Genomic DNA, 60,948 nt, shown 5'->3' on the forward strand with positions numbered 1-60,948 from the left:
ACATGCGCGGTTTCTCGTATTGTCAAGCCGGCCTGCGCAAGACCTCCAGACAGCTGCGCGGTCATGTGGCCGCCCAGCTTAACGGAAGCATTGCTAGGGATGGGGAATAAAAGTGGTCCCGTCCACATCACCCAAAAAAATAGGCTATTCGGCCCAACTGGTCCATGCTCCACACAAGCCTCCCACCCCCCGTCTTACTTCATAAGAACATAAGAAATAGGAGCAGGAGTCGACCATATGGCCCCTCGAGCCTGCTCCGCCATATGGCCCCTCGAGCCTGCTCCGCCATACGGCCCCTCGAGCCTACTCCGTCATACGGCCCCTCGAGCCTGCTCCACCATACGGCCCCTCCAGCCTGCTCTGCCATACGGCCCCTCGAACCTGCTCCGCCATACGGCTCCTCGAACCTGCTCCGCCATACGGCCCCTCGAGCCTGCTCCGCCATACAGCCCCTCGAGCCTGCTCCACCATACGGCCCCTCGAGCCTGCTCCGCCATCCAGCCCCTCGAGCCTGCTCCGCCATACGGCCCCTCGAGCCTGCTCCACCGTACGGCCCCTCGAGCCTGATCCGCCATACGGCCCCTCGAGCCTGCTCCACCATACGGCCCCTCGAGCCTGCTCCGCCATACAGCCCCTCGAGCCTGCTCCACCATACGGCCCCTCGAACCTGCTCCGCCATACGGCCCCTCGAGCCTGCTCCGCCATACGGCCCCTCGAGCCTGCTCCACCGTACGGCCCCTCGAGCCTGATCCGCCATACGGCCCCTCGAGCCTGCTCCACCATACGGCCCCTCGAGCCTGCCCTGCCTTACAGCCCCTCGAGCCTGCTCCGCCATACGGCCCCTCGAGCCTGCTCCACCGTACGGCCCCTCGAGCCTGATCCGCCATTCGGCCCCTCGAGCCTGCTCCACCATACGGCCCCTCGAGCCTGCTCCGCCATACAGCCCCTCGAGCCTGCTCCACCATACGGCCCCTCGAACCTGCTCCGCCATACGGCCCCTCGAGCCTGCTCCGCCATACGGCCCCTCGAGCCTGCTCCACCGTACGGCCCCTCGAGCCTGATCCGCCATACGACCCCTCGAGCCTGCTCCACCATACGGCCCCTCGAGCCTGCCCTGCCTTACAGCCCCTCGAGCCTGCTCCGCCATATGGCCCCTCGAGCCTGCTCTGCCAGATGGCCCCTCGAGCCTGCTCCGCCATACAGCCCCTCGAGCCTGCTCCACCATACGGCCCCTCGAGCCTGATCCGCCATACAGCCCCTCAAGCCTGCTCCGCCATACAGCCCCTCGAGCCTGCTCCACCATACGGCCCCTCGAGCCTGATCCGCCATACAGCCCCTCGAGCCTGCTCCGCCGTACGGCCCCTCGAGCCTGCTCCGCCGTACGGCCCCTCGAGCCTGCTCCGCCATACGGTCCCTCGAGTCTGCTCCGCCATATGGCCCCTCGAGCCTGCTCCGCCATACGGCCCCTCGAGCCTGATCCGCCATACGGCCCCTCGAGCCCGCTCCGCCACACGGCCCCTGGAGCCTGCTCCGCCATACGGCCCCTCGAGCCTGCTCTGCCATACGGCCCCTCGAGTCTGCTCCGCCATACGGCCCCTCGAGCCTGCTCTGCCGTACGGACCTTCGAGCCTGCTCCGCCATACGGCCCCTCGAGCCCGCTCTGCCATACGGCCCCTCGAGCCCACTCCGCCATACGGCCCCTCGAGCCCGCTCCGCCACACGGCCCCTCGAGCCTGCTCCGCCGTACGGCCCCTCGAGCCTGCTCCGTCGTACGGCCCCTCGAGCCTGCTCCGCCGTACGGCCCCTCGAGCCTGCTCAGCCACACGGCCCCTTGAGCCTGCTCTGCCATACGGCCCCTCGAGCCTGCTCCGCCATACGGCCCCTCGAGCCTGCGCCGCCATACGGCCCCTCGAGCCTGCTCCGCCATACGGCCCCTCGAGCCTGCTCCGCCATACGGCCCCTCGAACCTGCTCCGCCATACGGCCCCTCGAGCCTGCTCTGCCATACGGCCCCTCGAGCCTGCTCCGCCATACGGCCCCTCGAGCCTGCTCCACCATTCAATAAGATCATGGCTAGTCTTCGACCTCAACTCCACTTTCCCGCCCGATCTCCATATCCCTTGATTCCCCCAGAGTCCAAAAATCTATCGATCTCAGCCTTGAATATACTCAACGATTCAGCATGCACAGCCCTCTGGGGCAGAGAATTCCAAAGATTCACAACCCTCTGGGTGAAGAAATTCCTCCTCATCTCAGTCTTAAATGGCCGACCCTTTCTCACCCTATCAGCATAAATTTCTATTCCTTTCTCCCTCATGTGTTTATCCAGCTTCCCCTTAATGCATGTACGCTATTCACCTCAACCACTCCCTGTGGTAGTGAGTTCCACATTCTCACCACTCTCTGGGTAAAGATGTTTCTCCTGAATTCCCGACTGGATTTATTAGTGACTTATCTTATATTGATGGCCTCAAGTTTTGGTCTCCACCACAAGTGGAAACATCTTCTTCAACAATGCGTCACCCCCTCAGCTCAGCTTATTTACTCAAGTCCCTGGAGTGGGGCTTGGACCCGCAACCCTCTGGCACAGAGGGAAAGAGTGCGACTGACCGAGCCAAGCTGACGCTACAGGTGAGCTGCCTCAGTCAGTCAGACGCTGACTTGGCAGCTCTGGGGGAACTAAACGGTCAGACTGTAAAATTAGGATTACAGCACATCGGGACCAATAAACAGAATGCGGGTCTGACAACAACAACTTGCATTTGTACAGCGCCTTTAACGTCGTAAAACGTCCCCAGGGCGCTTCACAGGAGCGACTATCAGACAAAATTAGACACCGAGCCACAGAAGGAGATGTTAGGGCAGATAGCAGATGGCAGATGGCGGTGCAGGCTCCAGGAATGAGCACAGGGACTCGTAGGAACTGCTCGATGAAGAAAGACCAAGGTCCGGCTAATCCGCTTTCTACCATCTTGGCAAAGAAAGAACGGGTCTGACAACAACAACTTGCATTTATACAGCGCCCTTCACGACGTCCCAAAGCGTTTTACAGCCAATGAAACACTTTTTGAAGTGTAGTCACTGTTGTAATGTGGGAAAAACAGCAGGCAATTTGCACACAGCAAACTCCCACAAACAGCAATGTGATAACAACCAGATAACCCATTTTTAGTGATGTTCATTGAGAGATAAATATTGGCCAGGACACCCAGGGAGAATTCCCTGCTCTTCTTCAAAATAGTGGCCGCGGGATCTTTTGCATCCACTTCAGAGGGCAGATGGGGCCTCGGTTTAATGTCTCATCTGAAAGGCTGTAAAGGAAATAGCCATATTCCAAGAGATACCCCATCCTATGAACAGATTTCTGATATTATTAATACATGACATACTGGGTTTAAAATTCTGGAAAGCCTTGGCGACACAGGCTGTCAATACATGCTTCTGAGACAAGATCAGTTGTAAACACCACACAAGCTTTTGAAATGGGAATTGATTGTTAATGGCCCTATTGAAAAAGCAAAGGCTTGCTTCCGAAAAGTCTGCAGTTTGGAACCAACACAATAGCAATGCCCAAGTAAAGTGTTAAAAACTTACACTTCGAACAGAAACATAGAACATTAAAAAACCATGTGCCTTTGTAAAAGTAACATCAAATGAACAGACAATTATTATACAACCAATTGAAGTAGCTAAGAAATGCATGGAACACCCTAGATGACATGTTTTTGATTTACATGTTGTAAATATGATACCGACAGAAGACTTTGTAGATATGACTTCAATAGATACACCAAGCAATTACATTGCGTTTGTGTTGAACTTGGAACACATAGGAGTCACGACATCTGCTTTCAAACAGCAGAGGTGATTTAGAAATTGAATGAAAGACCTTCGATAAGAATGGCATCAAAGGGATAAATCTGTTATTACCATTTTATGATAAGTTTTTGAAACACCTATACAGTAGACAGGAGTTTGAGAGTTGGCAGCTGAAATGACAGTAAGAATAGCAAATAATTCAACAAAGAATGACTAGAGATAATTAGCTTACATCAGCAGAAAACTTCAAAGAGTAAACCACAAAAAAAAGGTATAAAAATAGAGCTTTTCAGATGGAAAGTCAGAATTCGCTGGAAAGGGCAAGCATTTCTCAACTTCAGAGGCAGTCTCTGTAAGTTTTTAATTCTTTGAGTCTCGGGGATCAAGAGGTACTCTTATTTGATTTTGGTGGATACTCTGGAATAAGAAATAATAAGAAATGTAAAAATGTACGAAGTTAAGATTTGAGAATAAGGATCTCTGAGAATAAGAAATGTAAGCTATTTGTATTTTGAACTGTTAAAGTCACGATTGACTCACAAGCTGTTAACTGAATGTCGGTTCTTTAATAAATTTATATATTTTTAGAATTGTCTCAATTAGTATTTCTGTATCAAACTCGCGAACTCAATCTCTGTATACTCTTTTGTGAGGAGTTGCAGAATTCTGGGGGCTTTTCCGGACCCTCATAATATCCGGAAGGTTACAGTCTAGTTAAACTTATTAAAAGTGCTATCTGGAGGATGGTAACATCTTCAGTCGTTCCTTTCCTTTAGAGAGAGATAGCCTGGTCCTTTAGACCCAATTGAGCATCTTGTAGAATTCGGCTATCTCTAACTTTAGTTGAAGGTGAACATCTGGGGAATATGCCTGATCTGGGGTAGCCCGAAAAGGGCTAGGACTAGTAATTATCCCTTCAAGGCGGCACCTCCGACAGTGCAGCACTCCCTCAGGCACTGCACTAGTAGTTGCATGATACAATGATAATTGAGTTATTGACTAATCCATTAGTCTACAACAGAGCCAGACATGAGGTGAGGAAAACCCCGAGTCCAAAGTCACCTGTTCCTCCCGAGCATTCTACACTCACCACAGGTCATGTCTCAAATTATTCATTTACTGAATTCCAAAATTATTTTCTGAAAGAAATCTATCTAATTTGCATTTGAATCAATCAACTAAATGGTACACCCATAAAGAGGTGCAAGAACAGAGAGACCTAGGGGTGTATGCAGACAGATCTTTGAAGGTGGCAGGATGAGTTGAGAAAGTTGTTGAAAAAGCATATGGGATTCTTGGCTTTAAAAACAGAGGCAGAGAGTAGAAAGGCCAGGAAGTTATGATGAACCTGTATAAAACATCGGTTACACCCCAGCTGAAGTATTGTGTCCAATTCTGGGCACCACACTTTCAGAAGAATGTCAAGGCCTTGGGGAGGGTGCAGAGGAGATTTACTCGAATGTTATCAGGGATGAGGGACTTCAGTTCTGGGGAGAGGCTGGAGAAGCTGGGATTGTTCTCCTCAGAGCAGAGAGGGTTAAAGGGAGATTTGATAGAGGCGTTCAAAATCATGAAGGATTTTGATGGCGTAAAATAAGTAGAAACTGCTTCCAGTGGCAGAAGGGTCAGTAACCGGAGGACACAGATTTAAGGTATTTGGCAAAAGAACCAGAAGAATATTTTTACGCAGCGAGTTGTTGTGATCTGGAATGCGCTGCCTGAAAGGGCGGAGGAAGCAGATTCAAAAGTAGCTTTCAAAAGAGAATTGGATAAATACTTGAAGGGGAAAACATTACAGGGCTATGGAGAAAGAGCAGGGGGGAGTGGGACTAATTGGAGAGCTCGACCAAAGAGCCGGCGCAGTCACGATGGCCAAATGTATCATTCTATGATTTAACACTATCTGCTCTCACTGTCTCTCTAGGGAGCCTGGCCCATAGATTGACCACTCGCTCACTGAAATATTGGGGGTAATCTTAACCTATTTCACCAGGGCGGGAAAGCCATGGGGTCGAGTGGGACGGCGGTTTTATACCCCGACCAATGACTTTAATGGGGAGTGTAAAACCACGCCACATCCGACACCGTCAGACGGTGGGCAACGTAAGAAAACTACTAGGCACTTGGTCTAAGCATTAAACAAAGCTTTAATCAACTGTTTTCAACATGGAGGTTGTTACATAGTTATGTTGGGACTACATTGTAGAAGTGTACTAACACTCAAATCAAGTGTAGCAGCACTACGATGCTGGGAAAGTAGTGCGCAGGCGCCGCACAGGACTTGAAAATATCACCCCACACCATGCGGCAGGCACCCATTACAACACAAATAAAACAGTAGTTATAATTACAAACTACTGAGTCCAGAGTCGTCTTTACAAAGCACTACGAGCGCTAGAAGACATAACATGGTGGCAGCGGTATAAGTGAGTAAAACTTACGCAAATAAAAACAATATCAGATTGAAGAAAGAAATTTAAAAGTAAACTCTGCAGCGTTGTAACTGCGAATCATACGGGCAGCTAAAATGGCAGCGTCCAATGCACTGACTGCGAATATGCTCCCCATCATGAGCTGGGAAGCCGACGATATCGTGGAAGCTTTCCGGAAATTTAAGCAAAAATGCGAGCTTACATTTAAAAGTTTCCTGAAAGGCTCCTCCGATGAGGAAAAAGTCAGCTACATTCTACTGTAGGCGGGAGAAAAAGGCTTAGATCTCTATAACAGCTGGAGTTTATCCGAAGAGGATAAAATGAACCCTACGGAGATTTTTGAAAAGTTCAGTAACCATCTCGAGCCTAAATCAAACCACCACATACACAGGTATAAATTCCAAAGCTTAAGACAGGAACCTGATGAAACGGCTGACAATTTCCTGACGAGATTAAAAAATGAAGCCAGCAAATGCAAGTTTACGGAACTAGAAGAAAGGCTGGTAGACCAATTAATATGGGGATCAGCACATACAGAAGTGCAAAAAGAACTAATAGGAAAAGAAAAGCTCAGAATATCAGAAGCCATAGATACAGCAAGGGCTCACGAAGCCACAAAACAACAGATGAAAATGCTGAATACTCACATGGCTGACGTGCGGACAACTCCAGAACCGGATCACAGAGTAGATGCAGTGCGCGAAAAGCACAGCACACAAAAACAAGTATATGACAGCGGGAAGTTTATGTGTAGAAACTGCGGAAGACAACACAACTACACAGACAGAAGAAAATGCCCAGCGTATGGAACAAGCTGCAACACGTGTGGTAAAGCAAACCACTGGCAAAAGATGTGCAGAGCTAAAAGAGAGGGGCTACACACCAAAAGCAGAGGTGGGCAGCAGAACCAACAAAAGAAAAACAAAATCTATACCATGGGTGAGCAAGATGACGAAGGCTGCGGGTGCGACAAAGCTCTGAACATTGAAACCATAAAGGTTCTCTTACACGAAACGTCCAGAGCGGAAAGCACCCCAAAGAAAGAATGGCACACTATCATCCAGATTAAAAAGAGGGTCGAAGGACAGCCCACAACCGTCAATCTAAAAGTAAAGTTGGACACAGGAGCTCAGAGCAACATCCTTCCACTGAGGCTATACCAGAGGATCTTCCCCGAAAACTTGGGCGAAGATAGATACCCGAAAAGAGGATGTTTAAAAGCAAACAACGTCACGCTGACAGCGTATGGGGGGAGCGAGATCAGACAACTTGGAACAAGTTATATAAAAGGAACACACAAAAGCAGAAACATCAACTGCATGTTCTATGTGACCGACTCCGAGGGACCGGCGAGCCTGGGATTAAACAGCTGCGAGAAGCTGGGGTTAATCTCGATAAACCACGAACTAACAAAAACATCACTGAAAGTCAACAGCAACACCCCACTGGAGAATCGTCCACAAATCATGGACACGAAACATTTGATGGACATGTATCCAGAGTGTTTTGATGAAACTGTAGGATGCTTCGGGGAGTTCAAGTACCATATAACAATAGACCCAGAGGTAAAACCCGTCATCCACGCTCCAAGAAAAATACCCATCGAGCTAAAAGAAAAATTATACACCGAACTAAAAGAAATGGAAGAGAAAGAAATAATCGCAAAGGTCACTGAACCCACAGACTGGGTAAACTCGATTGTGGTACGGGAAAAGCCGAACGGGCGGCTCAGAATCTGTCTGGACCCCAAAGACTTAAACCAGGCAATAAAGTGGGACCACTACCCCACACCAACATTAGAAGAAATCACACCAGCACTGGCAGCAGCCAAAGTCTTCTCCAAACTGGATGCCAGAAATGGCTACTGGAACGTAAAACTGGATGAAGAATCAACTAGCCTGACGACTTTTAATACACCATTGGGGCGTTAGAAATTCCTGCGGCTGCCATTCGGGTTGAAAGTCAGCCAAGACATCTTCCAACAAAAGATCGATGAAACATACAAAGGCTGTGAAGGAGCCATTGGAATCACTGATGACATCCAAGTTTACGGATCAAATGAAAGAGACCACGACGTGCACTTGCACGAGGCCATGGAGCGCACCAGAACGGCTGGCATCAAGCTGAACGCCGAGAAGTGCATCGTTAAAAGTACGAAATGCAAATTTTTTGGCATGATCTACACACCGGAGGGTGTCAAGCCTAATCCTGAAAAGGTCGAGGCGATAGCAGAGATGAAACCTCCAAACGACAAGAAGGAGCTGAGAAGCTACCTTGGCTTGGTCCATGTTGTGTATGTACCTTTAAGAGAATAACTGGTCTCAGACTGCAGTACCGGCAGTGACCACCCCTGTATAAAAGGCGCTAGAGAGCCTCGGTTGTTTAGATTCGTTATGGACTTCCACCAGTAAACATCTCTTTGTTTTCACTCCTGCTAGTCCGTGTCTAAATCATTCACGGACTTAACACTGGCGACGAGTAAAGAAACGAACTTACCTGCAACTCAGCAGCAGCTCCGACGACGTTATTGAAGGTCGGAGCCAGAAGAAAGAAAAAAAAATAGAGGCCATTGAAACTCGAGAAACGGGCGTCGACCGTCAATCATCGGGCTCAAGGCTTTGCAGGAGCGACTTTCCAGAGCCAGGTTGGGTTCCTCGGTCCGTGGTTTCCCAGCTAATCGGGCTGGTGGCAGGTAGTGCTCTGATCCTTCCTGGGCTGCGGCGGGCTGAGGCTCGATCGGGTGGCCTTTCAACGGGGCCGGGCAGCGAGTCGGGAAGCAAGGAGAGAGAGAGAGGGTGGAGCACACAGGGCGCGGCCGGTGTTTCGAAGCTCAGCAGCGTTCGGACCTCAGAAGAGGGCGGGAAGTGTCCCAGAGGGTCCGCTCCACAACGGGAAAATAATAAAAGAAAAAGAATACGCGCAAGAAACCGTGGAAAGCAGCGCTAACAACAGCGGGGAAGAAGACAAAGCGCGGGAGGTGCCATTTTGTTAAATCGGAGAAGAAGGCAAAGCGCGGGAGGCGCCATTTTAGATTTGCAAGATGCCGAAGACTGGCTGTATCACTGCTGTTGATAATACATTAGAGGACTGGACCACGTATGTGGAAAGAGTAGAGGTATATTTCGAGGCAAACGATATAGCGGAGGGGAAAAAGGCATCGATATTGTTAAACTTAATGGGCGCTAGAACGTACGGCCTATTGCGGGATCTGATTACTCCAGCCAAACCGAAGGCGAAGAGTTTTAACGAAATTGTTGCTGTTCTACAGGAGCACTTAAACCCTGCACCGCTGTTGATAGCAGAAAGATTAAAATTCCACAGGAGAACTCAGCACAAAGATGAGAGCAATGCTGAGTATCTTACGGAACTACGCAAGCTATCAAAGCACTGCCAGTTCGGAGCAGGACTGGCAGATACCCTACGGGACAAATTTGTCTGTGGACTCCTGAGTGAAGGAACACAGAAGAAGTTACTCACAGAAAAAGAGCTGACGCTAGATAAGGCTTTCAGCGTTGCAGTATCGTATGAAGCAGCAGCCAGGGGAGCTGCAGAAATTCAACAAAAACCACAGGAATACGGCACCCACGAAATGACACGGGGATTTGCAAAATGTTATCGCTGCGGCAGAACTAACCATGACCAGAAGGACTGCTGGTCCAAAGACAAAATATGCAGACAATGCGGGGAGATTGGACACATTGCACGAGTTTGTAGGTCTGGGAAGAAGACCAGCGACAACAAAAAGGCTACTAAGGAACCGTACAAGAAAGTACAAAAGATGACGGACAGTAGTTCCGAAGACCAGAGGAGCGATAGTGAATCCGGGAACAGGAGACTAAGCTGTCTCAAACTTCACAATGTAATCGCAAAAGAGGATCACCGAACCATTTGGGTCACTCTCACGCTAGCAGGGTCCCAAGTTAAAATGGAATTGGATGCAGGATCAGCGCTAACCGTCATGAATCGACGAGACTACGAGCGGCTATTTTCACACATACCCTTGAGAGAGACATCCATCGTCTTGACGACGTATACGGGGCAGAAAGTATACCCCAGAGGAAAAATAAGGGTGCCTGTCGAATACAACGGCAAGAAAATACGGAAATTATATCTCTACATACTGCCAAATGGTGGACCACCGTTATTGGGACGGGAATGGATCAGGAAGATAAACTTAGATTGGCATTCCATTCATGCAATGACGGTGGACGGTAAAAAAGATGAAGACGTCACTCCTGGACGATTGTCAACAATCTTAGCTAACGCCAAAGAGGTATTTCAACAAGAACTGGGCACACTTAAAGGCATAACCGCCTCGTTAAAAATAGAAGAGAATGCAGTTCCCAAGTTTTTCAAAGCGTGACCGGTACCATATGCAATTCGCCCAGCCGTCGAGGCAGAGCTGGAGAATCTGGAGGAGGCGGGCGTGTTGTCTAAGGTCGACTGGAGCGAGTGGGCGACACCCATCGTTTCTGTCATGAAGAAAACGTTAAGCAATAAGTCCGGAGAGCCAAGGAAGATTCGCATCTGTGGGGATTTCAAGGTGACGGTGAACCCTGTCCTTCACACAGTACAATATCCTCTTCCAAGGATAGAAGACATCTTCGCCTCACTGTCTGGAGGGAAGCGTTTTACAAAAATTGATCTAGCACAAGCATATTTGCAGATGGAGGTTGAAGAGTCCTCTAGGAAGTATCTCACGATAAACACTCACAAAGGTCTTTACCAGTATCATCGATTGGTATTCGGAGTAGCATCGGCTCCGGTGATATGGCAAAGAGCAATGGAACAAGTCCTGCAAGGGATTCCGGGGACTCAGTGTTAGTTGGACGACATCCTTGTAACAGGTGAAGATGACAGTGAACACCTTAACAACCTAGAACAGGTGTTCACTAGACTACGGGAACATGGGCTGCGAGCCAACCGCCCCAAGTGCGAATTTTTTAAGAAACAGATATCGTATTGTGGCCACGTGATTGATGAAGAGGGGTTACATAAGTCCCCTGACAAAATTGAAGCGGTTGATAAGGCCCCAGCGCCTGAAAATGTGTCGCAACTGAGGTCATTCCTCGGGTTGGTGAATTACTATCATAAGTTTTTGCCGAATTTGTCGACAATTCTGCACCCACTGAACGCCCTGCTACGAATGGGGGTAGCATGGAAATGGAGCGATGATTGTATACGTGCTTTTCAGAAGAGTAAGGACTTAATCACTTCGAAGGAAGTATTGGCTCACTACAACACAGCACTGCCAATCAGGCTGGCGTGTGATGCGTCTCCCTACGGCATTGGGGCGGTACTGTCACAGAAATTCCTTGATGGTTTAGAGAGGCCGATAACTTTTGCGTCACGCTCGTTAACTTCTGCCGAGCGTAACTACGCCCAGATTGACAGAGAGGCCCTCAGCCTAGTGTGGGGGGTGAAGAAGTTCAATCACTATCTGCACGGTCAAAAATTTACTCTACTAACCGATCATCAACCTCTTGTCTCCATTTTCAACCCTCAGAAGGGCGTACCGATAATGACAGCACAACGGCTGCAGAGATGGTCCCTTTTCCTAGGGGCACACCAATATGACATCGAGTACAAAGGAACTAAACAGCATGGAAATGCTGATGGATTGTCACGTCTACCGTTGCCGACGGTGGAAGACCTTGCAGTGGATCCAATGGAGTTATTCCACTCGACCATAGTCGAATGTCTCCCTGTGACGAATGCAAACATAGAAAAGGAAACACGGAATGACCCGACTCTATCATGGGTCTATGATTTAACGGTGAAGGGATGGCCAGCACATGGTGAACCACTGCTGCCAGCATTCTCGCCGAGAAGAGAACAGCTGTCAGTGTGCAGAGGAACCTTGACGTGTGGATCCAGAGTAGTAATTCCACCTAAGTTGACGGATAGAGTGCTCAATGAGCTTCATGAGGGTCATCTGGGTGGGGTAAAAATGAAGAGCTTAGCCAGAGCGTTTGTGTGGTGGCCGGGAATCAATAGAGAAATCGAAGAGATGACCAAGAGCTGTGCAGGATGCCAGAAGGTCCAAAACGCCCCACCACAAGCTCCTCTGCATCCATGGGAGTGGCCCTCATCTCCATGGCAAAGGGTGCACATTGATTTTGCTGGTCCCTTCATGGACTCGATGTTTTTCATTGCGGTGGATGCACATTCAAAGTGGCCAGAGGTAATAAAAATGTCCTCAACCACCACGGAAAAAACTATCACAGTTTTACGAACCATATTCACCAGGAATGGGCTGCCTGAACAGATTTGCTCTGACAATGGACCACAGTTTGTGTCTGAAGAGTTCCGGAGGTTCTTAAAGAACAATGGTGTTAAGCATTACACATCTGCCCCATATCATCCAGCCACTAATGGATTGGCTGAGAGGTTTGTCCAAACATTCAAGAAGGCTATCAAGGCAATGTGTAATGAAGATATACCCCTACAACATAAGGTGGACAACTTCTTGTTTGCCTACCGGAATGCGACACATGCGGTTACCAACCAAACTCCAGCCATGATGTTCTTCAATCGAAGACTACGATGCCGCTTGGATTTGGTTAAGCCAAACGTCCGAAGAGATGTGGAGAACAGGCAGTTTCAGAATATGAATGAAAGGCCGACCAGGAGTTTTAAGATAGGTCAACCAGTTTTGGCCCGGGACTACCGCACTGAGAAATGGCAGCCAGGAACGATTTGTACATGACAAGGACCTCTCATGTATACCGTGGACATTGGGGAGAGCATTGTAAGACGCCATGCTGACCAGATTCTAGAGTCACTGGAAAACGTCATCTCCACACCACGATCTGATACACCTGGTAATGAAATCGACGTTCCAATTGCAGCTACCGCAGAACCGGTAATATTGGAAGCAGATGAACCAAACAACGACATTGATTCCGACTCAACATTGCCAGAAGAACCTGTTACCCCAAAGAGGCGTTATCCAGACAGAATCAGGAAGCCTCCTCAAAGACTGAACTTATAATTGCTTAAACTTAACCACTGTATCTAGTAACAGTAATTGTGATTGTAATTCGTTATCATTTAGTTGTTAAATGAATGTTATGTACTGTTTATCTAAAAGGGGAGGAATTGTTGTGTATGTACCTTTAAGAGAATAACTGGTCTCAGACTGCAGTACTGGCAGTGACCACCCCTGTATAAAAGGCGCTAGAGAGCCTCGGTTGTTTAGATTCGTTATGGACTTCCACCAGTAAACATCTCTTTGTTTTCACTCCTGCTAGTCCGTGTCTAAATCATTCACGGACTTAACAGTCCAGTATATGAGCTCTTTCATCCCGAACATGTCAGACTACACAGCGAACCTACGAGAATTACTAAAAGAAGACACCGAATACCAATGGTCAGATTTCCATGAGAGGAACTTCAAACACCTAAAGGAATTATTATGTAAAGAAACCAGCCTGTCTTATTACGATAGAAAAAAACCTGCCACCCTACAGGTAGATGCCTCTACCAGGGGGCTAGGGGCAGCCCTCGTGCAGGAAGGAAAACCAATAGCTTTCGCATCGAAGGCATTGACATCAGCAGAGGCAAGATACGCAAACATCGAAAGAGAGCTATTGGCAGTAGTATACGGATGCGAAAAGTTCCACACCTACTTATACGGAAGAAAATTCGAGGTAGAGAGTGACCATCGTCCACTCGAACAAATTTACAAGAAAAACCTAAGCAAGGCCCCAGCAAGACTGCAAAGGTTACTGTTAAGACTCCAAAGTTACGACTTCGAATTAAAATACCGGCCAGGGAAAGAAATGGCACTGGCAGATGCATTGTCTCGATTGTCAGCACACGAAAAACACGAGATGAAGGGCCTGACAGTAAAAATACACCACCTTGTAAATGTTACTCCCATAGGCATGTACAAAAGCATAGAACAAATGGTCTCCACATGCTGCATATGCCAGAAATACCGAAACACACAGCAGAAGGAGGAGATGATTCAAATGGAAGTACCCCCGAGACCATGGCACACGGTCGGAACAGATCTGTTCCTGTGCAACCAGGAGTGGTACATCATAGTAGCAGACTACTACTCAAAATTTCCTTTTGTCAGAAGGATAAACGACATGAGAGCCACAACAATCACAAAAATTGCGAAAAACTTATTCGCAGAACAGGGCATCCCAGAGAAGGTCATCTGCGACAATGGGACACAATTCACCTCCAGCGACTTCAGAGCACTGGCTGGAAAATACAGATTTAAAATAATTACCTCATCCCCACATTACCCAAGGGGACACGGATTTATTGAAAGACAGATCCAAACAGTCAAAAGAGCTCTCATTAAAAGCAAGGAGATGGGAGAAGACCAAGACCTCGCCCTTTTGGCAATCAGATCGACACCTTTGAGAGCAGACTCGAAATCACCAGCAGAACTACTAAACGGTAGAAAATACAAAACAACTCTACCAGCAAAGGTATATCCTCCCCAGGACCAAGAGGACGTTCGGCAGAAGCTGATGGAAACACAAGCTACGGGGAGCACACACTATAACAAATATGCAAAACCACTACTGGAGCTGCTAAATGGGCAATCAGTGCATATACAAGATCCGTTGTTGAGAACATGGAGTCCAGCCAAGGTTATTGGAAAAGCTGATACTCCAAGATCTTACTTGGTAGAGACAGAACCTGGAAACCAATACAGGCGAAACAGGATCCATATCAGACCCTCACCTGAAGCTGTCAAACAGCGGACAACATTAACAGCAGTTAGGGTACCAGACACAGAAAACAATATAACGCCAGAAACAAACACCTCAAATACAACAACTGCAAACATGCACGCTCCAGAGCCAAACACGACAGCACCGGCAACAAGAAAAGAACACACCGAAACACTGCAGAAAGGAATAGTTACAGCCAAGTCCACAAGATGGAGGAGTAACATACAATCACCTGAGCGGTATCGCGAATAATTATAAAGACAATTATAATTCGCACAGAACAGTAAAACAACATGGACAAATATCTGTATATAAATTGAGCAAAGAAAGCTCACGTTCTGTATTTTGTTAACGTTATTCAACTGGAAACATTGTAAAATAGAAAATTGATGTAATTAGTTTTGTTGGGAAAGAGGGATGTTACATAGTTATGTTGGGACTACATTGTACAAGTGTACTAACACTCAAATCAAGAGTAGCAGCACTACGATGCTGGGAAAGTAGTGCGCAGGCGCCGCACAGGACTTGAAAATATCACCCCGCACCATGCGGCAGGCAGCCATTACAACACAAATAAAACAGTAGTTATAATTACAAACTACCGAGTCCAGAGTCGTCTTTACAAAGCACTACGAGCGCTAGAAGACATAACAGAGGTCTAGTTGTGTCCTTCACTAGTTCCTGTTAAAGAATGTCCTGAGCAAGCTGGGCCCATGCCCGTGTATTTATACTCTCCCTGGACAGCACCACCAGCAGGCCGTCCAGTATTGTTTCATAAGTCATTTCCACATGAATGACAAGATTCATGTCAGTGGGTTAGGGTAATATAGCCCCTATTGTCCCGCACAGTGTCAGAGCAGCTTCAGGTTGAGGCCAAGGGGCACTATGAGCAATAGTGTAAAGACCGTGCAGCACATTAGTGATGCTGGAGTCGGTCCTGCTGCCATAGCGCATTAGTTTCCTACAATTAAATAATGAGCCTTTTACAATCTGTAGTGTAAAATAAATATGACTGTGTTTTACAGCGTTATAAAAACCCCATGGAATGTTTGTGCTAAATCCAGGAGAAGCTTACATTCCGGAGCAGTGGCACTGCATTAACCCATCGTTACTGCGAGACTGTGGAAAACCTCCCAGTACCCACAGTGCACACAGTATGGGAGGCAGGCACCATTTCACTGGAGAAAACATGCGCACATACGAAATTGGCAGGCTGGAGAAGCCCAGCTGGTCCATCAAGCCTGCCCCACACCACGATGGTCGGAGCATCACGACTAAACACTTTGCTCACCCCTCTCCGCACCCATGTAATCTCCTGGGAGGGGCAAAATACAGAGAGATAACCCGGGGCCAACAAGGGAAAAAAATACGCAGGAAAATTCCTCTCTGACCCCCTCACAGTTGGGTGGGAATGTAAGTTGTGAGGATGATGCAAAGAGGCTTCAAGGGGATATAAACAGGCTAAGTGAGTGGGAAAGAACATGGCAAATGGAATATAATGTGGAGAAATGTGAAGTTATCCACTTTGGTAGGAAAAATAGAGTATTTTTTAAATGGTGAGAGATTGGGAAATGTTGGTGTTCAGAGGGACCTGGGTGTCCTTGTACACATATCACTGAAAGTTAACATGCAGGTACAGCAAGCAATTAGGAAAGCACATGGTATGTTGGCCTTTATTACAAGAGGAATTGCAGGGAAAATGCTCCACTGGCTGGAGTCATACCTAGCACAAAGGAAGATGGTTGTGATGGTTGTAGGGCAATCATCACAGCCCCAGGACATCACTGCAGGAGTTCCTCAGGACAGTGTCCTAGGCCCAACCATCTTCAGCTGCTTCATCAATGATCTTCCCTCCAACATAAGGTCAGAAATGGGGATGTTTGCTGATGATTGCAGTGTTTAGCACCATTCACAACTCCTCAGATAATGAAGCAGTCCATGCCCGCATGCAACAAGACCTTGACGATGTTCAGGCTTGGGCTGATAAGTGGCAGGTAACATTCGTGCCACACAAGTGCCAGGCAATGACCATCTCCAACAAGCGAGAGTCTAACCACCTCCCCTTGACATTACCATCGCCGAATCCCCCACCATCAACATGGGGGGTCACCATTGACCAGAAACTTAACTGGACCAGCCACATAAATACTGTGGCAACAAGAGCAGGTCAGAGGTTAGGTATTTTGCGGTGAGTGTCTCACCTCCTGACTCCTCAAAGCCTTTCTACTATCTACAAGGCACAAGTCAGGAGTGTGATGGAATACTCCCCACTTGCCTGGATGAGTGCAGCTCCAGCAACACTCAAGAAGCTCGACACCATCCAGGACAAAGCAGCCCGTTTGATTGGCACCCCATACACCACCTTAAACATTCACTCCCTCCACCACTGGCGTACCATGGCTGCAGTGTGTACCATCTACAAGATGCACTGCAGCAACTCGCCAAGGCATCTTCGGCAGCACCTCCCAAACCAGGACCTCTTCCACCTAGAAGGTCAAGGGCAGCAGGCACATGGGAACACCACCACCTCTAAGTTCCTCTCCAAGTCACACACACTATCCTGACTTAGAAGTATATCGCTGATCCTTCATCGTCACTGGGTCAAAATCCTGGAACTCTTTACCTAACAGCACTGTGGGAGTACCTTCACTACACGGACTGCAGCGGTTCGAGAAGGCGGCTCCCCACCACCTTTTCAAGGGCAATTAGGGATGGGCAATAAATGCTGGCCTTGCCAGCGATGCTCACATCCCATAAACAAATAAAAAAAATAAGAGTAAAGACGTCTTACTGCAATTATATCAGGCCCTGATGAGACCACACCTGGAGTACTGTGTACAGTTTTGTTCTCCTTACCTAAGGAAGGATATACTTGCCATAGAGGGAGTGCAATGAAGGTTCACCAGACTGATTCTTGAGGTGGGGGAATTGTCCTATGAGGACAGATTGAGTAGACTAGGCCTATATTCTCTAGAGTTTAGAACAATGAGAAGTGATCTCATTGAAACATACAAAATTCTTACAGGGCTTGACAGGGTAGATGCAGGGAGGGTGTTTCCCCTGGCTGGAGAGTCTAGAACCGGGGTCACAGTCTCAGAATAAGGGGTCGACCATTTAGGACTGAGATGAGGAGATATTTCTTCACTCAGAGGGTGGTGAATCTTTGGAATTATCTACCTCAGAGAGCTGTGGAGGCTCAGTCGTTGAGTATTTTCAAGACAGTGAGCGATAGATTTTTGGATATTAAGGGAATCAAGGGATATGGGGATAATGCAGGAAAGTGGAGTTGAGGTCGATGATCAGCCATGATTATTGAATGGCGGAGCAGGCTCGAGGGGCCAAATGGCCGACTCCTGCTCCTATTTCTTATGTTCTTAGGTGATGGAAACCAGTCCAGGAGATCACATGGGCCAAGTGTTATCTAGAAAGACACTGACCTAAGATGCGATCTTTGCCCCCATTACCTGTCACCAGCAACTAATGCAGACAAAGTCCTGAAGACTTGCACGATACACAGTACCAAGAGTTAACACCGGTAATTACACCCATTGATGCTAAACTTATCTCGAATCGCGTGTTTCAACAACTACGATAACAAAATACTGCGGATGCTGGAAATCCGAAATAACACCAGAAAACGCTGGAAAAACTCAGCAGGCCAGGCAACATCCGTGGAGAGAGAAACAGAGTTAACGGTTCAGGTCGAAGACCCTTCGTCAGAACTGAGAGAAAAAAGCAGGAAATGAAACAGATTAAGAAGCAAGTTTGGGGGCTGGGAAATAGGGGAGGGGATGAAAGAACAAAGGGAAGGTCTGGGAGGGCTGCTATCTGCATTTACATAGTGCATTTAACAATGGAAAACCTCCCAAGGCACTTCAGGGAAGCGGAACCAGACAAGAATTGACACAGAGCCAAAGAAGAAGATATTGAGAGGTAATTATTAAATGTTGCAATTCTCTGCCCCAAAGGGCTGTGGATGCTGAATCGTTGAGTATATTCAAGGCTGAGATCGATAGATTTTTGGACTCTAGGGGTATCAAGGGATATGGGGATCGGGCAGGAAAGTGGAGTTGAGGTTGTAGATCAGCCAAGGCCTTATTGAATGGTGGAGCAGGTTCGAGGGGCCAAATGGCCGACTCCTGCTCCTAATTCTTATATTCTTATGTTATATGTTTGGCCAAAGAGGCAGGTTTTAAGGTGGGTTTTAAAGGAAGAGACGGAGTGAAATGTAGAGAGGCGGAGAGTTTTAGGGAGCGAATTCCAGCAAGGAGTCAGTACCCAATTGCCAGAACTTCGGGTCCCCACGGGTGAGTACGCGCTGGGTACTCACGCGTAGGCCCAACGAAAGTGCCGGTTTCGTGCATGCACTGCGCATGCGCCGGAAACCGGAACTTCCGTTCCCTTAAAGGAAGGGGTTCAGAGGTCGAACGCGTGCGCCGGAGAGGCAGCGCGTACGCCTGGAACTTCCGTTTTTTTTGCAGGTTTCTCCGGGAGGGTAAGTCTCCACTTCTAAAAAACCGTCACAAGGCCTGCTTTTAACAAGTTAAGTGGTGAATTAAGTAAAATTAAAACATTTTTTCCACAGGTTTATTATTTTTAAATACATTAAAGAAAGGTAAGTTTATTTTTAGCCCCATTAGAAACTGTAATTAATTTTTTCAAAAATTTAAATTATTGTTAAAAATAGTTATTTTATGTAAATTATAGTTATTTTAAAAATGTGATTTAAAAAATTTTTTTTTGAAGCTTTAGTTATGTTTTGGGGCTGAATTGTATTCATAGATTTGACAGGAAGAGCTGTCAAATCTATGAATACAGATTCCCTGCTACCATTGGCTCTCCATGGCCCACGTGATCCCAGGGGACGCTTCGAACTAACTGCGCCCCTGGGATACACAAGCACTGTGCGCCGGCAGCTGGAGCAGGCCCAGGATCGGAGTCCCACGCGGGCCCACAGCACAACGGCCGGTGCGCTAGGTAAGTGCAGGTCGGGGGCTTGCACCCGCGGGAAGCTCCCGACCCGAATTTCTGGGCCAATGAATCCATAGCGATGGCTTCCCAGCAGTGCCTGCTGATCAACGCTTTTGCTGGAGAATATTGAACATCACATCAGCGCTGAGGTCGAGACAATTACATGTTGGGGATACAGGAGGTAAAGGGGGAAAAATTGGGTTGCTTTGCGCCTCCCGTTAACGGGGCGCAAAGCACCTAGCGCCCGGGCACAGCGGCGCTAACGTCTCCCGTGAAATTCAATGGGAGGTTAGCGGCGGCGGTAGCCGGTAGCGCCCCGTGGCGCCCCGCATCCGGCGACGATGTCATCGACGTGCACAGCTCCCCGCTCGCGCCCTGTCCGCAAACTTCGCTCGCGCCCCCTGACCTACCGCCGGATGATTTGTCTGATGGGGTCAAGGTGTCGTGTTTGCGGCCGCAGCGGCGCAAATTAAAGGGCAGGTGCCGGGCGGCCATTTCTTTTTGGGCCGCCTGCCAGCACCTGCCCCCTTTCCCCTCCCCACGCAGGGTGCCGGGTTCTTTTGCTGCACCCCACTCCCAGGTGGTCCAGCAGGGCCCGGGTGCACACTGGGCTAGGCCCCTCCCTGTTAATCAGGGGAGGGAGGCCTGCAGTACCGTGGTGTGATGTATCGATGCGTATGGTGCTGCTGCATGTAGCGCCGTGATGTTCAATGGAAGCACTTCCAGTAGCGCCCTGCCTCCAGCTTGGGGTGCTACCACTCAATTTATGGCGCGGGGGGGGGCAAGCTTTTCCGGGGCGCTGAAAGTAGCGCCTTGGCAAAGTTAGTGCCCCCAAAGGGGGCGCGACCTAATTTTTCTCCCAAAGATTTGAAGCAGAGGGGAGGGAGCAGGGCAGTGGGATTAGTTTGGGATTGTTCCAGCAAAGAGCCGACACAGACACGATGGGGTGAACGGTCTCCTTCTGTGCTGTGCATGTCCTGTGGCTCTGGCGAGCCTTCAGAATGTCTGCTTCAATCAGAAGATGAGGCAAAAAGATTTTACTGTTGAATTGAGGCTTAGTCCCAAGGCAGGCTCAATAAAAAAAAATACAAGGTTCAGGCAGATTTTACTGGCAGGAATGTCAGGTGAGGGGAGGTGAGGTACCTGAGAGCTCAGCTCAGCTGCTTAATGAGAGCCTGAAGGTCGACTGGAATACTTATTCTTATTAGAGCCTGAAGGTCAGCTGGCAGCAACATCTCACCTCTCAGTCAGACACTGACTTCACATCCCAGGAAACCGAATGGTCAGAACACAAAGTTAAAAGCGCAAAACTCGGGACTGAAATACAGAATGTTGGTCTGACAATAACAACAACTTGTATTTATGTAGCGCCTTTAACGTAGTAAAACGTCCCAAGGCGCTTCACAGGAGCGATTATGAGAAAAAATTGGACACCGAGACACATAAGGAGATGTTAGGACAAGGTGACCAAAAGCTTGGTCAAAGAGGGAGGTCTTAAAAGGCGTCTTAAAGGAGGAGAGAGAGGTGGAGAGGTTTAGGGAGGGAATTCCAGAGCTTAGGGCCCAGGCAGCTGAAGGCGCGGCCGCCAATGGTGGAGCGATTAAAATCAGGGAAGCTCAAGAGGCCAGAATTGGAGGAGCGCAGAGATCTCGGAGGGTTGTAGGACTAGAGGAAGTTACAGAGGCCATGGAGGGATTTGAAAACAAGGATGAGAATTTTAAAATCGAGGCGTTGGTGGACCAGGAGTCAATGTAGGGCAGCGAGCACAGGGGGTGATGGGTGAACGGGACTTGGTGCGAGTTAGGATTCGGGCAGCAGAGCTTTGGATGAGCTCAAGTTTACAGAGGCTGCGAGCTGGGAGAGCGTTGGGAGAGTTGAATCTAAAGGTAACAAAGGCATGACATCACTAAAGAATTGGGTAACTGAAGTCCACCTGTCAACACTTCTGGCATTTTGAAATACTGGGGTAAGATATTCAACTTGCTGTCCGGGCATGAAGCTGGTGTTGCCGATCAGCCGATCATTATCAAAACCACCCCAGGCAAATTCATTTCAATATAGGTAAGTATGAAGTGGTAGGAAGAATAAGGAGGCCATATACTGCTTTGAAAATAAGAGTCTAAATGGGATAGAGGAACAAAGGGATCTAAGCTGGGTGGGAATGTAAGTTGTGAGGAGGGATGCAAGGAGGCTTCAAGGGGAATTAGACAGGCTAAGTGAGTGGGCAAGAACATGGCAAATGGAATATAATGTGGAGAAATGTTGGTGTCCAGAGGAACCTGGGTGTCCTTGTACACGAATCACTGAAAGTTAACATGCAGGTACAGCAAGCAATTAGGAAAGCAAATGGTATGTTGGCTTTTATTACAAGAGGATTTGAGTATAAGAGTAAAGACGTTTTACTGCAATTATACAGAGCTCGCGTGAGACCACACCTGGAGTATTGTGTACAGTTTTGGTCTCCTTACCTAAGGAAGGATATACTTGCCATAGAGGAAGAGCAACGAAGGTTCAGCAGACTGGTTCCTGGGATGGGGGGATTGCCCTATGAGGAGAGATTGAGTAGACTAGGCCTATATTCTCTAGAGTTTAGAAGAATGAATTTCTCATTGAAACATACAACATTCTTACAGGGCTTGGCAAGGTAGATGCAGGGAGGATGTTTCCCCTGGCTGGGGAGGCTAGAACTGTTGTGTATGTAACCTGTTCCACCTTAAGAGAGCTTAAGCCTGTTCCACCTTAAGAGATGTACTACTTTCTCAGGCTGCTGTAGACGTAATACCGGGGGTGAACACACCGGTATATAAGCACTGTGCAGTAATCTTGTATTCAGTATAGTCCCTACCTCCAACCAGTAAAGACCTGTTTTTGATTGTTATTAATTAGTCTGTGTCTTAATTAACTAGATAACTCACAGATTTAACACTGGCGACGAGTCTGATTCGGACCCTGCGGCAGTCACTCCACGGCAGCTTCGTCCACAGCCAGGACGTTGCAGAGAGGTTTCCACCCTCTCCACCCCACTGGAAGACATCCTGACCTCGGAGCCTCCATCGGCGACCGTCAGCTTCCTCTCCAGCTTGGTGGTGGGTAAGCCGTTGTCTGAGCCGGGCAGCGACGCGACAGGCAGTCGACCGCGTTGGCCGCACGAACGGGGCTGGGGGAGCCGGAGGAATAGGGCGCGAGAGCCGCTTCGAGCGGGAGGCGTTTCAACAGAGCGATCGCATCTCCTGATAAGGGCCGAGAGCCGTGAGAGCGATTGCATCTCCAGATAAGGGCTTTGGAGTGCGAGGCGCAGCCGGGCCATCGATCGCAAGCACTGATAAGGGCCGGGCCGCTTTCAAGTGCGAGGCGCAGCCGGGCCATCGATCGCATCCGCTGATAAGGGCCGCACTCGGGCGATCGCGGCGAAGATAAGGGCCGCACTCGGGGGCTGAAGGGAGACGGCGTCGGGGGACGGGTGAAGACTGCCAAGCGCGGGAAAACCGCCATTTTGTGGGCGGAGGACAACGGCAAGAGCGGGAAGCCGCCATCTTTGATAACAAGTAAAGAGAATAAAATCTGAGAAATTGCAAATCTACAATGCCTAAACACGGGAATATTAGCACCTTTGATAGTGACCTCGAAGATTGGGCCATATATGTTGAAAGAGTAAAAAATTATTGGAAGGCCAATAAAATTCGTGACCAAGATAAAGCTCTAACATTATTAAATTTAATGGGTGCGAAGACATACGGGCAATTGAAACACCTGTTATCACCAGATGAACCGGCGGATAAGACGTTCGATGAGATTGTTACTGTCCTGAAAGATCATCTAAACCCCACGCCGCCGATGCTAGCGGAACGATTTAAATTTTACGACAGAAGGCAGCTACAGCATGAAAGCAATGCTGAATATTTGCTGGAATTGCATAAATTAGCGAAATATTGCCAGTTTGGAACGGGACTGACAGATGCACTACGAGACAAATTTGTGTGTGGTTTATTTAAACAGGATACACAAAAGCGACTGCTCGAGGAGAATGAGCTGATGCTTGAGAAGGCGGTCACTATGGCAGCAGCACACGAAGCCGCAGCAAGAGGCACGGCAGTAATGCAGCTACGGTCACCGGAGCTCAGTGCACACAAATTGGGTGTGAGTTCTGGCAAATGTTATCGTTGTGGAAAGACAACGCATGATCAGAACCAGTGTTGGTTTAAAAACCAAGAATGTAGAACTTGTGGTAGGCTTGGACATATAGCTAGAGTATGCAGGTCAGGGAAGAAGACCAGCAACAAGAAGTCACCGCAAGGAAAATACACAAAAGTACACAAGGTGGCCGAACAGGAGTCCGATTCAGATGCTAGCAGTAATGAACTGGCTGGCTTAAGCAGTATTGAACTGGCTAGCTTAAGGGTACTCAACGTTGGCAAGGGTGCAGACCTCCAGACAATTTGGGTTACTCTTCAGATAGAAGGAGTCCAAGTAAAAATGGAATTGGACACTGGATCGGCATTGTCGGTCATGAATAAGAAAGATTACAGAAGGTTATTCCAACATACTCCCCTACAGGATACGGAGATTATATTGACAACCTACACGGGGCAGAGAGTGTACCCCATCGGGACAATAAAGGTTGCAGTGACCAACAAGGGCGAAGGAAGTCAAATAATGGACTTATATGTGCTACCGGAGGGAGGTCCACCACTACTAGGCCGGGAGTGGTTTAGAAACATAAATATGGACTGGCATTCGCTAAAAGCCATAAAGAGTGAGAACTCGGTGCAGATAATCAGCCCAGACTCTAGAACTGATGATGGTAAGACCAACCCATGTGCAAAAGACAAAGTTTCAGCACAGAATTCCACTGAGCAACAACAACATAGTTTAACAGAGAATTCTGAGTCTGTCAAGTCTACTGATATGCACATTTTTGAGGGACACTGGGCTCGAACTCAACTCCATTTCAAACTACAACAGCAATTAGAACAAATGATTCGCCGTTTTGAGCAAGAGATGAATGAAATAAAAAAGTTCTTTGTTACAGAGTGGGAGAATCTGGAAAGGCAACAGAAGCAACTGATGGAGAAAATGGAGCAGGAGCACACCAACCATCTGCGCGAGGAGGCCGAACGAATCAAAGCTGATTCAGGTTCTGAAGGTGCGTGCCATAATCTGGTGTCAGAAGAGTTAACGGTCAGCCAACTCCTTCATATGCTGAGGGACAAGACTCTGAAATGGGAAAAACTTGAACACGAGCTGCGATCTTCAAAGGAAAAGGGTTCGGAGCTCTCAAAAGTCATTGAGATGGCTGATGTGACGACACAGACTGAAACGACTGCAACAGAGCAGCCATTGGATGCCAAAAGTACGCTGACTCACGTCAATGTAGAACAACAGACCGCTGAAACAGCTGCTCCGGTAGAGGGATTGCATAGTCCGATCAATCAATCTCCAAAGGAAGTTGAAGTATTAAAATCACAAATGAGGTCACTAGTAAACGACTTGCTGAAAGCCCAGAAAAAGCTGGAGGCAGAGGTACACATGAAGAAGTCTCTTCAGGAAAGGTGTCTGGATTTGGAACAAGAGCTGGCTAACGTCCAGCTGGGTATGGAGGAAATAGACGACCCTCTCGCTGACCTGTCGGACGACTCCGAATATTACTATGTCCTGTCCTGCCCAACTTGTAACTTCGACTCCCACCATACAGAAATCATGGAGGAGCACCAAAAGTCTACGGAACATCGGGAGAAGGTGGCTCTACTACGAAAAAAGGAGGAAGAGAAGGAGGAACTGCGCATGCAGCTGGCAGCTGTGGCAGCTGACAATGGAGCCCAGAGAGTCTCCAAGAAGCAGAAAAGGAAAAGTAAAAACAGAAGATGACCCATCTGAGCCATTATCACCTCTACCAGATCACACACGTGGTCCCTCCGAACGGAGCCAAATCAGTTCGGAAGTTCAAGCTGTTAAATCCATGAAAGGACTATTGAATGAGTAACGTGAACTGACTACACCACAGAGATTGAATCTGTGAACTGTTTTCCGCAGAGACTGAATCTGTGATATGTTACGTTAAACATGAAGTTATATATGTATATATGTTATTACGTTATGTTAAATGGGGGGGATGACTATAAAGCTAAGAAGGGAGGAGTGTTGTGTATGTAACCTGTTCCACCTTAAGAGAGCTTAAGCCTGTTCCACCTTAAGAGATGTACTACTTTCTCAGGCTGCTGTAGACGTAATACCGGGGGTGAACACACCGGTATATAAGCACTGTGCAGTAATCTTGTATTCAGTATAGTCCCTACCTCCAACCAGTAAAGACCTGTTTTTGATTGTTATTAATTAGTCTGTGTCTTAATTAACTAGATAACTCACAGATTTAACAAGAACCAGGGGTCACAGTCTCAGAATAAGGGGTCGGCCATTTAGGACTGAGATGAGGAGAAATTTCTTCACTCAGAGGGTGGTGAATCTTTGGAATTCTCTGCCCCAGAGGGCTGTGGAGGCTCAGTCGTTGAGTATATTCAAGACAGAGATCGATAGATTTTGGAATATTAAGGGAATCAAGGGATATGGGGACAGTGCAGGAAAGTGGAGATGAGGTAGAAGATCAGCCATGATCTTGTTGAATGACGGAGCAGGCTCGAGGGGCCTAATGGCCGACTCCTGCTCCTATTTCTTATGTTCTTATCTGGGGGTACAGATTCAAAAATCACTAAAAGTAGCAACGCAGGTTAATAAGGCCATAAAAAACAGCAACTCAAGTAAAATTCCATGTCATTCATTTCTGGAGGGTTAGAAGTCAAAAGCAGAGAAGTTATGTTAAACTGGTAAACAACTTGGGTTAAACCACACTTAGAGCATTGTGTACAATTCTGGGCCTGGAGTTTCTATTAGAGTGCTCTGGCTTGACCAACGCAATGCGCCTGAAATCCGGCCAGGCCAGCGTAAAAGATCGCAGAATTTTCAGCGCAAGTTACGTTCGAGTTTTGATAATTGTTAATGCTGGTTTAAAAATAAAACATTGCATTGGAAGCTGGCCCCGCCCACAATCCTGGCCACGCCCCCGATCGGATTAATGAGCATGGTGAGTTTGCGTCGGTTGTAGCTGCGAGCCACCATTCGCGGAGGCTCTTCAAACTCTTTTGTTTTTAAGCACATTTCAAAAGTTTTTAATGATTAAAAAATATTTAATTTATTAAGAAACTGAGGAGTGCACACCAGTGAAGCTAGCAAATGGTTCAGTGTAGGTTTTTTTTTTTAAGTCATTTTCAGCGATTTTAAAATTGGGTTACTCACAGGTGGTGAATTAGACGCTCTTATTAAAGATGCTGATTTTTGGTGATAAACCCATTTTCAGCTGTTCTAATAAAACTGCACCAGGTTACCGCACGTAAATAGATCAAAGGAGTATTTTTCAATGCAAGAAGAAACCCAATTACGTTCTATTGCACTGCCCGACTGCACAGGTTCATGGAAGATTTTACGTTTGTGGTTATGCCAATGTGTTTGGGAGGAAACCTGAACTATGACCTCGCTTCGGAAAACCAGCGCCATTTCAAGCGCAATTTGCGCTCAGATTTTGCCGATTGCGCCCAAAGTGGAAACACCAACTGCCCCCCCCCCCCCCGGTCTCCGTATTACAAAAAGGATATTGAGGCACTGGAGGAGGTGCAAGAAAGATTTACAAGGATGATACCAGAACTGGGAGGCTATAAGACCAAACAGATTGGATCCTTTTCTCTAGAAAAAGAGAAGGCTGAGGGGTGACCTGATAGAAACACATAAGATAGGAGCAGGAGTAGGCCATTCGGCCCCTTGAGCCTGCTCCGCCATTCAATGAGATCATGGCTGATCATCCAAATTCAGTACCCTGTCCCTGCTTTCTCCCCATATCCCTTGATCCCTTTAGCCTTAAGATATATATCCAACTCCTTCTTGAATATATTTAATGAATTGGCCTCAACTGCCTTGTGTGGTAGAGAATTCCACAGGTTCACCACTCTCTGGGTGAAGAAATTCCTCCTCATCTCTGTCCTAAATGGCTTACCCCTTATCCTTAGACTGTGACCCCTGGTTCTGGACTCTCCCGCCATCGGGAACATCCTTCCTGCGTCTAGTCTGTCTAGTCCTGTTAGAATTTTATAAGTGTCAATGAGATCCCCTCTCATTCTTCTAAACTCCAGCAAGTATAAGCCCAATCGACCCAACCTCTCCTCATACGTCATTCCTGCCATCCCAGGTATCAGCCTGGTGAATCTTCGCTGCACTCCCTCCGTGGCAAGAACATTCTTCCTCAGATAGAGAGGTCTTTAAGATTATGATGGCGTTTGATAGGATAGACGTAGAGAAGATGTTTCCACTTGCTGGCGCGACCAAATAAATATAAGATAGTCACTGATAAATCCAATAGGGAATTCAGGAGAAACTTCTTTACCCAGAGAGTGGTGAGAATGTGGAACTCGCTACCACAGGGAGTGGTTGAGGTGAATAGCATAGATGCATTTAAGGGGAAGCTAGATAAACACACGAGGGGGTGGGAGGAGGCTGGTGTGGAGCATAAACACCGGCACGGAGCAGCTGGGCCGAATGGCCTGTTTCTGTGCTGTACATTCTATGTAAGATTCTAAAGGCGGAAGTCACACCCCCATCCACATCAATGGGGCTGTGGTGGAAAGGGTGGACAGCTTTAAGTTCCTCGGAGTCCACATCACGGAAGACCTCTCCTGGTCCCTCAATACCTCCTCTCTGGTGAAGAAGGCCCAGCAGCGCCTATATTTCCTAAGGAGGCTGAAGGGATGTAACCTGTCACCCCTGATCCTCTCTAACTTTTACCGCTGCACAATAGAGAGCATCCTGACAAACTGTATCACAGTATGGTATGGCAGCTGTAGCTACTATGACCGGAAAGCCCTGCAGCGGGTAGTCAAAACTGCCCAACGCATTACCGGCACCTGGCTACCGACCATAGAGCACATATACCAGAAACGCTGTTTACGGAGGTCACGGACCATCATCAAAGACCCTACCCACCCCAGCCATAGTCTGTTCGCCCTCCTGCCATCTGGGAGACGCTACAGATGCATTCGCACCCGTACGACCAGATTTAGGAACAGCTTCTTTCCCAGGGCTGTCATCCTACTGAACTCCACAAATAAACTCTAAAGCCTGCACATCTGCCAATGCACTTTATTATGGTTATGTTTATGTTAATGTATTACAAGCCAAATGTATGTTGAATGTTTAAATGTCTTAATCTAAATGTACACTCTCGGGAGCCGCAAGCCGACATTTCGTTGTACTGCACTTGTGCACTAACAATGACAATAAAGTTGATTATTATTAATATTATTATTTCCATTGGTTTCAAATCAAAAATCGGGCGGTTCCTATAACAGGGGAGGGGCGGGGGATCCGTATTGCCAGTTTTACGCCCTGGCTGCAAGTCCAAAGTCTGTCCCCTGATGTGTCCTATCAACTTTTTAACTTCACCTCTTTCAGGCCCCGCCAGCAACAGTGGCTAAAAAAAAACAAACGCCAGGAAGAAACGGTGCCTATTCGGTTCACTCATCGGCCTGGCAGCTAAAGGGTTAAGGTGCCTGGCTGTGGGCGGAGTTTTAACACTGACTGCAGGGCTCGGAAGGAAGCGGTTCAGGCTCAACCTCAGTGCTGAGCAGGGTCGCCCGACAGAAGGGGGGAATGAAGGCCATGGGGCTGAGGGGGACAATGCTGACCGCCTTGCTCTGGATGATCGCCCAGGTTATCTGCGCTGGAGGTGGGTATCTCACAACGTGAAGCAGCAACCAGTCTCTTTCCTGTTTAAACTTGTGGTAAATGGCCGGAGATTGACACTCTCGCTCTTGGTTATCGGTAAAGTGTTAGTGTGTTAATGTTAGATGTGTGCGAGCGCCCGCGGCCTCAGTTAAGTCCCTTCTGATAAGACAACTGACTTCAAAGACTGGCTAAGCATCTCGTTACCCTGGTGAATTCTTTACGATGCTTGAGAGAAAGTTAAAGGTTCAAAATTGAGTTTCGGAAGCTTTTTGTCCTTCGATTGTCCGGTGACAGCACTTTGGTTTAATAACAAACCAAAGAAAAATGTGCCGTGGGTCAGTTATTAATTGCACTCGTCCTGCGGTTCGCTGAGCTTGTCTGGTGAATAGCTGATCCGTGCAGCCTAAGATTGTCGCAGGACCGATCCCTGATGTTACATAGAGTGTACAACACAGTAACAGGCCATTCGGCCCAGCTGCTTCGTGCCGGTGTTTATGCTCCACACGAGCCTCCTCCCACCCCTCTTCATCTCACCCCATCAGCACATCCTTCTATTCCTTTCTGCTTCGTGTGTTTATCCAGCTTCCCCTTAAATGCATCTCTGCTGTTCGCCTCAACCACTCCCTGTGGTAGCGAGTTCCACATCCTAACCACTCTCTGGGTAAAGATGTTAGCTGACATCCGATGGTAGGAACAGTGCAGTTGTCCTCTTCGGCAGCACCTCCCTAACCTGGGACCTCTTCCACCTAGAAGGACAAGGGCAGCGGGCACATGGGAACACCACCACCTCCACGTTCCCCTCCAAGTCACACACCATCCTGACTTGGAAATATATCGCCGATCCTTCATCGTCGTTGGGTCAAAATCCCAGGACTCCCTCCCTAACAGCGCCGTGGGAGCACCTTCACCACACGGACTGCAGCGGTTCAAGGCGGCGGCTCACCACCACCTTCTCAAAGGCAACTAGGGATGGGCAATAAATGCTGGCCTTGCCAGTGACGCCCACATCCCATGAATGAATGAATATGAATGAATAAAAATAAAAGAGTGCTCTCTGATCTAGGGAGGTTAAAGTGTTGATTACTATCCAAGGTTCCCTGCTAGAAACGAGTAAGTGTGTACAGTGGGCGAGAGCAGGACACGGCCGGTGTCAATGCCCTCCATCACAGAAATGCTCACTGTCAATGGCCATGAACAAGGAGCTGCCAGCACTGGAGAAATTGTACCGCAGCTAGGAGACACAGCCTTTGGGTAAAATGAGACGAGGAGGGGATGGGAGGAGAGAGTAGTGGAAGGGAAGGGAGGGGAGTGGAGGGGCAGGGATGGGAGGCGAGTTAAGGGGAGGGGAAGGAAGGGGATAAGAGGGGAAGGGAGTTAGGAGAAGGGGGGGTGGGAAAGGGAGGGGGGGAGGAGGGGCGGGGAGGTGAGTGGCGGGAGGGGAAGGAAGGGGATGAGAGGGGAAGGGAAGGGAGGAGAGTGCAAGGTATGGGAAGGGAAGGGTAGGGAGTGGAGTGGGAGGGAAGGGAGGAGAGGGGAGGGGCGGGAAGGGGAGGCAAGTGCTGGGGAGGGGAAAGGAGTCGATGAGAGGGGAAGGGGAGGAGAGTGGAAGGTATGGGAGGGGATGAGAGAGAGGAGGGAGGGAAGGGGAAGGGTCCCAAAGCACTTTACAGCCAATAAAGTGTAGTCACTGTTGTAATGTAAGAAAGGCAGTAGCCAATTTGTGTACAGCAAGATCCCACAAAAAGTAATGAGATAAATGACCAGATAATATATTTTAGTGATGTTGGTTGAGGGATAAATATTGGCCAGGACACCGGGGTGAACTCCCCTGCTCTCCTTCAAAGTAGTGCCACGGGATCTTTTACATCCACCTGAGAGAGCAATTGGATTGGATTAATGACTCATCCGAAAGGCGGCACCTCCAACAGTGCAGCACTCCCTCAGTACTGCACTGGAGCGTCGGCCTAGATTATGTACTCGGGTCCCTGGAACCCGCGACATTCTGACTCCGAGGCGAGAGTGCTACCCACTGAGCCACGGCTAACACCTAATTAGTGCTAAGTCAAGTGAGGGAAGGGTTAAAGATTGCAGTGTGACAGCCCTTGGAATGGCAGCTGTGTAGGTGACATTGGGTTGAATTGTTTAATTGAGAGGGAGCAGTCTTAATTCACATATAAAAGGAAAGAGACCAGATCTGGCGTCACTGAGAGTCATAAAATGCTGAACGAGTTCTGCTGTTAAAATTGAATGAATCGGGGGAGGGGAGGGGATGGGCAGGGCAGTGTTGACATTCTGTTATTGTAATTGGGTTGCCAAGTGAAGTAGCAGAGAATCATAAAGATAAAATTGATAAGAAATATCCTGGCATTATTCTCATTCTTGGATTTCCCACTATTCCAAGTCAACTAAGGCAGAACTGCTTATTTTTGTGATTTAAAAGAAAAAGTTATATCTGTTCTCAGGATGTGGGCATTGCTGGAAACATCGAATTTATTGTCCATCCCTAATTGCCCCTTGAGAAGGTGGTGGCTGAGTCACCTTCTTGAACCGCTGCAGTCCGTGTGGTGAAGGTGCTCCCACTGTGCTGTTAGGGAGGGAGTCCCAGGATTTTGACCCAGCGACGATATATTTCCAAGTCAGGATGGTGTGTGACTTGGAGGGGAACTTGGAGGCGGTGGTGTTCCCACGCGCCTGCTGCCCTTGTCCTTCTAGGTGGTAGAGGTTGTCGGGATGGGTGGTGCTGTTGAAGTAACCTTGGTGAGTTGCTGCAGTGCATCCTGGAGACAGCACACACTGCAGCCAGAGCGACGGACAAGGTGCATAGTGAGACTTGAGACGGGGGTTTATTTTTTGTTATATTCCTGTGCTGGCCACCTCAATGAAGGATCAATAACTGGGCGGTAGGACAAACACTAAAGAATGGTACAGTACAGAGAGTGAGGGAGGAGTGCTACACGTCATCCATTAGTAACGAACAACTTGAGGAATTAGCGTTGGTGACATTAGCGGGCTAATAGCACGCACGTATTCCATTCTTCTGTCCTCTGTCTTAGTGGAGCTGTTAACCCATTTAATATCGACAGCTCAATTCCCGTGTTACAACAGCAGACTTACAAATGTTCATAGATTCTTACAGCACAGAAGGAGGTGCCTGTGCCAGCTCTTTGAAAGAGCAATTCAATTAGTCCCACTCCCCCCTGCTCTTTCCCCAGAGCACTGCAAATTTTCCTTTTCAAGTATTTATCCAATTTCCTTTTGAAAGTTATTATTGAATCTGCTTCCACCGCCCTTTCAGGCAGCGCGTTCCAGATCATAACTCTCCTCATCTTCCCTTTGGTTCACAGATTCTCATTAATCTGTGTCCTCTGATTACTGCCTCCTGCCAGTGCAAATAGTTTCTCCCTATCAACACTATTAAAAGGCCTCATGATTTTGAACACCTCTATTACGTTTCCCCTGAGCCTTCCCTGCTCCAAGGAGAATAACCCCAGCTTCTCCAGTCTCTCCACATAACTGAAGTACCTCATCCCTGGTACCATTCTAGTAAATCTCCTCCGCACCCTCTCCAAGGCCTTGACATCCTTCCTAAAGTGTGGTGCCCAGGTTTGGACACAATACTCCAGCTGTGATTTAGCAAATGTTTTATAAAAGGTTTAGTGTTACGTCCGTGTAATAAGAAAAGGACTGCAGAGAACGGTACAACAGGTGTTTACTCAACGTGGTTCAAACTGCAACTGAAACAACAGATTACTACTCAGCATTATATACAGGTGTGGTCACTGCCGGTACTACAGTATACATGAGGTGTAGAAAGTAGTACCCCCCTTAAAGGTACATACATTACAATTCCTCCCCTTTTAGATTAACAGTAACATAACACTCATTTAACAATTAAATATCAAACTAATTACAATTAACATTTTTAACATGCAACATTAGCTGAAAATAGTCTATTTATAAATTCAGTCTTTGGGGAGGCTTCCTGATCCTTTCTGGATAGCGCCTTTCCCGAGTGTCTTGCTCTTGGTGTGGAGGCGATTCTGGCCCCCTGTCGTCGGTTGGTTCATCAGCTTCCGATGCTACTGTTTCTGGGGTAGATGCTACCTGTACGTTGGGTTCATCACCAGGTACGTATGGGCGAGGCATGGGGTTGACTCGTTCCTGTGACTCTAGGATCTGGTCAGCATGGCGTCTCACGATGCTCTCCCCAACGTCCACTGTGTACATTAGTGGCCCCTGCCGTGTGCATATCGTTCCTGGTTGCCATTTCTCTGTTCGGTAGTCGCGGGCCAAGACTGGTTGCCCTTCATTGAAGCTCCTTGTCAGCTTCTCATTGATGTGCTGGAATTGCTTACTCTCAACATCTCTTCGTACATTTGGTCTGAGCAAATCCAGACGAGATCTCAACCTTCAGTTAAAGAACATCATGGCCGGGGCCTGGTTGGTGACTGCATGTGTCGCATTTCTGTAGGCTAACAGGAAATTGTCCACCTTCTGCTGCAGTGGAATGTCGTCATCGCACATGGCCTTTACTGCTTTTTTAAAGGTTTGTACGAACCTCTCAGCCAATCCATTTGTGGCTGGATGATACGGGGTGGATATGTAATGCCTTACCCCATTCCTTTTCATAAATCTTCGAAACTCTTCGGACACAAACTGTGGTCCGTTATCAGAGCAAATCTGCTCTGGCAAGCCGTTCCTGGCAAAAATGGTCCGTAGGACTGCAATAGTTTTCTCCGTGGTGGTGGAGGACATTTTGATCTCTTCAGGCAATTTCGAGTGCGCATCCATGGCTATTAAAAACATTGAGTCCATGAATGGACCAGCAAAATCAATATGCACCCGTTGCCATGGAGATGAGGGCCACTCCCATGGGTGTAGAGGGGCATGTGGTGGTGCATTTTGGACCTTCTGGCATCCTGAGCAGCTCTTTGTCAGGTCCTCGATTTGCTGATCGATCCCCAGCCACCACACATAAACCCTAGCAAGGCTTTTCATTTTCACCCCTCCCAGATGACCTTCATGAAGCTCATTGAGCACTCTCTCCCTTAACTTGGGTGGAATTACCACTCGGGATCCACACATCAAGGTCCCCTGGCATACTGACAGCTGTTCTCTTCTGGATGAGAATGCTGGCAACAGTGAGTCGCCATGTGCTGGCCATCCCTTCACCGTCAAATCATATACCCGAGACAGTGTCGGGTCATTTCGGGTCTCCTTCTCTATACCAGCATTAGTTACTGGCAAGCATTCAATTATAGTCGAATGAAATATTTCGACAGGATCCACTGCTGGTGCTTCCTCCGCAGTAGGCAGTGGCAGGCGTGATAGCCCATCAGCGTTTCCATGCTGTTTCGTGCCCTTATACTCGATTTCATATTGGTGCGCCCCTAGAAAAAGGGACCATCTTTGTAGCCGTTGTGCAGTCATCACCGGAACGCCCTTCTTCGGATTAAAGATGGAGACAAGTGGTTGGTGGTCAGTCAGCAAGGTGAACTTCTGCCCGTGCAGATAGTGATTGAACTTTTTCTGGTGCTGGAGCCTTGACTACTGCCTCAATCTTTTCAGGGGACTTATGTAACCTCTCTTTATCAATAACGTGGCCACAATACGAGATCTGCTTCTGGAAAAACTCGCATTTGTGGTGATTAGCTCGGAGCCCATATTCCTTCAATCTAGTGAGCACCTGCTCCAGGTTGGCGAGGTGTTCACTGTCATTTTCGCCCGTGACCAGGATGTCGTCCAAATAACACTGGGTCCCTGGAATCCCTTGCAGGACTTGTTCCATTGCCCTTTGCCAAATAGCCGGAGCTGATGCTACCCCGAACACCAGCCGGCTGTATTGGTAGAGACCTTTATGAGTGTTGATCGTGAGGTACTGTTTCGAGGCTTCTTCTACCTCCATTTGCAGGTACGCCTGGGCCAGATCAATCTTAGTGAAGCGTTTCCCTCCAGATAGCGAGGCGAAAATATCTTCAATCCGCGGAAGCGGATATTGTACAGTGTGAAGGACTGGGTTCACTGTCACCTTAAAGTCCCCACAGATGCGAACCTTCTTTGGTTCCCCAGGCGTATTACTCAACGACCTCTTCATTACAGGAACGATGGGTGTAGCCCACTCACTCCAGTCCCCTTTGGACAGTACTCCTGAATGTTCCAAACCTTCCAGCTCTGCTTCGACGGCTGGGCGGATCGCATAAGGCACCAGTCTGGCCTTAAAAAAAACTTTGGGCTTGCATTTTCCTCTATTTTGATCGTCGCTGTTATGCCTTTTAGTGTTCCGAGTCCCTGCTGGAACACTTCTTGTGCGTCAGTTAGCATTTTTGACAGTCGTCCAGGTGTGACGTCGTCATCCTTTTTGGCATCTACAGTCAGTGCTTGTATGGAATGCCAATCGAGCTGTATCTTCCGGATCCATTCACGTCCAAGTAGTGGTGGTCCTCCATCTGGCAATACATATAGGTCCATTTTTGGTGTTTCCTTGCCGTTGTATATAACGTTCACCCTTATTTTTCCTTTGGGGTAGACTTTTTGCCCCGTGTGCATCTTCAAGACAATCTTTGTATCTCTCAAGGGTATATGTGAGAATAGCCGCTTGTAGTCCCTTCGTTTTATGACTGTTAGGGCTGATCCTGTGTCCAATTCCATTTTCACTTGGACTCCTGCTATCTTGAGTGTGACCCAGATAGTTTGGTGATCCTCCATTTTGATCACATTATGTAGTTTCAGACAACCTAGCTCCTTGCTTCCGAGTCTATATCACTCTTCTGTTCGTCTGAACTACTCTCCGTCACCTTATGTACCTTCTTGTACTTCTCCTGTGGAGATTTCTTGCTGCTGGTTTTCTTTCCCGACCTGCAGACTCTTGCTATGTGTCCTACTTTTCCACACTGTCTGCACACTTTGTCCTTGAACCAGCAATCATTATGGTCGTGTGTTGTTCTGCCGCAGCGATAGCACTTCACTGTTCCGTATGACATTTCATTTGTGCCATATTCTTGCGGTCTCCGTTGTATCTCTGCAGCGCCCCGTGCTGCTGCTTCATGTGACTCTGCAATGCTGAAAGCCTTGTCCAGCGTAAGATCCTTTTCTGATAGAAGCCGTTTCTGGGTTCCTTCACTTTGAAGCCCACACACAAACTTGTCCCTTAAAGTATCTGCTAGTCCCGTTCCAAACTGGCAGTGTTTCGATAGCTTGCGCAGTTCCGTTAAATACTTAGCATTACTTTCATCTTTATGCTGGTTCCTTTTGTGAAACTTAAATCTTCCTGCTATCAGCAGCGGTGTGGGGTTTAAGTGGTCCTGTAGGATTGACACTGTTTTCAAAATCCTTTTCTACTGGCTTCTCTGAGGTTACTAGGTTTCGTAGTAAGCCATACGTTTTTGCACCCATTGAATTCAACAATAGCAGCGCTTTCTTGTCATCTGGCACTTCATTCGCCTTGCAGTATACTTCTATGTGTTCGACATATGTCGTCCAATCTTCGACTTCATTGTCGAACGCTGTGATACTGCCACTCTTCGGCATTTTTGGGTGTGGTTAGACTGGCTTAAAATGGCGCCTCCCGCGCTTTCCTTTCTTCCCTGCTGCGGCTTAAAATGGCGTCGATAGCAAAATACTGCAGATGTTGGAAATCCGAAATAACAACAGAAAATGCTGGAAAAACTCAGCAGGTCAGGCAACATCTGTGGAGAGAAATTTGAGTTGACGTTTCGGGTTGGACCCTTCTTCAAAACTGGAAAGAAAAGAAACTAGATCGGAGGCAGGGCTGCGATCGGACAAAAGAATAAAAGAAACAAAAGAAGTAAAAGAGATTAGAAGCTAGACGAGATGGTAATAGGCTGGGATTAGGTGTAAAGTGTACTGGCAGGGCAAAAGATAGCTGCCAGGTGTGAGAGAGAAACAAAAGGAAAGGGGGGTGGGGGGAAAAGGAGTGGAACAATTACAAGAGAAAATGAAATGGGGGCCGAGCTTATGATCTGAAATTGTTGAACTCGATATTGAGTCCGGAAGGCTGCAGACTGCCTAATCGGAAGATGAGGTGCTGTTCCTCGAGTTTACGTTGAGCTTCCATGGAACAATACAAGAGGCCAAGGACGGTGAGGTCCGAGTGGGAATGGAGCGGTGAATTAAAATGACAGGCGACCGGAAGCTCAGGGTCACCCTTACGGACTGAACGGAGGTGTTCTGCAAAGCGGTCACCCAATCTGCGTTTGGTCTCCCCAATGTAGAGGAGACCGCATCGTGAGCAGCGAATACAGTATACTAGATTGCGAGAAGTACAAGTAAATCGCTGTTTCACCTGGAAGGGGTGTTTGGGGCCCTGGACAGTGGGAAGGGGGGAGGTATAGGGGCAGGTGTTACATCTCCTCCGCTTGCACGGGAAGGTGCCAGGCGAAGAGGAAGGGCTGTTTGGGGTGATAGAGGAGTGGACTAGGGTGTCTCGGAGGGAGCGGTCCCTGCGGAACGCTGAAAGGGGAGGGGAGGGGAAGATACGTTTGGTGGTGGGATCACTTTGGAGGTAGCGGAAATGCTGGAGGATGATCCGTTGAATGTGGAGGCTGGTGGGGTGAAAGGTGAGGACAAGGGGAACCCTATCATGGTTCCGGGAGGGAGGGGCAGGGGTGAGGGCAGAAGTGCGGGAGATAGAACTGGCACGGTCGAGGGCAGTGTCAACCACAGTAGAGGGGAATCCTCGGTTGCGGAAAAAGGAAGACATGTCTGAAGCACTGGTGTGGAAGGTGGCGTCGTCGGAGCAGATACGGCAGAGGCGGAGAAACTGGGAGAATGGAATAGAGTCCTTACAGGAAGCGGGGTGGGAGGAAGTGTAGTCCAGGTAGCTGTGGGAGTCAGTGGGCTTGTAGTAAATATTGGTCGATAACCTATCCCCAGAGATGGAGACGGAGAAGTCGAGGAAGGGAAGGGAAGAGTCAGAGATGGACCATGTGAAGGTGAGGGAAGGGTGGAAATTGGAGGCAAAGTGAATGAAATTGTCAAGTTCGGGGCGAGAGCAGGAAACGGCACCGATACAGTCATCAATGTATCGGAAAAAGAGGTGAGGGAGGGGACCCGAGTAGGACTGGAACAAAGATTGTTCCACATAGCCCACGAAAAGGCAGGCATAGCTAGGACCCATGCGGGTACCCATGGCAACACCTTTGATTTGGAGGAAATGAGTGGAGTTAAAGGAGAAGTTGTTCAATGTGAGAACAAGTTCAGCCAGGCGGAGGAGGGTCGTGGTGGATGGGGACTGGTCGGGCCTCTGTTCAAGGAAGAAGCGGAGCGCCCTCGGGCCATCCGGGTGGGGGATGGAGGTGTAGAGGGATTGTACGTCCATGGTGAAAAGGAAGCGGTTGGGGCCAGGAAACTGGAAACTGTTAAAGTGGCGGAGGGCGTCCGAAGAGTCGCGGATGTAGGTGGGAAGAGACTGGACAAGGGGAGAAAAGATAGAGTCAAGATAGAAAGAGATAAGTTCTGTAGGGCAAGAACAGGCTGAAACGATGGGTCTACCAGGGCAGTCCTGTTTGTGGATCTTGGGAAGGAGGTAGAAGCGGGCTGTGCGGGGTTGGGGAACTATGAGGTTGGTGGCAGCAGGGGGAAGATCTCCAGAGGAGATGAGGTCAGTGACAGTCTTGGAAACGGTGGTTTGATGTTCGGTAGTGGGGTCATGGTCCAGGTGGAGGTAGGAGGAGGTGTCGGAGAGTTGGCGTTCAGCTTCCGCTAGGTAGAGGTCAGTACGCCAAACAACAACAGCACCACCCTTGTCAGCGGGTTTAATGATAATGTCAGGGTTGGATCTAAGAGAATGGAGTGCTGCAAGTTCAGAGGGAGGTAGGTTGGAGTGAGTGAGGGGAGCAGAGAAATGGAGACGGCCGATGTCACGGCGGCAGTTAGCGATGAAAAGATCTAGAGAGGGTAAGAGGCCAGGGGGAGGGGTCCAGGTAGAACGGGAATTCTGCAAGCGGGAGAAAGGGTCAGTTGTGCGGGGGGAAGACTCCTGGCCAGTGAAGTGGGCACGGAGACGAAGGCGGCGGAAAAAGAGCTCAACATCGTGCCGAGCTCGAAATTCATTGAGATGGGGGCGTAAGGGGATGAAGCTCAAGCCTTTGCTGAGGACTGATCGTTCAGGGTCAGAGAGTGGAAGGTCAGAGGGGATAGTGAAAACGCGGCAGGGGTTGGGATTGGGAGAAGGGGGGTCAGAGGAAAGTGAAGGGGAAGAAGGTTCCGGAGGGGCATTGGTGTCCAAGAGTTGATGAAGCTTGCGATCCTTGACATCGGAAAGGAAGAAGAAAAGTTTTTTGTTGAAGCGTCGGATGAGTCGAAGGATGAAATGGAACTGTGGACCCGGACAGCTTTGAGATAGAGTGCGCCGGTGTTGCTGAAGAGAGAAGTCGAGTGTGTTCATGTGGCGCCGCATGGCGTTGCGCGTGGATCTCGGGATGCGGCGAGAGCAGTAGTTCGAGGAACGATGAATATCTTGGAGATATTTGTAATCCTGGGTGGATCCGAAGCACGAAGGGTGGAAGTTTAGTTCGAATCCACGTGGAGTAAGTCGGAACCGGAGACAGTTGCTGAGGAAAATGATGTGGCTGTGAAACCGAGTCTTGGCAGATACCTGATCAAACACGAGAAGGGAAACTGAAAGTAATGAAAATGAACAAGGTTGAAGAGCCAAACGGAGATCCCGTCGAAGAGAAGAGCAGAACTTCTTCAAGGTAGGCATTCCTAGAAGAGGTGTGGCAGTGAACCAAACACTAGTACGATAGCAAAATACTGCAGATGTTGGAAATCCGAAATAACAACAGAAAATGCTGGAAAAACTCAGCAGGTCAGGCAACATCCGTGGAGAGAAATTTGAGTTGACGTTTCGGGTTGGACCCTTCTTCAAAACTGGAAAGAAAAGAAACTAGATCGGAGGCAGGGCTGCCAACGCCACTCTCAGCGGTCCTTGTGGCAATGGCAGCGCCTCGCGTTTTCCTGCGCGCCTCTCTCCCCGGTTGACGGTGCTCGGCCCTTGACCACCGGCTGCGCTCTGCTCTCTCTCGCCTCTCTCCCCCGTTGACGCCGCTCGGTCCTGAACACCGGCTGCACCCTGTGCGCTCTGCCCTCTCTCTCTCCCCCGTCGATGCTGCTCGGCCTTTTTCTGTGCCGCTCGGTCGGGCTCTAGCCCGTCGCTGTCCGGGAAGGGTCTGCGCAGTACCTGTTGCCAGCCCGTTTTGCTGGACCACCGTGACTGGAAAGCCAAGCCTGGCTCTCGACAGCCTCCCCTGCGATGCTCAAATCTCCGCTGGATGACTGGGCGGTTGCCCGTGGTCGACGCCCGTGCTTCTGGACTCGACCTTCTTCCACTGTTCTCCAGGAGCGAATCCCTGGGAGGTGATGCAGAGTTGCAGATAGGTTCGAACTTGCTCGTCGCCACTGTTACGTCCGTGTAATAATAAGAAAAGGACTGCAGAGAACGGTACAACAGGTGTTTACTCAACATGGTTCAAACTGCAACTGAAACAACAGATTACTACTCAGCGTTATATACAGGTGTGGTCACTGCCGGTACTACAGTATACATGAGCTGAAGTAAGTAGTTCCCCCCTTAAAGGTACATACATTACATTTAGCATAACCTCATTGCTTTTGTACTCTTTGGGCTGGATTATATATATGGAGGTGTGTAGGAGGCGGGACCCCCACTTTTGGGGTTGTAGTCCTGCCTCCATCGAGTTGTAGCCAACCCACGTGATTTTCGCTTGATTGACCTTGTTGAGCCCGCTGGGCGGGCTCAGCAGGCCAATTAAGAGCTACCCGGCAACAGGTGACATCACAGATAGACATTTCATCTGTCAAGAGCTTTTGACAGATGAAATATCAGCGTTTCACAGCTCTTTGAAGCTAATTCCTTCCTCAGGCTGATTTAGAGATCGCTCCAGAACAGAAAGCAGAGGCTGCAACTTTTGACAGCTTGCGGCCATTCTGCTTTCTGTGCCAGTGAGATGAGGGACTCCCGAGACCTAAAGGAAGGAAGCCTGCATTATTAAGTAAAGGTAAGTAAAACTTATTTAAACACTTTACACATACCAAACACACTTACCTCTGCACTCATGCACCCATCACTCACCTGAACACCGGACCTCTCGAACCCTTCAAGTCCTTCAGCCCGACGGTCCACCTTGCTAACTTGGCGTGGTTTGGAGCCGTCGGGCAGCCCACACTTCAGGGATAAAAATAGGGATTAGGCTAAAAACTGCCTGTTAACAGGCAGTTAATTGGCACTAATCCCCTTCCCGCCTCGGGGAGACGGCTCTCGGCACAGGTCGGTTACCCGCCTCCTGGGAAATGGGCATGGAGGTGGGTTGAGGGCGGGATGGGTTCGTGCCCCCCGATTTTGCGATTTTTAACCCCCCACACGCCTCCATTCCCGTCTCCACGGCCCTGGGCAATTCTAGCCCTATGCCTCTTAATAAAGCCAAGGATCACATATGCTTTTTTAACAGCCTTCTCAACTTGGTCTGCCATGTTCAAAGATGTGTGTACATAACCGCCAGGCCTCTCTGATCCTGCACCCCCCTTTAAAATTATACCTTTTAGTTTATATTGTGTCTCCGCATTCTTTCTACCAAAATGAATCACTTCCAAAATTGAGACCCATTCTGCTGGCCTGGGTTGGGGAGGGGGGTGGGGCAGGTCTGGGTGCTTTGGATGGGCACGGTATCCATTAGATGTGTCCGCCGTTGTCCCCAGGCCTGCCTAGCGTTACTGTGAGGGGTGGTACGGTGACGGGGGGTCTGGTTGATGCTGCCCCCTTGCCTGATGCCATGCATTGCCACCCCCCCTCTCCTCTCCGCCACCCACGAGACATCGCTGCCCTTGTTTAACCTTAGTGATTCACCGCCACCATCAGCAGCAGCGGAGGTGCCGGTGATGGCTCGCCGGGGCAGTGAGTTGCAGGATGAGCTTCACCGAGCAAGGTCTCTGGACGAGCAGAGCCGCTTAATTGCGGTCGGCCAACGCTGCTCGGATGTATTCCTGGAGGTTGGGTCCCATGTCCTCCGACAGCCTCTCCTGCCCCCTGTTCCTGCCATTGGTTGCCCTACACCCCATCCCATCGGGCGGTCGAGGGGGGCTGTTCGGCCAGACTGCCTGCCTCTCTCCCGCGGCCACTTTGGCGCCCCGAGTGGCCCTGGAGGTGGAGCACGCTCGAGGACTTCCACGACCGGTGGGCACTGCGGGGGCTGGAGTGCATCATCACAATAGATTGGGAGAAGGGGAAGTGCAACGAGACCTGGGCGTCCTTGTGCACCAGTCGCTGAAGGTAAGCATGCAGGTGGTTAAGAAGACAAATGGTATGTTGGCCTTCGTAGCGAGTACAGGAGCAAGGATGTCTTGCTGCAGTTGTACAGGGCCTTGGTGAGACCACACCGTGTGCAGTTTTGGTTGCCTTATCTGAGGAAGGATGTTCTTGCCATGGAGGGTGTGCAGCGAAGATTCACCAGACTGATACCTGGGATGGCAGGAATGACATATGAGGAGAGATTGGGTCGATTGGGCTTTATACTCGCTGGAGTTTAGAAGAATGAGAGGGAATCTCATTGAAACGTATAAAATTCTAACAGGACTGGACAGACTAGATGCAGGAAGGATGTTCCAGATGGCGGGGGAGTCCAGAACCAGGGGTCACAGTCTAAAGATAAGGGGTAAGCCATTTAGGACAGAGATGAGGAGGAATTTCTTCACCCAGAGAGTGGTGAACCTGTGGAATTCTCTACCACAGAAGGCAGTTGAGGCCAATTCATTAAATATATTCAAGAAGGAGTTAGATATATTTTTTAAGGCTAAAGGGATCAAGGGGTTTGGGGAGAAGGCAGGGACAGGGTACTGAATTTGGATGATCAGCCATGATCTCATTGAATGGCGGAGCAGGCTCGAGGGGCCAAATGGCCTACTCCTGCTCCTATCTTCTATGTTTCCATGTTTCTATCATCACCCCCCAGCAGAAAGCAAATTTGAATTTAATTGGCTTAGTTTCACTTAATGTTTTAAGTTTAGTTGTAGTTTATTTGTTTGTGGGTTGCTCAGAAAGAGTACATTCCATCCCATAAACTGCCGAGTCTGCAGAAACTCTGATTGTCATCGGAGATAAGATTGAGAGAGGCCGCGATGGAGACGCAGAGGGACACTGTCGCTATAAAGAGGCCATTGAACGTGGGCTGGGAGAATGGAACTAACCGGGTCAGCTGTACAAATCAGCAGGTCTCGGGAGAGCGGGAGATTTCCCAGAGCAATGGATACGGGCAATGGACACACAACAAAAACAAAATAACACGAGCTGGCCCATTACATACTCCCAAAAAAGAAAAGAACTGGGTAAGTGGCTGATGAGGAATGGGGCTGGAGGTTCCAGGGCCGTGCAATGGTCCAGGTAACTCCAGGAACGTTCAAAAGGGTTGTTTGTAGATCGCACCCGAGGAGCGTGGGATGGTTTTAAAATCAGAAGTAGTTCCATGTGCATCAGAATAGCTTTTGTGATCAGCTGGAATTCGCAAGATCAGAAGATAGGCTGGGATGAAGGAGGCGCTTCGTCCTGTCCGACCCCACTCTCGACACTGCCCTCGACCATGTCAGTTCTAACTCCCGCACTTCTGCCCTCACCCCTGCCCCTCCCTCCCGGAACCACGATCGGGTTCCCCTTGTCCTCACCTTTCACCCCACCAGCCTCCACATTCAACCGATCATCCTCTGGCATTTCCGCTACCTCCAAAGTGATCCCACCACCAAACGTATCTTCCCCTCCCCTCCCCTTTCAGCATTCCGCAGGGACCGCTCCCTCCGAGACACCCTAGTCCACTCCTCTATCACCCCAAACAGCCCTTCCCCTTCCCCTGGCACCTTCCCGTGCAAGCGGAGGAGATGTAACACCTGCCCCTATACCTCCCCCCTCCCCACTGTCCAGGGCCCCAGACACCCCTTCCAGGTGAAACAGCGATTTACTTGTACTTCTCGCAATCTAGTATACTGTATTCGCTGCTCACGATGCGGTCTCCTCTACATTGGGGAGACCAAACGCAGATTGGGTGACCGCTTTGCGGAACACCTCCATTCAGTCCGTAAGGGTGACCCCGAGCTTCTGGTCGCCTGTCATTTTAATTCACCGCCCCATTCCCACTCGGCCCTCACCATACTCGGGCTCTTGCATTGTTCCACGGAAGCTCAACGTAAACTCGAGGGACAGCACCTCATCTTCCGATTAGGCACTCTGCAGCCTTCTGGACTCAATATCGAGTTCAACAATTTCAGATCATAACCTCGGCCCCTATTTCATTTTTTCTTGTAATTTTTCCACTCCTTTTCCCCCCCCCCCTTTCCTTTTGTTTCTCTCTCACACTTGGCAGCTATCTATTGCCCTGCCAGTACACTTTACACCTAATCTCAGCCTATTACCATCTCATCTAGCTTCTAATACCTTTCATTGTCTCTTTTACTTCTTTTGTTTCTTTTATTCTTTTGTCCGATCGCAGCCCTGCCTCCGATCTATCTTTTCTTTCCAGTTTTGAAGAAGGGTTCGACCCGAAACGTCAACTCAAATTTTTCTCCACGGATGTTGCCTGACCTGCTGAGTTTTTCCAGCATTTTCTGTTGTTATTTCGGATTTCCAACATCCGCAGTATTTTGCTATCATCCTCCCAGAGTACCAGCCCTGCCTATCGAGGCATTCCATCGGACTCAACCCAAACTAGCTTCGTTACCCCAGCGTCACATTCACAACCATCCTGTAAATCTGTACAAATGCAGCTGGTCTCGCTTGTTCCCTTACTCTTTAGCCTTTTGGCTTTCTTCCATGTTCTCGGTCTTCTCTCTCTCTCTCTCTCTCTCTCTCTGTCTCCCCCCCTCTCTGTCTCTCTCTCTCTGTTTCCCTCTCTCTCTCTGTCTCTCTCCAATTCCAATTCCAATTTCCAATTCAAATGCTTTATTGGCATGAAAGTTTACAGAGAACCATATTGCCAAAGCTTACATAGCAAAAAGGTACAGTTTTCCAACATTCTGTAGGTGTCAATCGATTTGACATTTGTTGGGTACATACAATATTACTTTTAACAATATTAATTTTAAACAGTCTTACTTTTAAACAGTCCTCAGGTTGTGACATGTTGTTACATATTTGGCCCCAAGGTATGGTCTGTCTCCTTCTCCCAGGACTAATCTCAATTTTGACAGGTCATCCAATTCTCTCTCTGTCTCCCTCTCTCACTCTGTCTCTCTTACTCTGTCTACCTCTTTGTCTCTCTCTCTGTCTTTCTCTGTCTCCCTCTCTTTCTGCCTCTCTTACTCTGTCTCCCTCTGTCTCTCTGTCTCCCTCTGTCTCTCTGTCTCCCTCTGTCTCTCTGTCTCCCTCTGTCTCTCTGTCTCCCTCTCTCCCTCTCTCTCTGTCTCCCTCTGTCTCTCTGTCTCCCTCTGTCTCTCTGTCTCCCTCTCTCACTCTGTCTCTCCCTCTCTGTCTCTCCCTCTCTGTCTCCCTCTCTGTCTCCCTCTCTGTCTCCCTCTCTCTCTGTCTCTTGCTCTCTATCTGTCTCTTTCTATCTATCTGTCTGTCTCTCTCTGTCTCTCTGTCTGTCTCTCTCTCACACTCTGTCTCTCTGTGTGTCTCTCGCTCTGTCTGTGTTTCTCTTTCTGTCCCTCTCGCTCTGTCTGTGTCTCTGTCTCTCTCGCTCTGTCTATCTCTTTCTGTGTCTCTGTCTCTCTCGCTCTGTCTCTCTCTTTCTGTGTCTCTGTCTCTCTCGCTCTGTCTCTCGCTCTGTCTCTGTGTTTCTCTTTCTGTCCCTCTCGCTCTCTCTCTGTCTCTCTCGCTCTGTCTGTCTCTTTCTGCATCTCTTTTTCACTTTTTTTTCACTTATTTTTCTCTCTTTCTCTATCTCTTTTTTTCTTTCTTTCTATCTCTCCCTCATGCTCTCTATCTCTCTGTGCCTTTCTCTCTCCCCTCCTTTCTTTCTCTATCCTTTCTCTTCCCATCTCTGCTTTCTGTTTCGTTCCTTGCCTCTCTCACTCCTTCTTTACTCATCTTCTCCCCTGCCCTCTCCTTTTTCACTCCTCCCCCCCTCCTCTTTCTGTCTTCCCTCTCTCTCCTATATTTCTCTTGTTTCTCTCTCCCCCTCTACTTTCAGTCTCACTTTTTCCTCTTTCACTTTCTTCCCCTTTGCTCTCCTCAGTACCTCTTTCTCTCTCTCGCTCTCTTCTTTCGCCCTCTCCCTATCTCTGTCTCTTTCTCTCCTTCCTCTCTGCAGTTCTTGTGCTCTCTCCCCTCACTCACTCGCTCTGTTTTCCCGTCTCACTCTCTTTGTCTCCCCTGTCTCTTTCACTCACTCCTGTTTTCTTTCATTCTGACTATGCAGGTAAACAAAATGAATAAACCTATACTGTAAGGATGAATTGTTAGGAGTAGTGTTTGCCCACAAGGTGGTGTAACTTAGGAACATAGGAACAGGAGGAGGCCATTCAGTCCCTCGAGCCTGCTCCACCATTTAATTAGATCATGGCTGATCTGTATCTTAACTCCATTTACCCGTCTTGGCTCCCTACCCCTTAATACCCTTTCTTAACAAAAAATCTACCAATCTCAGTTTTGAAATTTTCAATTGACCCCCAGCCTCGACAGCTTCCTGGGGGAGAAATCCTGGCAGCCTAGAGAGAATAGAATATGCGATCAATGTCTGGCCGGCGAGGTTGAAACAGAAATGCATTTCCTCCTAAAATGCGAAAAATTCAACACATCAAGAAACATATTATTCAACAAGCTAAGCCAAACAACCCCAGATTTCAAGGAATTGGATGACCTGTCAAAATTGAGATTAGTCCTGGGAGAAGGAGACAGACCATACCTTGGGGCCAAATATGTAACAACATGTCACAACCTGAGGACTGTTTAAAATTAAGACTGTTTAAAATTAATATTGAACGTACCAAATGAAGTAGAAAGACTGTTTAAAATTAATATTGTTTAAAAGTAATATTGTATGTACCCAACAAATGTCAAATCGATTGACACCTACAGAATGTTGGAAAACTGTACCTTTTTGCTATGTAAGCTTTGGCAATATGGTTCTCTGTAAACTTTCATGCCAATAAAGCATTTGAATTGAATTGGAATTGGAATTGGAGTTCCAGATTTCCACCACCCTTTGTGTGACGAGGTGCTTCCTGACATCACCCCTGAACGGCCTGGCTCTAATTTTAAGGTTATTCCCCCTTGTTCCGGACTCCCTCCACCCCCCCCCACCAGAGGAAATAGTTTATCTCTATCTACCCTATCAAATCGTTTAATCATCTTAAACACCTCGATTAGATCACCCCTTAATCTTCTATATTTAAGGGAACACAAGCCAAGTCTATGCAGCCTGTCCTTGTAATTTAACCCTTGTAGCCCCGGGTATCATTCTGTGAATCTGTGCTGTTCCCCCTCCAAGGCCAATATATCCTTCCTGAGGTGCGGGGCCCAGGACTGAACACCGTGCTCCAGATGGAGTATAATGCAAAACTACGGTTGACACACTGTGTGAGCTGGGCTCCATGGTTGTAGGCTGGAGTTATTGTGCTGTGCTTTGTTACCTGCACTTTTTGCTGCAATAAATCTTTTCCCCCCATCATAACCACGTCCAGTGCTTTAGATGATATGAGAAAAATGAGTACAGGGTCTCGGGAGAGCAAGGGCCTAGAAAGGTACGTACAGCACACAACTTTCCCACCATTGGTAGCTCCCAGCCAGGAGTGTGAAGTCGGAACACTGACCCTACACAGTCTGCCATAGTATAATCCGGAATGTGCTGAATGACTTTGAGCTAAATGGATCGGCCATGCAGTAAATGATTCTCATCCACTGTTGTATTTCCCAGCATGTTCATCTTGCACTGGAATTCCCAAACTGGCCTTTTCACTGCTCAAAGCAATGTATGTTGTTTGTAACCTGGATTTTATTCTCCACAGAGACAGTGATTTCATTTAGTAGTGCATGTTTTAGCCAGTGTATGTTAGACCAAATAAATACAAGTTTGATTTTTCACCAAAGCATTCCTGTCCGTGACTTATTCCATTTACGCTCTGAATAATAATTCCCGGGTATAGAACATTCGTAAGGTGGGGGCGATTCGAACCGTCCGTCTAGCAATTGGGCTAGGATCAAAAACCGCTTACACATCATCCAATACAGGCCAGGGAAGTGATTTACAAAACGTTGGGTAGAGTCTTTTGGCAGGAAAGAGCTTTTTCTTGATTAAAGCTGGCATTTATTGCCCATCCTGAGTTGTCCTTGAGAAGGTGGTGGTGAGCCGCCTTCTTGAACCGCTGCAGTTGTGCGGTGAAGGTACTCCCACAGTGCTGTTAGGGAGGGAGTTCCAGGATTTTGACCCAGCGACGATGAAGGAACGGCCGATATATTTCCAAGTTGGGATGGTGTGTGACTTGGAGGGGAACTTGGAGACGGTGGTGTTCCCATGCACCTGCTGCCCTTGTCCTTCTAGGTGGTGGAGGTTGCTGGTTTGGGAGGTGCTGCCGAAGAAGCCTCGGCGAGTTGCTGCAGTGCATCCTATTTCAGATTGCACATCGCATGAAGCTTGATGAGAGGGTTGGAAGGTCTTTTACTAATTCTGTGCTTTTTACGATTCTTTCTTATGTCTCACAGGTTTCAGTGAGTATAACTGGAGCATGGAGACCCCGGATAGGGTGACAGGTAGGGAAGGGAAGTCTGTTGTTCTGTTCTGCAAGTTCACTCACCCTCACCCTGGATATCAAGGCAACATCACTGTCACCTGGGAAGAAAGGTGGATAAATGTGACGCTTTTTAGTTACACAAATTATCCGTCGCTAAACTCGCAGAGCAATGGGTTTGAGAATCAGATCCACCAGAATATAAAGGCGCGCTACCGAGTGCTGGGAAACCCGAGGGAGAACGACGCTTCCATCATCATTAAATCATTGACTCTACGCGATAACTATCAGCAATATATTTGCCTTGTGGATTTCCAGGAATATTCCAATCAAACATCCCAAAGCTTGTTTCAAACAATTCTTGTGGTAACAGGTGAGGAATTGTTTAAAGTTGGAAAATCTGATAATTGGGGTCATAGAATCATCCAACACAGAAGGAGGCCATTCGGCCCATTGTGCCTGTGATGGCTCTTTGAAAGAGCTCTCAAATTAGTCCTACTCCCCGGCTCTTTCCCCCAATAGCCCTGTAAATTTTTTCTTTTCATGCATATCCGCCCCGAACGCCTTCCCGCCCCCTCAATCACATCATGTGAACTGTCCTCTTTGACCCAAGCTTATGTTCTATCAAAACTCTTTATAATTTAAAAAAACCTTCATTAAATCTCATCTTAGCCATTTCTGTGTCTGCCATGGCTCAGTGGGTAGCGCTCTTGCCTCTGAGTCAGAAGGTTGTGTGTTCAAGTCCCACTCCAGGGACTTGAGCCCATAATCCAGGCACACACACCCCCAGTGCAGTACTGAGGGAGTGCTGCACTGTCGGAGGTGCCATCTTTCAGATGAGCCATTAAACCGAGGCCCCATCTGCTCTCTGAAGTGGACGTAAAAGATCCCACAGCAATATTCGAAGAAGAGCAGGGGAGTTCTCCCCAGGTGTCCTGGCCAATATTTATTCCTCAGCCAACATCACTGAGAAACAGATGATCTGGGTCGTTATCACAGTGCTGCTTGTGGGAGCTTGCTGTGCACAAATTGTCTCCTGCGTTTCCTACATTACAACAGTGACTCCACTTCAAAAGTACTTCATTGCCTGTAAAGTGCTTTTGGACGTCCTGAGGTCATGAAAGGCGCTATAGAAATGCAAGCCTTTCTTTTTACTGGAGGGGAAGTAGACCTTTATATTTGTTGTAAAGATGCCTCACTTTCTGTTTCAGTGAATATCGCCACACATGCAAACGTAGTGTAAACTGTCTCCAGGCACTGTGCAAATGAATAATGTCCATTCTTTAAAACCCTTCTCTACCTCAGCTGATAAGAACAATAACCGGCCAGTGACTGGCATGACGGGAGATTCTGCCACACTGCCCTGCACCTTCAGTCCCCCTGGCCGGTATCCGAGCTCCATCACTGTCCTCTGGATGAAGAAGAATCCACGCCAAGAGTCCACTGTTTTTAATCACACTCGTTCCCTCGCCGCTGGTTCTCACTATTCTGACACAGTTAATGTAAATCAAGGAGATCAATATGAGCTGATCGGAAACACAACCCAAGGAGACGCCTCCATAAGGATGAGGGACCTGGGGCTGAACGACACCAGCGACTACTTCTGTCACGTACACATCGAGAATGGGCGAGGGGAAAACGTGACTCAGGATGTGATGAGACTACAGGTTGTCGGTAAGGAAACATCTACGTCAATGATAACAGGAAAACATGACTTTTGACCATTTATGTATTTTCTCATCTGGTCATTGAATGTTTTTAATGGTGTTTTATTTAATTTTTAAAACATTTTAAAATTTGTTTTATGGGATGTGGGCGTCGCTGGCAATGCCAGCATTTATTGCCCAACCCTCGTTGCCCTTGAGAAGGTGGTGGTGGTGAGCCGCCTTCTTGAAGCGCTGCAGTCCGTGTGGTGAAGGTACTCCCACAGTGTTGTTAGGGAGGGAGTTCCAGGATTTTGACCCAGCGACGATGAAGGAACGGCGATGTACGTCTAAGTCAGGATGGCGTGTGACTTGGAGGGGAACTTGGAGGCGGTGGTGTTCCCATGCGTCTGCTGCCCTTGTCGTTCTAGGTGGTAGAGGTCGCGGGTTTGGGAGGTGCTGCTGAAGAAGCCTTGGCGAGTTGCTGCAGTCCATCTTGTAGATGGTACACACTGCAGCCACGGTACGCCGGTGGAGGAGGGAGTGAATGTTTAAGGTGGTGGATGGGGTGCCAATCAAGCGGGCTGCTTTGTCCTGGATGGTGTCGAGCTTCTCGAGTGTTGTTGGAGCTGCACTCATCCAGGCAAGTGGAGAGTATTCCATCACACTCCTTGTGCCTTGTAGATGGTGGAAAGGCTTTGGGGAGTCAGGAGGTGAGACACTCGCCGCAGAATACCTAGCCTCTGACCTGCTCTTGTTACCACAGTATTTATGTGGCTGGTCCAGTTAAGTTTCTGGTTAATGGTGATCCCCAGGATGTTGATAGTGGGGGATTCGGTGATGGTAATGCCATTGAATGTCAAGGGGAGATGGTTAGACTCTCGTTTGTTGGAGACAGTCATTGCCTGGCACTTGTGTGGCGCGAATGTTACCTGCCACTTATCAGCCCAAGCCTGAACGTCGTCCAGGTCTTGTTGCATGCGGGCATGGACTGCTTCATTATCTGAGGAGTTGTGAATGGCGCTGAACACTGTGCAGTCATCAGCGAACATCCCCATTTCTGACCTTATGTTGGAGGGAAGGTCACTGATGAAGCAGCTGAAGATGGTTGGGCCGAGGACACTGCCCTGAGGAACAGAGAAACTATTTCCTCTGGTGGAGGAGTCCAAAATAATGGGATGTAATCTTAAAATTAGAACCATGCCGTTCAACAACAAAAACAAGTTATTATTTGATTATTTAAAAAAAAAAAAATCTCTCTCCCACGTGGCAGCTGTCTTTCATTCTGTGCCATTTACACTTCATCTAGAGCCATCTTTTGTTTCTTCACTTGTCCCATTACTATTTCCTTTTGTCTTGCCCCATCTCTCAATGGGGCAGAAATTCCTCCCCAAACGCGCGAGTACGGAAGGGGTACTCACGCGTCTGGCCGGAGGAAATGCCGGTTTTCAGCATGCACAGCGCATGCGCTGAAAACCAGCATTTCCTCTCCTCTAACCCAAGAGTTGAAGAGGCTAGCGCGTGCGCTGTAGGGGGCAGCGCGTGCGTCTTGGATTTCCTCTGTTTTGGGGGATTTGCGCATGTCTAAAGGCCTCCGGTCTTTACGCTTGTAAAAAACACACGTAAGTATTTATTTTTACAGGTAAGTGGTGTTTTAGTGCAATTTAGAATTTTTTTTTCCACAGGTTTATTATTTTAAAGAATCTACAATAAGGTAAGTTTAGTTTTAGACCCTTTTTATTAAAAATTTATTTTTTTCAAAAAAAAATTATTGTTTAAATTATTTTTTTTAACTTATTTATACTTAATTTAATGATTGGGATGTTTTTTTTAAATTTTATTTAAAGTTTAGGTAGTGTTTTGGGGTGCAGTACTTCTCATGAGTTTGACAGTTCTTACTCTCAAACTTATGAATGAAGTTTCCCCTCCCCTGATTGGCTGAACAGTGCTCACCTGATTCCAGCCGGCACATCGCACTAACCACGCCGCTGGGTCAGGTTAGCACATTGCGCCGACAGCTGAACCTGGCCTGTGAAAGGAAATCCACTGCGGGCCAGGTTTCAGATGTCGGCGCGCAGGGTGAGCGCACATCGGGGGCTTGCACGCGCGGCAAGCCCCCGACACCAAGTTCTGGGCCATTGTCTCTTAATCGCTCCTTCTCTCAGGAATATATGTTCAATTTGGCGAATCTCATTACACGAAGGCTATATTGGGTTTTGTGGGGGTGGTACCAGGATACCAGGACTTAAAGGGGTAAATAATGACGACAGGTTACATAAACTTGGGTTGCATTCCCTTACGTTTAGAATTTTAATTGAGGTTTAAAATGGTAACAGGATTATAATGTGGATAAATGTGAAGTTATCCACTTTGGTAGAAAAAACAGAAAGGCAGAATATTTCCTAAATGGTGAAATATTGGGGAATGCAGATGCTCAAAGGGACCTGGGTGTCCTTGTACATGAGTCACTGAAAGTGAATATGCAGGTGCAGCAAGCCATTAGGAAGGCAAATGGTACGCTGGCCTTCATTACAAGAGGAGTGAAGAAGTCTTACTCCAATTATATAGGGCCTTGGTGAGACCACACCTGGAGTACTGTGTACTACAATTTTGGTCTCCTTACCCAAGGAAGGATATACTTGACATAGAGGGAGTGCAGCAAAGGTTCACGAGATTGATTCTGGGGATGGCGGGACTGTCGTATGAGAAGAGATTGAGTAAACTAGGCCTGTATTCTCTTGAATTCAGAAGAGTGAGAGAGGATCTCATTGAAGTATACAAAATTATTACAGGGCTTGATAGGGTGGATGTTGGGAGAATGTTTCCCTTAGCTGGGGAGTCTAGAACCAGGGGCCACAGCCTCAGGATAAAGGGTAGGCCATTCAGGACTGAGATGAGAAGACATTTCTTCACACAGGGGGTGGTGAATCTTTGGAATTCTGTACCCCAGAGGGCTGTGGAGGCTCAGTCATTGGATACATTCAAAACCGGAGTCGATAGATTTCTGACTAGTAAGGGCATCAAGGGATACGATGATAGAGCCGGTGAATGGAGCCATGATCTCATTGAATGGTGGAGCAGGCTCGAAGGGCCGACTCCTGCTCCTATTTCTTACGTTCTAATTTTGAAGAAGAGCAGGGGAGTTCTCCCCTGTGTCTTGGCCAATATTTACCCCTTAATCAATCAATCAACGTCACTAAAACCAAATTATCCAGTCATTATCACATTGCTATTTGTGGGAGCTTGCTGTGCTCAAATTGGCTGCCTCGTTTCCTACATTACAACAGCGAATCCACTTCAAAAGTACTTCATTGGCTGTAAACCACTTTGGGACACCCTGAGGTCGTGAAAGGCGCTATATAAATGCAAGACTTTCTTTCTTTCTTTACAGCCCATTCTGAAACCAGGTCTTATGTTCCTTAAGTTTTAACAATTCACAAAGGACTTATCTACATCTTTCCTTGCTCCCCAAGCCCCAGCCACCATCTTGGAGCTGTCGGTTGTGACCGATAATATAACCGGAGACACCATCGTGTGCAAGGTTGAAGGGGAACCACCCGCAAACATCACATGGATCGACCCTGAAAACAGCGCACTGCCCGTGGACAGCAGTAGCACGACAGTCACACGAGTGCCGGACAAACATCAAACTGTGGGAGAGATTCTGAACCCAACGCTGAGAGGGGACTACAGCTGTGTGGCTGTAAATGAACACGGGAGAGACGTCCGTCAGATCCACTTCCCCGCTGATGACAGGAACTACTCGAATTTCATTATCGGGATGCTGTGCCTGATCCCTCTAGCTAAATTTCTCCTCCTTCTGATAACGGGGATCATTCTCTTCATTAGAATAAAAGGTACGTCAATCTTTGGCTGTTTTGTGATTTAAACCAGGTACGAGGAAATAATCAGTGAGGTAATTACTGCTCAAATTGATAAAAATGGACCCCAAATGTGACTGAAAACCATAAACCTGCTTCTCCAGATCTTGATCAATACACTGAAATTTTTAACTGTGACAGATAATTTTAAGAGTTGTTCATCAGAATTTTATCATTTCATATATACTAGAAGATCTCTTGACCGAGGTTTTAGAAGAATGGGAGTATTATGCAAAGTAGTGTTGTCAGGGACACGGATTTCTGCAATGGTGGTGGCCCTGGAATCTGTGGGGTTTTAGGGTCATTTCAATCCATTTGAGGAATGTTTCATTTCCCTTTTACCAATAGCCCCATTGATAAATATGTTGGAAATAAAACCACATCGTCCCAGAATACAGAGACTCAGGACTGTGTGTGTGAATAATAGTTCTCAACTCTCCAACCTTCAACGTCCCTAAAAAATCTTTGGTACATTCCTCAACTTTGAGGTGGGGATATCTGGCTTTGCAATTCATAGTTTTAATTCCAATTTCTATTATCTTACATATTAGATACCTCTCATGTATGGTAAGTTTAAAATACTGAATGTCTATTGGACTAAGTACAGTTGAATATTTACTTTTCTATTTCCCCCCACAGATTAAGTGACCGTACAGCCCGAGGGTAAGTAAACACCTGTGACTCACTACATGACCCTTTGTTGGTCTGCTGTCTCTGTACCAGGTTCCAGTCCTGAATGCGATTCACAAAAGGGCATCTACAGTATTACTTTGTTTTTTCTGTTTTTACCTCTGCTCTCTAGGCTGACACTCCCAGTGCAGTGCTGAGGGAGTGCTGCTCTGTCGGAGGTGCTGTCTTTCGGATGAGATGTTAAACCGAAGCCTGATCTGCCCTCTCCGTTGTAAAAGATCCCGTGGCACTGAAGAAGAGTGGTGGAAGCGGGGGGGGGGGGGGGGGGGGGGGAGTTCTCCCTGGTGTCCTGGGGCCAATATTTATCCCTGAACCAGCATTACTTAAACAGATTATCTGGTCATTATCTCATTGCTGTTTGTGGGAGCTTGCTGTGCGCAAATTGGCTGCCACGTTTCCTACATTACAACAGTGACTACACTTCAAAAAGTACTTCATTGGCTGTAAAGTGCTTTGGGACGTCCTGAGGTCATGAAAGGCGCTATATAAATGCAAGTCTTTACATGTCAATAATTTGTAGTCAATCGGACTCTGCTGTAACCCCAAGCCTCAATAAAACTCTTAGGCCTAGAAATTCAGTGGGCTGCGCCACCAGTTAGCGCCTAAAGAGGGCACTCAGTGACTTTAGCGCCACTGGCCACGCCTCCCGCGATATTTAGCGGGGCGCTAATGGCGGCGTTAGCCTGTAGCGCTGCGCCGCCACCGATGACATCATTGGTGTGCGCAGCGCCCCGCTACCGCCCCGATCACGATATTTGGTCGCGCCCGCCTCTGTAACGCCGGTCGCAAATTGCGCCCGGTTCACGGGGCCTACCTGTGGCGGCAGTGGCGCAAATTAAGGTGGAGGTGTGGGGCAGCCATTTTTTTTGGTGGCCGCCTGCCAGCACCTCCGTCCCCGGCCTCCTGTTTCCCTTCCCCCCCCCCCCCCGGGCAGTGCCGGCTGTGTCCCGAGAGCCCGGCACTTCTCCTCGGTGCCGGGCTCTTTTGCCGGCACTCGCGATCGGTCATCGCGCTGGTGCAGCCTCTCCCCCTTAAGAAGGGGAGGAAGGGCTGCAGTACCGCAGCGCGCCGTGCCGCAGCGTGTGGTGCTGCGGCACGTTGCGCTGCGATATTCAGTTTCAGCGCCCCAAGAGGGATGCGGGGCGCCTCGAGCAGTGTCCCGCATCCCTCTTGGGGCGCTCCAAACTGAATTTCGGGCGGGCGCAACGGCTCCGTTCTCAGCGGTAATTCTGGCGCCCAGGCGAGCTTGGCGCCCCGTTTGGGGCTCCACCGAATTTCTAGGCCACACAAAGCTTTAATGTACCATGAGTGGCAACAAGAATAGAGTTTGGCGTCGTTAAAAAAAAATTTCAAACTCCACAATGGATGTTAAGGAGCCCAGTAATCTACATCAGTAACACTCTGTATATTATAAACTGACTGAAAGAAATAATGTTTTGTCCATATGTTTGTATTTATTTTGGCTCCCGATCCAGCAACATCTCAATCTTAAAATTCTCATCCTCGTCTTCAACTCCCTCCATGGTCTTGCCTCTCCCTATCAATTCAATTCAAATTGCTTTATTAGCATGACAAGGTACATCTTATGTTGCCAAAGCACCGAAAAAACATGTATGGTTGAACACATGAATGCCGATCTATCCATACAGTGTATAAACCGATATATCCGTGTGTATAAATATACACTCCCTATCTTTGTAACCTCCTCCAGCCCTACAACCCTCAGATCTCTGAGTTCCTCCAATTCTCTTTCGCATCCCTTACTTCCTTCGCTCCACATTGGCGGCCGTGCCTTCAGCTGGGTGGGCCCTGAGCTGTGGAATTCCCTCCTTAAATCTCTCCGCCTCTCTACCTCTTGCTCCTCCTTTAAGACTCTCCTTAAAACCTACATCTTCCTGTCCTAATATCTCCTTCTTTGGTTCAAAGCCAATTTCTTGTCCGATAGCGTTCCTGTGAAGCGCCTTGGGACGTTTGTCTACGTTAATGGTGCTATATAAAAGCTAGTTGTTGTTGTTGTAGTCTTTAAAATGTTTCTGAATGAGGCCTGTCCAATCCTGTCATCACTAGTCATCTGGCAGTGGGGGAACTATTTTCTGTAAAAACAGCCGTGTGGTTTGTGGAGGGTAAGTTCCTTAGCAATATTGGCAGCAGCACCAGTGCTGAGGATTGGCTGTTTAAGCTGTTGGACAAGGCGAGGTCACAGCTTCTCCTCCACTCCATGTTGCCCCATGACCAGGTACATTGTAAGGTGGGTGCACTTTCTGTAAACGCCTCTCACCATCGCGCACTCCTCACGTCCCTGCAACCCGGCGACCTACACCATGAGGTTTTGCTTCTGGTTTTGTTCGATATGGAGAAGCTATCTCCTCTAATGGGGGGGGGGGGGGGAGACTCTTGAACAAGGGGGGGCACAACCTGAAAATTAAAGCCAGGCCATTCAGGGTGATGTCAGGAAGCCTTTCTTCACACAATGGGTGGTGGAAATCTGAAACTCTTTCCCCCCCCCCCCCCCCCCAAAAGGCTGTGGATGCTGGGGGTGAATTGGAGCTTTCAAGGCAGAGATCGATAGTTGTTGGGCGAGGGTATCAAAGGATAAGGAACCAAGGCGGGTGGATGGAGTTGAGATGCAGATCAGCCACGATCTGACTGAATGGCGGAGCAGGCTCGAGGGGCTGAATGGCCTCCTAATGTTCCTATGTTAGCGTTGAAAGTTATTTTCATACCTTATTGTAGGCAGCTCAGCGCGTATTTATTTTTATGACTGACGCTCGCTCTCCTGGTTCTTGTTTTCTTGACAGGCAGCTGGAGGGTTCATCTATTTAAAACAAAGTCCCTGTTCACAGTCGGCCTGAAGTCTCGGCGAGATCGCCTCCGATTTCATTTCTGAACAATGGAACCTTGTACTGTATAGTGAAGGGTTGGTCCTGTGTATTGAGGAGCCTTTAGTTAGGCTCAGATCCTGGAACACCGAGAACGATAACATCCTGTTGCTTGCCAGGGCAATTCCGCACCATGGGAGACGCAATATCTACTGCAACACGAACTATTCCGAGGCAACTTATTTCCATTTTTACCATTTTTTTTTTTGGTCGCAACTGCGAAGAGCACAATGTTATCCACTGACCTCCTCATCATGCTCTGTGCTTCAACTTGGTAAAGTGCTTTGCCAGAACAGCACTGCCTGTGTAGGAGAGCATCCATCAATCTGTCGTTATTTGTCTTTGTGCGGCTGGACACAGATGTAGAGAAAGAGAGAGAGGAAGCTTACAGGAAACCTTGACACAAAATGACCCGAATGATTGCTCAAATTCAAGAGTATTGTTCGAATTATTCATGACGCAGGTTGTCCTGAATGTTCTCGAGAGTTACAACACCGGGCTGCACTTTGGAAGATGTTTGGCTGTAAATGATTGCGCTAATCATGGGTGAAACAATGTTTGGCACAGTGGGGGCACCATCCCTTCAATAAAGACAGTGGATGGGTTGATACAAGAGTGATGACAAAGGGTGGTTAAGGCTCTATTATTGAGAGACTCAACAGACATAGAGAATTTGTTTCTACTTTTGAGGGAGGGGAGTCCAAACCCAGAGGACATGAATATAAGGTAGTCACTAATAAATTTAATAGGAAATTCTGGGGAAACTTCTTTAAAAAGAAAAACGGTTTACCCAGAGAGTGGTGAGAATGTGGAACTCGCTACCACAGAGTGGTCTGAGGCGAATAGCAGAGATGCATTTAAGGGGAAGCTCGATAAACACCTGAGGGAGAAAGGAATAGAAGGATATACAGATGGGGTGAGATGAAGAGGGGTGGGAGGAGGCTCGTGTGGAGCATAAACACCGGCACGGACCAGTTGGGCCGATTGGCCTGTTTCTGTGCTGTAGACGCTGTCTAACATTACGGAGCTGAACTTGTTTTCATTCAAGAAAAGATGAAAGGCGCACCAGATACACGCCTCTAGGATGCTGAGTAAACGCTCCCCTGTGCTGCCCCAGCAACGTAGCTCATGTTGTCTTCTTAGGCAGTCCCTCGGAACCGAGGATGACTTGCTTCCACATTAAAAATGAGTTCTCAGGTGACTGATGAGTCTAATGCGGGACCTACATTCTCTGTCACAGGTGGGGCAGACGGTGGTTGAAGGGGCGGGTGGGTGGGGTGCTTGGGTTGACGTGCGCTCCTTGCGCTTGGCTTCCGCTTGCTCCCGGCGAAGAGACTCAAGGTGTTCGGCGCCTTCCCGGATGCTTCTCCTCCACTTTGTGCGGTCTTGGGCCAGGGATTCCCAGGTGTCAGTGGGGATGTTACACTTTTTCAAGGAGGCTTTGAGGGTGTCCTTGAAGTGTTTCCTCTGCCCACCTGGGGCTCTCTTGTCGTGTCGGCGTTCCGAGTAGAGCGTTTGTTTTGGGAGTCTCATATCAGGCATGTGGACAATGTGACCCGTCCATCGGAGCTGATTGAACGTGGTCAAAGCTTCAATGCTGGGGATGTTGGCCTGAGCGAGAACACGGACGTTGGTGCGGCTATCCTGCCAATGGATTTGCAGGATCTTACGGATGCAGCGTTGGTGGTACCTCTCCAGTGCTTTGAGGTGCCTGCTGTACATGGCTATCACTGCTGCTCTGTAGACCATGAGCTTAGTGCCGGGTTTGAGGTCCTGGTCTTCAAACACTCTCTTCCTCAGGTGACCGAAGGCTGCACTGGCACACTGAAGGCGGTGTTGGACTTTGTCGTCGACGTCTGCCCTTGTTGACAATAAGCTCCCGAGGTATGGAAAGTGGTCCACGTTGTCCATGGCCTTGTCGTGGATTTTGATAATCGGAGGGGCAGTACTGTAGGCGGGGGCAGGTTGGTAGAGGACCTTTGTCTTACGGATGTTTAGTGTAAGGCCCATGCTCTCGTATGCGTCGGTGAGTTGAGATGTGTCTACACAAGGTGCGGAATCTTCTACTTCCAGCTCCATTTTGTGCTGGGGGGTTCGGAGTTCCCCGGTGCAGACCCGGTGCAGCAGACACAGTGTGAGGTGGTGATTTAGTTGCCGCGGTGGCTGAGAGGGGATTGGGGGGGTGGGTGGGAGGGGCTAGTGTTATCATACGGGACTGCCAATAGTTTGCTTGGTTTTGAAACTATTTACACTCTGTAATTTATATCGATATACACATTAATAAAAGATATTTTATAATTTTTGTCTGTGCATTTTTCGTGGCTTGTTTTAGCCGTTTGCACTTTTTTCCTGAAGATCTTGAAAGAAAGAAAGAAAGACTTGCATTTCTATAGCGCCTTTCACAACCTCAGGATGTCCCAAAGTGCTTTCCAGCCAATGAAGTACTTTTTGAAGTGTAGTCACTGCTGTAACGTAGGAAACACTTCA

General features: G+C 48.3%; 1 protein-coding gene across 2 annotated transcripts; it reads left to right on the forward strand.

Moving 5' to 3' along the window:
• The first annotated feature begins 29,549 nt into the window (after positions 1-29,549).
• On the forward strand, positions 29,550-60,635 carry LOC147123956 (CXADR-like membrane protein). 2 transcript variants are annotated; one of them, XM_085970858.1, is made up of 6 exons: positions 29,550-29,683; positions 49,343-49,741; positions 50,674-51,042; positions 54,485-54,868; positions 55,532-55,555; positions 58,381-60,635. In XM_085970858.1, the coding sequence occupies exons 1-5, from the start codon at positions 29,608-29,610 to the stop codon at positions 55,534-55,536; spliced, it is 1,233 nt and encodes a 410-aa protein (XP_085826984.1). In that variant the 5' UTR covers positions 29,550-29,607; the 3' UTR covers positions 55,537-55,555; positions 58,381-60,635. The 2 variants fall into 2 exon arrangements, with proteins under 2 accessions (XP_085826984.1, XP_085826929.1); XM_085970803.1 differs by lacking the exons at positions 55,532-55,555; positions 58,381-60,635 and having other exon boundaries at positions 54,485-55,518.
• The last annotated feature ends 313 nt before the right edge of the window (positions 60,636-60,948 follow it).

The sequence above is a fragment of the Somniosus microcephalus genome, chromosome 1 (assembly GCF_052327205.1).
Source record: "Somniosus microcephalus isolate GS21.2 chromosome 1, FLI_Smic_1.0, whole genome shotgun sequence".
In the NCBI taxonomy this organism is placed as follows: domain Eukaryota; kingdom Metazoa; phylum Chordata; class Chondrichthyes; order Squaliformes; family Somniosidae; genus Somniosus; species Somniosus microcephalus.

What these genes read in the sequence shown, in the direction of transcription:
- LOC147123956 (XM_085970803.1), top strand. Translation starts at nt 29,608, where the DNA reads ATGAAGGCCATGGGGCTGAGGGGGACAATGCTGACCGCCTTGCTCTGG. An exon ending in CCAGGTTATCTGCGCTGGAG is followed by an intron (nt 29,684 to 49,342) that starts GTGGGTATCTCA and finishes TATGTCTCACAG; the next exon opens with GTTTCAGTGAGTATAACTGG. An exon ending in AACAATTCTTGTGGTAACAG is followed by an intron (nt 49,742 to 50,673) that starts GTGAGGAATTGT and finishes TCTCTACCTCAG; the next exon opens with CTGATAAGAACAATAACCGG.